A 72,089-nucleotide genomic window follows, 5' to 3' on the forward strand; every position below is an offset into this window, starting at 1 on the left:
TCAAATATTTCATTTGGAATTGGTCCTTGTAAATAATGAAGTAACTGCCAATTAGCATAACTATAGATATTTTGATGAACTCAGTAACACTATCATTAATAAGTTGACTGAGGGCTCTGCGTGGTGGCGTAGCAACTAAAGTCCTTGCCTTGAACGTGCTGGGATCCCATATGGATGCCGGTTCTAATCCCAGCAGCCCAGCTTCCCATCCAGCTTCCTGCTTGTGGCCTGGGAAAGCAGTTGAGGACGGCCCAATGACTTGGGACCCTGCACCCACATGGGAAACCTGGAGGAGTTTCCTGACTTCTGGCTTCGGATTGGCGCAGCACCGACCGTTGTGCTCACTTGGGGGAGTGAATCATCGGAAGGAAGATCTTCCTCTCTCTCCTCCTCCTCTCTGTATATCTACCTTTCCAATTAAAAAAAAAAAAAAACTAAAACTGAAAAATAAATAAATTGACTGAGCAGGGCCCGGCATGGCAGCCTAATGGCTAAAGTCCTCACCTTGCACACCCAGGGTCCCATATGGGCACTGCTTCATATCCCATCTGCTTCATTTCCTATCTAGCTCCCTCACTGTGGCCTGGGAAAGGCTGTCAAGGATGGCCCACGGTCTTGGGACCCTGCACCCACATGGAGACCTGGAAGAAGTTCCTAGCTCCTGGCTTCAGATAAGTTCCAGGCTGACCATTTTGGCTCCTTGGGGAATGAATCAGCAGATGAAAGATCTTTCTGTCTATATTTCCTTCACTCTGGGTAAATATGACTTTCCAATAAAAATGAATGACTCTTTAAAAAAATTATGTTGACTGAGCAGAGACCCCAGCTATCATCTAGTTATATATCCCAAAAGAATATATACATGTATTCTATATATTACATATATGTGTGTGATTATTATTTCTTAAAATGCCTTTATTCGACATAGATTTACAAAGTTGAAGGAATCCATAAAATCCAACCATCTACCATAATGTCTTAATTTTACATATAAAGAAACCAGAGCTCAAAGAAGTTAAATAAATAGGACTCCTTACTGATGAAGTCTTGAACACCAAGATCAAGAATTTGGGCTTCTCACAATGAATAAAATATTCTCTAATATGTCATTCCACTATTTTCACAGTTTGGAGATTTAAAATAGGGTTTTCTTTTGTTTTTCACAGTGGCTTAAATCAGACATACTAATCACATATCACTTTGTTTTCAGATATCCATCAAAATAAATATTCTGTCACTAAAATACCAATATTGTATACCAATCTTAATGACAAAATGTTGACATCATGTCCTAAGTTTCATTCTGTACTAGCTCCACAAACTCACATCAAGAAAATGAAGCTGTATATTATATAGTAACAGTAACTAGGTTTTATTGTTTTGTTTTATTTTCTGACTTTCTCACAGGACTCAGCATGTCCTCACTTTACAATATCCTCACTTATCATGCATAGCGTTTGATTTATGATAGACACCATATTTTCAGTTGAAGTAAATTCAATTCTTATGCAAAAATTTATTTAGGGGCCTAGTGCAGGAGCCTAGTAGCTAAATCCTAGCCTTGCATTTAAAGGGATCCCATATAGGGATCATTTCCTATCCCGGCTGCTCCACTTCCTTCCAGCTCCTATTTGTGGCCTGAAAGCAGTACAGGATGACCCAAAGCCTTGGGACCCTGCACCTTGTGGGAGACGTGGAGGAAGCACTTCTGGCTTCGAATCAAATCAGCTCCAGCCATTGCGGCTGCTCACAGAGTGAACCAGCAGACTGAAGATCTTTCTCCCTGTATCTCCTTCACTCTGTGTATCTGCTTTTCCAATAAAAAAAATAAATAAATAAACAATCATTAAAAAAAGAAGAATTTACTTACTAGTGGGCAACCAAAACAAAGCATTACAGTCATGAATAGTTGGACACTCTTCAATGTCTGAATATGGAAATAAATAGGAAAGGCCAAACAGATCTATGGAAGTCTTGCAAAATTATAAGGTCAGCAATTCAATTCATCGATTTCAACCAATCAGGAACAAAATTAAAAGAGGAGGGTAGCTGAATGAAAGAAAAACTAGTAGTTGAGACAAGCAATAATGTTTCATAATACTATGGAAGACCTTTGCAAAGAAAATAAAAGGTCTCAAGGAGCATCAATGGAAGATGTACCCAAACTGAACTCAAAAACAACCCCTCTATCCTGGATAGTCATAAAATGGTTTTCTGTGCAATTGCCCAGGACACATGGAGTAGCTAAGCTTCCCGGCTGCAGAAAGCCTGTTACAAGAGAGGAAAGCCAGCCTACCACAGTATCTCCTGGCTATAATGTTCCAATAACACAGATTAGGAATAAAATAGGCTAGTTCCTAATCCTTCAAGAGAGGCATTAAGTAGAGCATGAGATACACTGCCCAAGCACAGAGCTGCACATACTAGAAAGAAATATCTAATTGGGCTCCAGATTTCAAAGGAAATTTAGGAAATGTTCACATAATATATAGAATAGAAAGTACGCAAATACTTCAAAGGAATTTAACTTTATTAGTTTCTTGTGTTGTTTGGGGAAAGTGGGAAATCTTGGGAATTAAAGTATCACTATTCTGAAAAGAAATATAACTTGTAGCATCTCCGTAGGGTCCATTAAATTTCTACCTGTGCTCTATAGTTCAATTCTAAAGCATGACTAGATATAGTCTTATTAAGACCTCATTCTTGTGACCCTATATACCTTGTCCATCATCCAGTCCCAAATTGAAATGTTGTTTTTGCATATATCAGAAATTTTCATGCATTAAAAAAGTTTCCATTGTTTTAAAAATACACTTGTACCTCTAGGGTAGAAACTCGAAAACATTTACAAGCACCAAGAAAACAATAAAATTAAAATGTGATGTGACAGATAACACATTATCAAAACCTAGAGAAAGGATATGTATACAAAATTTCAGGACTTAGCAAGGTAGCCTATTGGCTAAAGTCCTTGCCTTGTCCCATATGGGTGCCAGTTCTAATCCCAGCAACCCCAATTCCCATCCAGCTCTCAGCTGCCTGTTTGTGGCTTGGGAAGGCAGTTGAAGACGTCCCAAAGCCTTGGAAACCTGCACCAGAGTTGGAGAACTAGAAGAAGCTCCAGGATCCTGGCTTTGGATTGGTTCAGCTCTGGCTATTGCACCCACTTGGGGAGTGAATCAGCAGGCGAAAGATCTTTCCCTCTCTCCTCTTCTCTCTGTATATCTGACTTTCCAATAAAAACAAATAAATCTTTTTTTTTAATTTCACCCATTTTTCTCTAATACATGTTTCTAGATTGAACAAACAGTATATGACATTATTAATTATTCCTGAACTGCCCCTTGATGTCAAACATCAGGGATGGGATACACCAGGTTTTGGTAACTGTAGATACTGAGACACAGCATTAATGGGAACAGTACAGGGCCACTGCCCCTCTTTTAACAACATCCTTTGCTTTTAACTTAGTGCCAAATAAACACAACTCCTGGGATGAAGACTTAATAGTAAAAAAGGAAAATTTTCCCAATAAATAATAGAAACAAGTAAAGCCTATCAAGAATGGATACATTCCTGATACCAGATTGGTAATGAATAAATAGAGCCCGCTAATTTTTACTGTGCTCACAGTAAAACAGACCACACAGACATTCCCTCCTGGAGTTTGTAAGTAGGACTTTCAAGTCCGTACACGGCTTTAACACCTGTGATGACGTAGGATGTTCGGGGATGTCTGTCTGGAGGGAAAAGTACCCAGCATTTTTCAAACATACACAGTTGAAAAATTATTTCCTGACTGTTAGCTACGGTGACCCAGAGGACAGCTGCAGGCCCAAGCACCAGGGGTATTATTCACTTCTCATCTATTATCTACATTAGCTTTCTTTAATGTGGCTCATCAATTACCCCTATATAAATTCTTCCTCCAGCCCTAATGATTGATATAAATGCTCCCCATCCTTGATAACATAATTTACAGCACTAACTTCCTTTCATCTACAATTCTGCATAGGTTTTTGACTTGTACTAAGATCCCACATCACTTTAATTTTTCATATTGAATTCATTTTAGGAGCTGCACCCCCGGAACTCCCTCTCCTGACATCTCATTTTAAGAACAATCTGTAAACACTATGACAATCTGTAAGCCAACTTGATGGGAAGCTATGTTTATAAACACCCCAAGGAATCGCTGCTGCTGAAGGGAGAAAGTCTCTTACAGTGTTGCTGTTTCCACATCTGTGACAGTTCCTACTAGTGACTGTGTCTCTGACTGATGCTGGTTCCAAGCTTCCCTAGATACAACAGATGTCAGTCTTTGGTGGAGACTTGAGCAGTTGTACGATCTTGTAATCGTAAGGTATCAAGTTAAGGACAAAATGTTTGCAAAGAGGCAAGAAAAAAACATGTTCCTCCTCCATCCAAAATGTCCCACTGGCAGTGAAATATTGAATTGTGTCCTCCATTACCATAGAAGTTAGACAGGAAAGAATTTCAGGAGAGTCCATGGATGCCTTTCATTTGCGACGTTTTAACCTACCGTTCAAATCTAAACCTACAGGTTTTAAGCAGGGTATGTCTTTAACTAATGCAGTTTGGATTTAGGGTCTGTGTCGTGGGAAAGCCCAATGAAATCACTGGGAAGTGTGTAAATATGACATATTTAAGTGGGCATGAAATGGTTAAACAGCAAAAGTCTGTCAAGGCATCCAGTGAACTGTTTTTAACCAAGGGCTGCCAATGTCATGGGGTTTCTCGATAGCAAAACCCAGGAAGTCACAATAAAATAAATGACTTTCGAATGGTGGGGGGAGACATTCTTTTAACTAGTGCTCAGCCAGAAATTCATTCTGTTTTCCACTCCTAAAAATGAGGGAAACCTTCAAAAATCGTCCAATTGCTGCAGCCACACAAAAAAAAATATTCATTTCTACCTGGCTGTAGAATAACCAGAGAAATTCCACAAAAGAGACAAATCTAATTTCCAGCATGATACATATTCCATATAGTAAGAAATAGGAAGCTAATGTCAGGAGGACTGGTGGGGAAGGATTTTTACATTCCAAATGCTAAGCCAGGTTGTGACAGGTAACAAGACAAAGAATTCTGCAAGGTAAAACTGTAAGTACAAGAACACTTCAAACCGTTTATGAAAATGAAGTAAAAGGCAACTGAATTAAGATTTTGGTACCCCTATTTTGAAATCTATGCATGCTAGAAGTCTTCAGAAAATTCATGAAAAATACATTAAACAAGTAAAAAGATTTCAAAGTTTGGGGATACCAAACCAAACTTATCCTTAACATCATTTTTCAATGAAGGTTTTTTAGTGCCCTGTGATACCAAAAGTAAGTGGCAAGGGGTTTGGAGCAATAGCCTAGTGGCTAAATCTTCACCTAGCAACTGCCAGAATCCCATACAGGCACTAGTGTGTGTCCCACCTACTCCACTTTCCATCCAGCTTCCTACTTGTAGCCTGGGAAGGCAGTAGAGGATGGCCCAAAGCCTTGGGACCCTGCACCCACATGGGAGATCTGGAAGAAGCTCCTGGCTCCTGGCCTCGGATCAGCACAGCTCTGACCACTGCAGCCTATTGGGGAGTGAATAACAGACAGATCTTCCTCTCTGTATTCTCCCTCACTCTGTAATTCTGCCTTTCCAATAAAAATAAATAATTTTGTGTGGTACAAAGAAATTGAGAAATAGCATAAACCAAAATATCATTATTTTCAAATATTACTGACAATGTCTTATCTACAATTGTGCTTAATTTCAAGATATAGTAGGGTCCAGCACGATAGCCTAGTGACTAAATCCTAGCCTTTCATGCACCAGGAACCCATATGGGTGCCAGTTTGTATCCTATCTGCTCCGCTTCACATCTAACTCCATGTTTGTGGTCTTCATAAGCAGTAGAGGATGACCCAAAGCCTGGGACCCTGACCCACATGGGCGACATGGAACGAATCTCCTGGTTCCTGGCTTCAGATCAGCTCAGCCCTGGCCATTGTAGCCACTTGGGGCATGAACCAATTGATAGAAATTTTTCTGTCTTTCTCTCTATAAATCTGCCTTTCTAATAAAAAATAAATAAAGCTTTAAAAAAAATCGAATCATTTGTGCCAATGTATTATTTTACTACAGGTACATGCTTCAAAACCTTTAATGCATAACAAAGAATTGAAAAAGCTCTGCCAAATAAAGAAATATCTGGCATTAAGAATCAGAATGAAGAGATATTCAAAGATTGGAAGTCATTTCTCGAAATCTTACTAACCTGTTTCATTTTAAATATCTCTGAGTCCCATGTGTCAATTGTCTGGGCAGAGGAATAGTGGTATTACCAGTTAGTTCACTTACTTGCAATTTCTTATTTTTTTTTTCTCTTTCTTTTTTCATTCTGGCTTATCTTTTTTGCCTTTCCATTCTGTTATCTCCCTTTTGCGCTTCTTCTTTTGACAATTATTCCCCATGCTCCTAAAATCCTGATGACTAGACGCCAGGCATCGGAGATTATTCTAAAAACAGTAATGTTTCCTCCCGTGCTGGTACCTTTGATTGGATAAACTTTTATGTTAGCTACCAGAGAACAGTCATTTAAATTGAATCTAATTCATTTTTTCATTGCTACCTAAATTATTGTAGTGGAACTGGTAAGTGTACAATTTAAGTTACAATTTAAAGAACTATTTGGCGTGGTAGATGTATATTGGCTATTAGAACACTTTCAGAGTCACCTTAAAATCTCTTTTTAATTGCCTGTCGCTGTAATTCTTTCTCTTAATATTTATTTATTTTTATTGGAAAGACAGATATATCCAGAGGAGAGACAGAAGAAGACCTTCCATCCAATGATTCACTCCCCAAGTGGCCGCAATGACTGGAGCTGAGCCAATCCGAAGCCAGGAGCCTGGAGCCTCCTTTGGGTAGCCCAAGTGAGTGCGGGTCACAGGCTTTGGCCCATCCTGTACTGCTTTCCCTGGATACAACCAGGGAGCTGAATGGGAAGCGGGGCCACTGGGATTAGAACCGGCACCCATATGGGATCCTGGTTCACACAGGTGAGGTCTTTAGCCATAGGCTGTTGCGCCAGGTCCCACTATATTTCTTCAGTCTTTCTTTGTTCAACTTTATATAATCTAAAATATTTCAAAGAATTTGTTTTGGAAAATTAAACGAAACAAAATATGCAAATTAAGTGATAATAAAACAATTAAAAGTTTGAAAAAGAATTAGTGCTTTTATTATATTTTTCTAGATTTTTCTTCATGCTCAGTTAAGGCCCCAAATATGCATGGTCATGTGCCAGTTCTGCAAATGCCATTTGGAAGAGAAGAACAGTGCCTCAACAAAGTTTTAAGATGCTGATGGTGTATTTGATTTCTTCCAGGTGCATCCAAGGAGTGCTACACCTGATAATGAAGATCTGGCTGGTTCAGCAACTCAAAGAATAGGGGAAGAAGGAATTAGATATATAGGAATACATTCTTACACACACATGAGTGGTCTTGCCTTCTCTGCTGAAATGTCTCTCAAAAAAGGAGACAAAGAAGGGGGAGGAGCAGGAGGAAACCGGAAAACAGTATTTCAAGGTCTGGTTGTTGTAACTGGACACTCGAAGGATTTCTTACATAAAGGACCCAACTCTTACTTCCGCTTCTACAGTATTCCTGATGACCCAGCATCTTTTGATAAATGTTAACTTGCTTGTTTTTCTTCTCTAAACAAAGAGCCTTAATGCATTGCTTGCGTTTTGCTTTCTTTAATGCCACTATTGTGCGGGGATTCACTAAGCAAGCTAGGGGAATAGTGTGTGCATCCTGAACACAAAGAGGCAGCAGGTTCCAAATGCAGCCTGCAAAAGACAGGGCTGTCCCCACACTCCACGTGGGATGGAATGAAACTGTGTTTTGCCCAAAATTAAAAAGCTTGACCTGCGGGTCCTTGGAGGAGAAAAAGATTTCCTATGAAGGTGACATCTGGATTCTCTCCTTGTTTCAGCCGCTACTGCTGTTTTTCCCATCATTTTGTGTATTCCCATTTTGCTGCTGCAATTGTCAGAATTTACAATTTGAGTATTATATCTTTCTCTCATGCTCAAAATAATCGTAAAAAGGAGAAGCTTATGATTTCTCAAACAGATATAGTCATCCTATTTTAAAAGAGTTTAAAAACTCCACCAATTTCTTCAAGAAATTTTAATAACCATATATAAATAGCCAGCTGGCTAATCCTGAGACTATCCCTCCTCCCTGTTCACTTTATAGAAAGATCCTGTGGTCAGGAAATATAAAGCTTTCAACACATTGACCACAGCTAGGATTATAGCCTCATATGGTAAAGCTTTTTCCCACCGTCTTTCTGGGTGTTGGCAAAATCCAGCTGACCCTCTCACGGGTGTTGAAGTCACCTTCACCCTTCTCACCAGGGAGAACTTCAAGATTGACTGCTCTAATGAGGGAGTCTGCAATTGAGACATTACATGGAAATCCATCAGTGTGATTAAACTTAGCATGCACACTGTGTGTGCATGGTAGTTTCAAAGAGCCTGGCTATTAAATGGCATCATATTTTTATACCTTTTGGCACCCTCATAAAAGGACTTAAGGAAACAGAATTCTTCCTCTGCTGTTACAGATGGACTAAGGCAAATCTATGCTAAGAAGCTATAAAATAATGTGAAACATCTTAAGTTCATTGATAAATCGAGCCAGTAGCTCTGACAAATACTCTTAAATTTATGAAAGTATATATTAATAATGCAGTTTCATATGTATAGGCAGACAATGAAAAAAGATAGGCAGTTGCAAATAAACTGAATTTCCCTTAATACAGAATCATTGAAATTTCTGAAAAGTTTGACTAAGCAGAAACTCACTTTCACCATATCTATAACCAAAAGACCCACTAAACAAATCACCAGCATAAAAAAAGATCACAAGGAAAAGATATACACTCTTTTAGGAATGCTGTTTTTAACACCTTCCAGTACTTGAGAAGTAGTCCTTTACACAGTAACAACTGGGTGTACAATCACAAGGTATTCTTATGCATTAATCAAAGTAGATACTGTAAGATCCTAGAAGTAGACTGTTTACTGCAGTTCCACTACATTCAGAGACTTAAAACAGAAAGTGTTGCATATTTTTAATATATATTCCATAGCTCAATTTTCTCACAAATGTCCCTCTTTATCTAATGTAAATTAATAAACTCTGAAAAGATATATCATGCTATAATGCATTACTATACTTTTTCTTTTCAAATACCTTAACGAAATTGTTGTGTTTGCATATTTGTGTGATGTCTAGGAATACATAAATGAAGAATTCAAAGTTTGTGAAAATGGAAGTAAATGAAAAGTTTATTTTGTAACAAACAGTTTTGAAACACATGCATGTTAGGAGTTTTTATAAAGTTCATGGGAAAATGTGTATTACCAAAAAATTGCAAATAGGCTTCAAAATCTTTTGCAGCAAATTAAATGTATCTTTTCATTTCATCTTATCACAAACTGTTCTGTAAGATAAGCTTACATTTCAATTTGAGCATCAACTTTCTCATCAGTTAAATCAAGAGAACTGCTTTTGTACTTATACGTATTTTTTAATTTATTTATTTTACTTAAAAGAGAAAAAAAGAGCCTTCGATTCTGTGATTCATTCCCCAAATGCCAGCCAACAACCAGATCTGAGATAATCCAAAGTCAGAAGCCCAAGGACTTGAGCCATCCTCTACTGGTTTTCGAGGTCATGAGCTGGATCATAAGTGGGGAAGCTAGGCCACCAACTGGCACCTGTAAAGGATGTTGACACTACAGGTAGAGGATTAGCTTGCTGCACCATTATGCCAGCCCTATTTTGCTTCCAAATCAGATTTCTTGCAACAATTAAATCAGATGATGTTATTTAAACTGATGAAAGTACTTCATGAAGTGAAATGGAAATAGGTTATGATTATTTTCTCTATCTAATGAGCATTTTTGACTGTGTAAAAAAATATTGATGAAGTATGAACCACAGGATCGTTCTATAAAGTGAACAGGGAGGAGGGATAGTCTCAGGATTAGCCAGCTGGCTATTTATATATGGTTATTAAAATTATGAAAGCTTTCAACACATGGACCACAGCTAGGATTAAATCCTCTCATGGTAGAGCTTTTTCCCACTGTCTTTCTGGGCGTTCATTTTAAAATGCTTTCATTTATTTTAACCTCATTTGAAAATTGGAGAGAGATAGAGACATAGAGAAATATTTCAACCAATGGTTCCCTCCCCAAATGGCCACAACATCCAAGATTGGGCCACAGCCAATGCCAAGAGCACAAAGCTCCATTCAGGTCTCACATTAGTGAACAGGGATCCACATACTCAAGATATCACTTGCCACTGCCCATTGCCTGCATCAGCAGGAAGCTAGGTTAGAAATGGTAGTGCTAGAACTAGAAGCAGGGACTACAAGGGAGGTGGCCATACCAAGCAATGATGTAACCACTACATTGCAGACACCCAGCCTCAAGTTCATTATTAAAAGAGTGCGTGATTAGGAAAAAACATAAGCTGTCTTCTAGGAAACTATGGCAAATAATTTGAAATGATCTATAAAGTTATTCCTTTTATCACTGAGAGTGTAAATGAAAAAACACACGAACTTTTAGTAATTTAAGAAAAGTTTTTTTATTTTGAAACAAATGGCCTGCTATCCCTTTTCAATTTGAAGTTTTCACTTCGGGTTTACCAAAGGGTGTGGAGTTCAACAATGTAACAAGGGTTGGCATAATCTGAGAAGCCAAGGTATCATTTTGATCTGTTCTAGGTTTCAATCACGTTGACACTTTTGTTAACTTACCTGCTGCTATTTTTAATTATAACTATAACTATAACTATACAACCTGTCCCACCCTACTGGATTGAAAAACAGTAGTATTCTTTATCTAATGTTCTGAATTTCCAATCCCAATCAAGTTGAAGGATTTATTTTCACCTTCTTCTTACATGTAGCACTACATAGTGTCATAGCAAAGTAATACCTATTGAAAAGATTTGTTTTTTAAAAAAACTTTAGTACATGAGATAAGAATTTTCTTAAGATCTCTTTCTTAAAATGGATTGTGTAGTGATTAATATTTTTGAAAGGTTGCTTTCCTATAAATCTATTTTACACAATATACTGAATAATCAGAAATATCCCTTCTTTTGCCCAAGATCTTCCTTGTGTCTGTAAAGCTTTGAGTTCAAAGTTAACTGATTTATTTGTATGAAGTATTGTTTTGCCATAGGCAACAGCAATAAAAAGATTTTGCTTAAAAAAATACTGTTAAAGTACAGGTAGAAACAAAATGGTCACTAATATGCAGACTAAAAATCCAAACCTTAATATCCATTGTAGAGGAAGAAGCACTTTGGAATTGGTTCTGTCAGGAGTTACATGAATGAGATAGGACATAGTATTCTCTAAGCTTCTGTAAAATGAAGTGATCAGGCTGATATATAAAAAATTCCTTCTAATACTCTGTACTGTTTTAAGGTCAACATATTAACCACAGCCTCAAAACATACCCAAAACAAGCACGAGAACACCCTGAAGTAGAAAAAACTGCTCATTACCCTAGTGCTTCCAGTCTTACAGATTCCAAAATTAAATAAAATTTGCCTGAAGTTACCTCACCACGCAACATTTGGATAGTTACAGTTATATGTCACTTGACATCGTAACTACTTGATCAATTTATAAAGAATCCTGGAACTTGATGCGTTTTTAAATTAAGACTTTTGTATATATAAGCTCATTTTATATATACATATATATATATATATACACACACACAAATATATATATATATATACAATATATATGTGTGTAATTTTTCATAAGTGTAGGGAAACGTAAGTACTTCACTGGTCCCAGAAAATCTCCTATGCATCCATTGTTCATGTAAATGAAAGGAAAACAGCACATATGCCTTCTTTCTCTGCGTAAAGAGGGCTGAGTGGAGATAAAATGAACAGGTTGCTAGGCAAATGAAGGAAACAAACAAAAGGCACTGTTTTGGGTCCCATCAGACTTATTCACAAACTATAAATCAATGGACAAAAGAGGCATGAGTGGAATGACAGGAAATGTTGCTCCCAAAGAGAACATAATTTCAGGCACACTACCAATGAACCCAACAAGTGTATTAAATTCAAATGTATATTCACAGTTCTAACCAAAGCCTGAGAGAATTCACGATCACCATTGTCTATAAACTCAGGAAAGATCATTCTGGAAATGGCATAAACTACTGCCTCTATCCATGTACATTTCATAGATCCTTTTCTTATATTAATGAGGTTTTAAATATTACCTACAGGATCTATAAACTCCTTGCTCCATGCTCTGCGTAACCAGGTGCTTCAGGAGCCTCAAACTTGTTCATGAATCAGCTGAGTAGAAAAGGAACATATCATCCATTTGATTGGCATGGTGAATTATATTATTAAACCAACCCTGGGTATGGATGATGGCAGGTCCAAAGGAGAATTAAAATCACCCAAGTCTTCCCCACAGCTCAGAAGGGCCACAAAGGACTTAGCTGATTATAAGGTTAGAAATTATGTTTTCAAGTTCCCATCTGGAGGCATGTTTGTTTCTTGCTGTGTTAAGTTTGCTCCTGAGTTCTTCAATAGACTGTTTTTGAAAGAGTACGTCTGAAACAAATGCCTCTGTCTTTAGGACTTGAAAAAAAAATCATTGGAAACAATGTAGGGATATAAATGTCTGTGCCCACAGCCAAGATAAAAAATGCAAAGTCTGGGCCACCTTGCCTTTAATTTTCTAACTGCTGTTTTGTAAGGCTGTGTCATGCTTCTCAGTTCAAACACGGTTTGGCTCTTTATTATTCATGGACCTTTTTCTCAGTCAGTGGTGTTGAATAATAAAACAGCCCAGGATCAAATGGGCCAATTCTCCACGCCTGACACCAACTGCTACTGTTCGCTGGGCTCTGCCAAGCGTTGCCTCTGATAATGAGTGGGATTTGGTTAAACAGTAAATTAATGAATAATGAAATATCCAGGTTGATCAGTTAGAGAGCACGCTTGCTTTGCCCTGGGCCAAATGCTTGGGGCAGAAATTACTCTCAAACGGCACTTGCCTGGCTGCTGGTCTGGATAACTATTTTACAGCCTATTGCTTGACAGAATGGTAGGGAGGAGGGAGTCAGTGGGGAAGAGGGAAGGAAGGACAGAGTTATTAACAGCAACCAAAGGGGGGGGAGAATAACCTAGTTATCACCTTGTAGATTTCTAAAATGCATGTGTGAAAACAAAGCTACAAATATGAACTGGAGAAGCTGAAGAAGTCAGATTCCAAAATTCCCAACACATGTTTGACATCGAGGAGAAATGATGAGTGAAAACAGTCTTCTGTGTGTGCCTGTGCACATGTGCGATTAAATGTAGAGCGATTTAAATGCAAACTCATGTTTCTTTGTACACATTGAAGTGATGACATGCAGGGAAGACAGCTAGTATCCAGTTGACAGGAAAATTCCATTCTCATTCGAAGGGTTCATGGTCTGGTTCCTAGATACATCCCCTTCTATAAATTTTAGAACATTAGAAATAGAATGGCTTTTCCAAAAGACCTCCATTAGGTAATAAATAAATAAATAAATAAATAAACAAACAAACAAACAAACAAATACATTTCCTTACAAGTGATGATCCAAGGGATATATATAGTTATAGATCCAGTAATAACAAGACAGAGATGCTTTGTCACTTTTAAACCTTAACTTCATTCAAGTTTTAAATAATGTAGCCCACCATCCCTTATCAGCATCAATTCTTGTCCCAGCTTCTCCATTTTTGATCCAGCTCCCTTTTAGTGTATCTGGGAAAGCAATGTAGGATGCACCAAATCCTTGGATCAGTGGGCAGACCCAGAGAAAGTTCCTGACTCCAGACTTGGACTGACCCAGCCCCAGGATTTGCAGTTGCTTCAAAAATGAATCAGTGAATGGATTTTTTTTTCTCTCTCTCCTCCTTCTCTCTCTGTAACTCTGATTTTCAATTAAGAGAACAAATTTTTTTAAAGGATTAAAAAGCAAATTGTTACAGAATTTCATGAATGTATCAGGAATTCTCAATAAGTTCATGTAAAATACATGTCACTGAAAAAGCTATGCATAGATTTCAAATCTTTCCAAAATAAACTAATTTTTAAATTCTGTCTTTCATAAGGCTTTTGAAAACCCTGTAGGTTTGCTCTCTTAAAGTCAGATGTCTGTCACAAGAAAAAAGCTTTGGATCATCAAAAAGAGACAACACAGTGCCATGAGGACAACATGTACTGAGAAAACATGTAACTTCATTCTTGATCTTTGCTTTAGAGATAAATTTCTCTAATTATTTATCTCTGGAATATCTCATTATTTCAAATCTTTGATCCCTTCAAAGGAATTCATGTTTGTTGGACTTCACAGCGTTGCACACTGAAGACTGAACCTTTTTAATAAATTGATCAACAAGCAGTGGGTGTTTTGGTTCTGCTAAATTATTTGGGCTGATTTAATTTAGGGTTTGTTTCCAGGTAAAACAAAAAGTGCATTCACAAAACTGTTGCAAAAGTGTCATAAAATTAAAAATGCATGGGGGGCAGTGCATTGGTTCAACTAGTTAATCCTCCACCTCCAAGCACCGGGATCGCATATGGGTGCTGCTTTGTGTCCCAACTGCTCCAGTTCCTATCTAGCACCCTCCTTGTGGCCTGGAAAAGCAGTAGAAGATGGCCCAACATCTTGGGACCCTTCATCTGTGTGGATGACCTGGGAGAAGCTCCTGGTTCCTGGGTACAAATGGAGCTCAGCTCTGGCCATTGTGGCCAATTGAGGAGAGATCAAGAGGATGAAAGATGTTTTTCTCTTAAATATGCCTTTCCAATGAAAATCAATAAATATTTGGACCAGCACAGTAGCCTAGTGGCTAAATGCTCACTCACCTTGTATATGATGGAATTCCATATAGAAAACCATTCATGTCCTGGCTGCTATACTCCTCATCCAGCTCCCTGCTTGTGGCCTGGGAAAGCAGTAGAGGATGACCCAAAGCCTTGGGACCCTGCACCCGCATGGGACACCCAGAGCAAACTCCTGGCTCCTGGCTTCGGATCGGCTCAGCTCTGGCCATTGTGGCCTCTTGGGGAGTGAACCAGAGCATGGAAAATCCTTCTCTCTGTCTCTCCTTCTCTCTGTAAATCTACCTCTCAAATAAAAAAAAAATGAATCTTTAAAAACTACATACCCAAATAAAATTATTTAACAATAAAAATGCCTGTAAAGGAATGAAAATGGTGCAGGAACAACGAAAACCACCCGGAGAATCAGGGTCCATGATGATGACCCTCCAGTCATCTCTCAGGTCCTGAGAGGCACTAAGGCTTAGGGGATGTCAGTCCTCCAGTTTCTGCCTGCAAAGCAGTGTCATAGACAGACGGACACCCACCCACCTCCAAGCAAAACTAAAATGTCCTAATTGGCTTTATTGCTTTCAGACATTGAATACGGATGTTCACTATTGGGAACTAAAGGAAGTGTGAAAGGCCACAGGGCTCCCCGTCAGCTAGATCTTTCTTTGTGCTAGTTAGCCCCATTGTCTTGAATGGCCATCATCTATGAAGGAAAAAAAAGAAGCATATTTCTAGTGAATATAGAAATGAAAGAATCGCTCTGTGGACTCATTTTGCTAATAAAGCTCATATCTATAGCTTCTTTATCACCTCTCCAAAAACAAAGGGGAAAGTGTGTTAAAGTCTATTTTTAAAAAGTAAGCCCTTCTTCTTGCCTCAAATGCTGATCATTTCCTATCTTCAGGAACCTCTGGCAGACAGACTTCTACCTTGAAGGCAAAGACCTAGGTGTGGGGAGGGAAGCGAGAGAGACTGGGAACTAAACAATCAAACATTATCTTCCTTTCTCTTTAACACATGGATTTATTATGGCTAGGAAAATTCATTTTGCTGCCAGCAACACCTCTTGTCTTTGTGTGTATGTGTGGTGGGATGTTCGGAGTTCTCTTAGGGTGTTGCTGTGTGCGTGTCCATTAGCCCTGACTACAATCTTCCCAAAAGTTCTCGCTGGTGATCACTTGGCAGAATTTTTTTTTCAGGGAAAATAATCTATACACAAAACTCAACCTGGGGCCCGGCGGCGTGGCCTAGTGGCTTAAGTCCTCGCCTTGAACCTGCCCCGGGATCCCATATGGGCGCTGGTTCTAATCCTGGAAGCTCCACTTCCCATCCAGCTCCCTGCTTGTGGCCTGGGAAAGCAGTCGAGGACGGCCCAATGCCTTGGGACCCTGCACCCGTGTGGGAGACCAGGAAGAGGTTCCTGGTTCCTGGCTTCGGATTGGCGCGCACCGGCCGTTGTGGCTCACTTGGGGAGTGAATCATCGGACGGAAGATCTTCCTCTCTGTCTCTCCTCCTCTCTGTATATCTGACTGTAATAAAATAAATAAATCTTTAAAAACAAAAAACAACTCAACCTAGTCCAACCCTGAGGTTGCAATGTCAACCAGAGCACTGCCATTGCTTGTTTTGTGTGTTTCTGATGAAGGCTCGTGAATGGGGTGCTGGTATTTGGTTCCTCACTGGATTAAATTTCCTGGGCTTTCTCCCTAACTTTTGCCTGCCACTTTACAAACCTGGAACAAAAAAAGCCTAATGCCTGGAATCCTCTCCTTGCATGCATAGGATGTGCACTGGTTAGTATCCTGGCTGCTCCACTTCCCTTCCAGTTCCTGTTTGTAGCCTGGGAAAGCAATAAATCTTAGGGGAGAAAAAACAGCTTAGAAGTGAAATCCAGAGCTCAATATATACTACCTAAAATCCAATTTCCTCAGAAAGTCAGATCATGGGGTCGTATTCTCTTGGCTAGTGGGCCAGTGGGCCACCCACCAGTCACTCAAGCAGTCAGGAGCTTTTCAGCCACTGGCCTCTAACTCGGGTTCCCAGAGCTCAGGACCCCACTGCTGATGTGGTGAGCGCTCTATTCTCCTCCACCCAATCCACGTAGCACCCCAGGCACACTTAGAGAGTTCCTACAGAATTTGGCTTGCCTGAGGTGCTTGTCCAGTCCCAGAGCAGCTCCTCTTCCCATGCTTCTATATCCCACTACTCAAGTGCCAGCCACTTCTCCCCTGTGTTTTGATTGTACCAAGGGAGACATCTGGCAGTTAAGGGGGACACCATTTGACATTCCCCACCGCTTACTGTACATAGATGTGCAGTGGTTATCACTCCTTTCCCAGTTAAATGGCTCTAATCATCCACTCCCCCCTGAAACGGTGTCACTAGTATATGAGCAAAGAGACATGTCTCAGAAGTTAACACATCATGGTACGGCTGACTGCGAAGTCTGCCCTCCGCGCGGCCTGGGCAAGTCATGTTTTGCTACGTTCATTGGCCATTATGCAACTTTAAAAAAAAAACTGTGAAGAGCATTTTTATGCAGAGGCCTCTCTGGAGAGCAGGTGTGAGCCCTGTTTGGGTCCGGAAGCCTCCTGTTTAAGTCATCTCCAGAAGCCCATTTGGAGAGCAGGGAAAAGGCAGAAAGCAGGGTGGAGCGGGACGAGTAAGTTTCCAACAAGTGACCAGCGTTCAATTGGTGGAACAAAACAGTTCTCTCAATTTCCGTTGATGAGATCTACGAAAATAACAGATAAATACTACTGCGCCGCAGCCGCAGCCTTTTACAACCCTGCATCCTGATCCCGAGGGCGCTCCCAGGTGCTGCCCGCCCTGGACAGGCGCGGGGTCTGCAGGAACGCCCAGAGGAGCCTCCGAGCTTGGCAGGATGCTTTCCCATCCCCACTCCCACCCCTGAACCAGCTGGGCAATCCTGGGGAGAGAGCGCTACTGAGGGTTAGCTACTGGTAAGGCACGCGTCGACCCCCGCGCAGACCCAGACGGCGCGCACGTGGTACTTGGGTTTGCCTTGGGTTTGCCTCCCGCCCACAGTGTGAGTGTAGCCACGCCTGGATCCTGTCTGCAAAGGACTGTAGGTGATTGCGTCCTGGAAATCTGAGACCTGAGGGAAGGGGCATGGAGGGACCTGAGCCAGGTCAGTGGGCGTGAAGAGATGTTTGACCTCATCTTTCAGGAAGCTCGTGAGGTTATTTATGAGGCTTGATGTTAAAGTAGAGGCTGCCAAAGAAGTGGAAAAGGAGTTCACCCCGAGCTATGAGAGAAGATACAGAAGCAAGAATGCTGTTTATGACCGTATAAATCAACGCGGAGCTTGTGATGGAAAATAGAGTTTGGGATACAAACAAGGAAACAAAGTCTAGAAGGGAAAGAAAAAAAATGGGTTGTCACCTTCCATTGTCCCTGCCCCCACCCCGCCTCGCTTCACCCGTGCAAAGTTTCTCTGGTCTCAAGAGGCCAGAATCAAGCGGAGAGGTGGGCTAGCGTAGGTCACATGGGCTTGAGTCTTCCCCAGTTCATACCAGGATCCTTAGAGGACGAGTGGGGGGTGGAGGAGGATACATGTAAATAAAAAACTTGGAAGATTTACAGGAAGGAGTTCAATTTTATAGAACTGTATTTATAGAGCCAGCGCTGTCTCATTTATAAATAGATTAAGGGGAAGCTAAAATTAATGGACTTGTGAGCTGCAGTTTAATTTCTGAGGCTTCAACACGACTGACAACTGCTTGGAAAGCAGCTTGGGCCAGGGAGCCATGAGCGGCCCCGGGAAGAACCTCTCCCTCTGGGTCAGCCATCCTCTCATATCTCCTGGTTCTGCGGAAAGAACCTAAGGGGCTGCCAATTTCAATAAAGAAAACGGATGCGGCCTCATTAAAAAAAAAAAAAAAAAAAAAAAAAAAAGCCCGATGTCCTCTTAGCACTATTCTTACTGGAACTGTCAGTCCACAAATTACAGCCAGTGGTGGAACTCTGGGGATGTAGTGAGTCAGGCACTTTCGCTCCCTGCTAGTTTCAACAGCAGCAGAGGCACAGACACAGCTCCTCCACAGATACCCAGGGACCTCTTACTGGACAGGTCAAAGGCTGGAGGTTCTAGCTATACTCTATTCTTATGCCCTCCATAAACTCCATCTAACTGTAACAAAAGGACTAGAGTGCTGTGAGAAGCAGCTCCAGGCGGTTTTGTTAAGGAAGGCTATCTCCAGCTCTCAACTTCTTTTCTTTTTCGTTTTAGATTCTTCCTTCCAGGTCATCCTTCCAGTTTCCTTTCCTTACAGTTGAAGGCCTTCATGACATTGAATTTTACCTGGTAACGGTAATTATCTAGGACCTTCTCCTTACCAAAATGAGATGGAGAAGCGTGTGGTGGTCTGCAGTTCACCTGTGAGATAATCTATTATAGGTCCATTTCTGTAGGGCTAATGCTACAATCTTCTGCAGAAAAACTTACTGTAAGTGCCATAAGTTATGAAAATAATCCCTTGATATGACGCCAGTGATAACTAACCCCACACTCTGCAAAACACAAGGGAAGGAAGCTTGGTATAAGGATCTGAACCAGAGACATATATAGGCTTTATATATTTTTTTCCTGGCTAACAGGATTGCATGCCCTCAAAGTCACTTTCCTCTCTTCCCTTGTTTTCTTGCTTCTACTTCCCTTACATTTTTTTTTGTTTTCCTTGGTTCCATCATTTATAGATCCAGCTGTGATACCCAATTTTATTAAACAGGCGAGACAAAAGCAGGAAGGGACATCTCAAGTAAAACAGATTCTACTGTCCTTTCTGCCTTATCCCTATAGGAAAGTCCAACCTAAAAAGCCAAAAAAAAAAAAAAATCGTTACAAGATCATCAAGGTTTAACATTTCTGATTCCCCTAAAATACACATGCAAGATGCTATTGCTGGTGTGTGTGTGTGTGTGTGTGTGTGTGTGTGTGTGTGTGTGTGTTTTAGAATTGAATTCAACAAGATTGAGAAGGGAAAGACCTTAGGAGGTCCACATTTTCCAAATAGACCTTAGGGCCACAAAAGAAGTAGTGACTCATCAAATTGTCTGACATCTTGGATAACTTTCCTTTCCTGACCTCAGGGAAGACACCCAAGTCTTAGCACAGAATACAGATTGAGATGGTGTTTGATCCTTGCAGCCCATAACAGTTTGGCCACAGCCCATTAACCCAAGGGAGAAAGGCTGGCTTTTCTGAGATGTCTCTGAAGTTAAAGAGACAGATTCCTAAGTCATGTCCACCTCTTTCTTTTCCCTGACCAAGGGAGTGTTCTCCCCTTTTGTTCATGTAGGATTCAGTTCTGCAATTTGTCAGTTATCTCTCCTGATCGCAGATCATGGGATACAGAAGTCTACCCCTAGACCTGCACATTTCACTCCTTTGCTTCCTAGGAACCCTGCATCAGAATGAGGCCCCATTTGCAGTGGTCAGGTAGTGTTATCTGTGACTTGGCCTCAAAGTTCTTCAGATACCTGAATAATAAATTCTATCACTGGTTTGCAAAGGGCGAAATACACCAAAAGATGCAGATAACATGAGCTTTTATTGCAAATTTGTTTAGAAAAAAGGAGGAAAGTGTCATTTGGGAGCTTGAGAAAAATCGAAAATAATTCCTAGTGATAATAAAAGTGTTCATTTTTCTTAAGAAGCAAAACTTACATGTCCGTTTTAAGGAAAAATTCAGCATTATCTCAGAGAGGGGAGACAAAAAGGGAAAGAAGTTTCTTGCTATAATTTTCTGTCTGTAAAACAGAATCCATATTCAAGGAATTGAAGATGAAAACACAACAAAAACACAACAATCTCTTTATTTATGTAAATCAGATCAACACTGGACAATTAAACCAATTTCTACCCATTATCATAACAGCTTGTCTATAAAGAACAGAAAAGTTCAGATAGGATTCTACCTAGAGTCAAGCGGTTTTTTAAACCACCCATTCACAGAGGTATAGATTCACAGATAAATAATCCCAAACTACTTGCTCGCCATATTTACACAATCCCGTTAAATTAAGCATAAATAAATATATACAAACTGAACACGGATACCCTCCAGAGCTCTTCTTATGAAGAGCCAATAGATTGATATTTCTCAATTGTGTGGCAAAAACAATGCTTATGACTTAGAGGCTAACTCAAAACAGGAGTTTATTTGGGCATTAAAAAAAAGAATCGGATTCGTTCTATTTTTGGTAAAGGAAACGAATTTTAGTATTCTTAGAAAAAAAAAATTCCAACAATGAAATACACATCGGCAAGGGAGGGGGAATTCTATTTGGGCTCTTGAGGCATAAGATGGTTTAAGGTTATTCTTTCCCTTCCGCATAATGTATTACAAGTACAGGATATCAGATGTGATGACGCATTCTCTATAAACATTCATAACTAGGAACGCATTGTACCCGAGGAACAGTGTGTAGATAAGGTGGGGGTTTGGGGTTTTCCGTTTGACCAAAGTTTTCATAGGACACATAATAATTGCTGGAGATAAAGTAGTTTTCTTTGGCCAAAGAAAATAAAAATTAGGTCTTTGGATGCCTCTTAGGCTCTTCACTTGGGGGTGGAGAAAGTTAAGGGTGCAGAGGCCAGAAACAAGAGAAAATGCAAAATATTTGGGGGTAAGAAGGGAAAGTTGCCTTCCCTGCTGGGGAACAAGGTAAAGATCAGAATCCTCACCCAGAACAGCACTTTCCCGGCCGCCCTGAGGCCCACAGCACCGGTGCTAGGAGGCAGAGCTGGGCACAGCAAGGCCTGGAGATGTTTAGAACCTCCAAAGCAACTGGAGCAGCGACGGAGCGTGAGGATAGCAGCTGCCACATCCTGCCTCCTGCTTTCTATCTTTAGCTGTTTCGGTTTAGGACAGAGCGTTTAGGAGGCAGCGTGTGAGCCAGGATAAAATGTCGCAAGAGTGCAAGGGGTGGGGAAGAGTTGCAATTCACCTGTTTGGTTTGAAAACAAAAGCTCAAAGGGGATTGCCTTAAACGTTTCCCTTGACTTAAAAGGCAAACTCTTAGGTTAATCCTACTGTTTATTGATTTATAGGCCCAAGGAAACCAAATCTTTTAATAACTCAATTATCAGACATAGCGGGTCTGGTTAATGAAAATGAAAGCAAGGGAGCGGGGGAGGGGGCGGCTAGTGTCCTGCAGAGAGGCGGTAAGAGAAGCGTGGGGGCGGTGGGCTGCTCGGACACGGGTGGTGGTGGGGTCGACGGAGGAGGCGCGCCTGGCCTGGGAGCTGTCCCTGGCTGGAAGGGGCAAGAAAGGAACGCACGACTGAGGTCATAGGGCCGAGAAGGGAACCTGCAGAGCCAATTACGGTAATTCCCATCCATCTCCCACTTTAGGAACGCAAAGGCTGGGAGAGTTTCCGTCCAGCGGTCTTGGGATGGGGAGGAGGGTGGTTTCCGATATCTGGGGTATTTCTAGGCTGCTTTCCTTCTGGGAGAAAGCGCCCTGAGTGGTGGCTGGCAACTGTAGGCCTACTCAGAGCTTGGATCCCTCCCCGTCTGCAGCCCAAGGCTGATGCCACCCCATTTACCTACTGGAGAATGGGGCTTTCTCGGTCGCCTTAGCCCTTAGGGTGAGACCGAGAGCAGGAAGGGCCTGCGCGGCCGGCGGCCCCTCCAGCGGCTGATTTTATGTCCTCAACACGACTGGGCGCGAGTGGCCCACGGGGTCTCAGGACCTGCACAGTAAGAGCAAGGCGCGTACATCGCGTCTCTGGCACCGTCACACGCGTGGGGCGCGTTGCCCTGCAAGGAAAGGAGACGACGGTTTTCAGTTTGGTTTCTCCCGGCCTGGGCAATCAGATTACAATTTGCTAATACAAGCGGCCAGGCCCTCAGACCAAGGCCCAGGGTAATGTGCCAGGGAGAGATGGACCTCTACACGCTTCCTAAGGTCTAGTTTTCCTCTGTAATCCTCTCATGTGCTAGTTGGGACTAGCAGAAGGGTCAAGATATAACCTCAACCACAGCTTGGACTTTCAAATGACCTAATATCACTTCCTTAACTTCCTCTCCTTACCTGATTAAAAAAAAAAAGTCTGGGAAAATATTTCAGCAGGTTTCTGTAAACTCAACTAACCTTCCTCACTGCAAAGCCACCAAAATAGAAGGGAGGGGGGAGGTCGCTACTATTAAGTCCTAGTGTAAGTCCTGCAGAAAAAAAAATCTGGATCTTTATAGAAAAACGTTGCCAAAGTCATATCCAATTTGTTTCCAAAAGTTGTCAGGGTACAGTCAACTTAGAGACCTAGCTCGTCCACCTCTCTCTTGGGGAGAGTTCTGATTACTCTGGGGAAGTCCGGGGACACAAGATTCCAGATCTTACTGCATGGTAGTCAGCAAGGTGGAGCCCAAGAATGTAGCTGGGCCTTCAAGAGTGACAGACACCAAATGTATGAAATTATTTGAGAGCAGTTCTCTTGTATCCAGACAATAAAATCCAAAGCTGAAATACATGTGTTTTCCCTACGTATTACTCTCCTACTGAATGCAAATGCATAGCTAAGAGGGGAACACGCCTCATCATAAAGCATCTTGGGTGTAAGCAACTGTGGCCGAAGCAAGAGAGCCTCTGCCCCTTCTCAGCTGTACTTGGAAAACTGCTTCTGTCCACCTTAAACCAGCAGTCACTAAAGAGCCCAGGGAAATCAGATCCATTTCACATGCAGGGTGCCACTGTTGGGCTATATGGGGTTCCAAAATCCCTTATTCTTTTCCCTTAAAATTCGTTTTACCACCTCCCACCCCTGCTGGAATTGCGGCGTTGAGGTATGTTAGCAAGTAGATTCAAAGCTGCTTCCATCATATTGGCCACTTTCTAAATTATTCCCTTTGAGCTTCTTTAAAGAAGTGCACCTGCAGAATTCTGACACACAGGCTTTGATGAAAAAGGGATCGGATTTTTTTTTTTTCTGTACCTTATAGATTGTGTAGGAAGCCCAAGTCCTCTTTGAAGAAGCTCATAAACCATGCTGGCAAAGCTTTGGAAAACAGAAGAGAATGAAATAGTACATACCCCTCTGAAGAAATTACAATACTAATCAACGTATTCATAATATGTGTGTGTTTACTACAGTTCTCAAAACTGGTAGATGGCACAGATATTATAACAAATGTAAGATTCTCAGTATGCAGATGCTGGCCAGGCTGGGAACTGGTAACATTTCTGAAAAGAACTGATGATGAGTCTTAACTTAATGGTCCAGATTTTCCTCTGCCGCGGGAGCCTCTCTGCTCGTCCAGGCCAGCAGTCCCGCCAGTTCCCGCCCAACCCTCCCTCCCCGTCCCTATTTACCCGTAGGGCCTGGAAGCTGAGCACCCGCTGCTGCAGGGTGGGGCGTTAGGGATGCAGGGCTGGGTGGGGAGGGGGAGAGAAGGGGCCTTGGAGAGGCTTTAAACTACGCCAAAGAGCTAACCACACTCATTTACATCCCGGAAAATTCCCGAAACCGAGTGAGGAAGGGAAGGCAATGCAGACAAGGGTGGCTGGGAAAGTGGTGAGGTGAGGTGGAGGGCCGGGACAGCAAGAGTCTCCTTAAAAAAAAAAAAAGTAAAAAATATGGAAAAGTTCGTGCGCCTTCAGTCAACCAGCTGTCAAAGCAGTGACACCAACGTTCCTCTGATTTTCTTGCAATAAGTTAGCGTTTTCTCATATTTAGTCTTATGTTTATTTTCCAAAAGGGAGGGCCGGGGAGGGGAACCATGGTTTTCTTTTATTATCAGAATACTAAACTCGAAAGAACCGAAGTGAAAAATCCGGACGGTTGTCTCCAAGAGAATCTTGAAACAGACACTGAGAACAGATATTGTTGCTCCGTTGTATGCCTCAGTTGTTTTTTTTTAAGTTATTTAGCTTTCTTTTTAAATTTTTGATTGTATGTGTATTCTACCTAATATAATTCTTCCAAAGCCAATCCAATATTTAAAGCTAAAATTAATTTTTTTTGTTTTCCTTTTGTATTTAAAACATTTTTTCCTTCTTTAAAAAATTATTATTATTTTTTTCATTTCCTGTGTTTCTCCTCCTTGTCTCCAGTTTTACTACCTGGGCCTTCCCCAGACGTGTGCCTGTTAGTGGTGGTGTTGTTCAAGAACATCTTGTCCATGCCTTTGAGCGCCTCGGTGAGATAGTTCTGCAGGGCCGTGAGCGCGGCGCAAATGGCCGGGGCGCCGAAGCCGTGCGTGATGAGGCTGAAGTGAGTGAGGCAACTCTGAATCCCCGGCTCCAGGATGGGGCTGGGCCGGCTGTTCCCGATTGGTGTCCGGTCCTGCGCCAGCAGATCTGTAAATTCTTTACAAAGTTGCCTGTAAAGCGGGGTGGAGGGAGGAAGAGGAAAAAAAAATCACCCTCAGTGTCGTTGTCATTGGCATTAGAAAGGAGACGTTCTCACAAGCCCAGAGGCGCCGGGTTAGCGAAGAGCGAGGCTAATGCGGGCAATTCCGCTCTGTTTCCTTTCCCAGCGCTCTCCCTTTCCGAGCAGCTGGGCCTTGGAAGGAAGGGGCGGGGGGAGTAACGTACCCCTTCAGCCCCAAAACCTTGCCTTTTAATCTCTCTCCAGTCTTTCCCTCTCCGTTCCAGGACTGCATAGACCGTCCTCTGTAAAAATTCACTGGGCATTGCCGTCTAACTGTGAAGATTCCATAATTCTGGGCGCCTACCAGGTATTTCTTTGGAGCCACTTCCCCCACCCCTACCCCCACCCCTCCCACCTCTCTAACCTCTTGCTGATCAGGCTCAGAAAGCCCTGAAAGATTTAGGCCTCTGGCCACAAGCCTGTCCCTCGCACTGAAGCAGATTGCTTGAGCCTTGCATGGCCCAGGGCAAGAAATTGTTTATTCTAGGAGAGAACGTTGATTCCATTCCAAGCAAAAACCTGTTTACCTACAGTATTTGGGAAGGGAGAAGGTTTTTTCCCCCTCCTTTTTTGTAAGGCTAGGCTACTATACATCTTTGCGTAACAGGATTGTTGCCAATATAAAAGGAGTCCCACATAGTTTAAATAAAACCTAAAGGTGGACTGTTAAGACACTAGGGAGGATAGGTTTTATTTGTTGAAGGTTTTTATTTCCTCAAGGCACTTACAATACAGAGGAGTCTCCCAGCCTTAGAAATCCTGCGTACTTAACTACAGATTGAGCTTATTTGAGACATTTTTAATATAGGAGAGAGATGGGAACGTTTGCGCCCTGAAGGTCAAATGACTTGGCTCTGCTAGCAGGCAGGGAGGCAAAGCGTCTCAAACGCCATAGCCTCTCTCAGATTGGCAGACTCAGCCTGCCTGCCTGCTTGCCTCTAGCCTGTGGGTTTATGGGATTTTGAGAAAAGCAGCCCTATGGCACTGCAGTTCCAGATACCTGCTGGAATGACCCACCACTGCACCTGACAACACCTGGCCTGGCCAACAAGACAATAGAGGCAGGTGAGCTGACTGACTTAGCGGACCCCCAGAGTCTGAGTGCTCCCACTTTGCTGTGGGATTATGGTTAAATCAACTGGAGAACACATCTCCCAATCTCTTGCAGCCGCTGAGAAGTTGTTGATCTGAAGGGTAGGGAATCAAGCACACCAGCAGGTACCTACCTCTTTCTACCACGTGGTTTCTACCTTCAAAATGAGCATGGGTACCCACAACGTGAAGGAAGCATGAAGGAAGCGGGCAGTTGTTCTGCCCTAAGGAAGACACTTCTCAAACCTGAGGTGCCTCAGAGTCAGTGGTGGGATTCAAGATACACACTCGAGGCTGGACCCCCAGTGATGCCATTTCAGGGGACTAAAGAATAGGTTCTTTGGCAAATAGATGGGAAAAGCTTTCCAGGTGATTCTGATATCCCACATTAAGAAATACCAATCTAAGAAAAGCCATAAGGGCCACAAGACCAGTTATAAGCCTCCCTTTGGGAAGTGGTAGGAATCTTTGGTGCAATTGTAATCTGATTTACACACTTTTAAGAGGAATTTTTTAAAAGCCCTCTAAAACACATTTTACCTTTCTTGAGGCACCACAGGTCCCATTTGCAGGACACCTGAGCTAGGGGTAGCACACAGCCAACTGACCAAGGCCTCGAGCCTGCTCATACTTCAGAGGAAAACCTCTCAGTAGGAGGGGGGATGCCAGGTTTTGATCATTGGAAGAGATGGTTAAAGTCTTTCTTTAAGTTTGTACTCATTACCAAAGTGCCAAAAAGGAAATTCTGTACTGGGAGAGAGTCAAACATTTTAAATCTTCAAAGCCCAAACCAGGGTCTGTAAGCAATTAAAGTTCTGGGACATTAATATTTTTTGACCCTGCGGAAAGGGGCAATCAAATTCCAATCACGTCTCAAAAACATCTGGACAAATTTGAGCAAATGATTTTTCAGCCTTCCATATATTTCTTTAAATTACGCTGTCAACGGAACAAACCGCGTCCTCCAGCGCTAAATAAATGAGCTCCGCTGTTTGGACCGCGCCTGCGAGAGAACCGTGCGGGTGCACGCAGCGCCGCCCACTGCAGGCCTGAGCTGGCCATAAAACACCATCAATATGACACCGAAGCCAAAGACAGGAGTAAATCAAATAAATAGAAAACCCACTGTAAAAGTTCAAATGAGCTCTAGACCTAAATTTAGCTAGAGATTTACTATTTCCCCCTCTGGAGTTGTAGTAAATTTTACAAGTCGGTGCAAGATGACAAACAGCAACGTTGCAAATGCAGTAATTAGAGCCATGGGTAGAGATGGGTGCACGTGGGTGACAATACAGCCTAAGCAGGCACACATCGCTGTGCAGATTTGACAGGGAGAGAAGTGAAATCAGGGTAGAAATAGGTGCCTACGGACCAGTTAGGAAAGGAAACAAGTACCCACTAGGAGAAGGTTAGAGAAAACAACTGTGGAAATTGAGAACTCAAATTAATAGAGCCATTCGCCACAGACTTGAAAAGAGAGAACAGAGATAAGCTAAGGCGGGGGAGCCCGGAGAAATTCCCAGCCCATTTGCCAAAGGCTGCAAACATCACTTCCAGACAACCCAGTGAGGGGCTTCTCCTGCTCCCTCCCCTGAGAGCTTCTACACCACCCAATCCTGGTCTCCTCCACTGGGGAGCCTCAGCAGGGTAGGCCTTAGAGACCAGCAGGTGAAGAATCTGGGACACTCACTTGGTAGCTAACAGCATATTCTTTCGGGAATGCAGGTCACTAGGGTCTGTGTGCTGCCGGTTCAAATACTCAGAAACAGCTTTGGCGGGAAATTCGGTTTCACAGATGTACCCAAAATCCCGAGCTAAGTGAACAGCTTCTCCTGAAAAGACAACGGCAGAGGTAACAATCAACACCCTTTCATTAAATGTGCCAGGGCAGCCGAGGCTCCCTGGTCAGCTCTGGTAGTATTTCCAGAGGAGGTCAGCTGTTAGGGAAAACAGTAGAGATCAGACACTGGGAGTAAGAAATGATCCTAAAGCTATAATTATAGTTTCTGGGCTTCTTTCCAGACCTAGAGTCAAGACCTAGACAGACATCTCCTGAAAACTTCAGGGTCTCCCTCATTCCACCTGGTTGATCTTAAGGTAAAGATGGGCTGATGGATTCAAGAGGCATCTCAAAATTGAATTGAGACATTTGGATATTCAAGCCAGATTCCTTCGTTCTCTTTAAAACATCTGCTACACCTGCTTTAAATAAAATTTAAAAGTCACCATCATCTTCCTATAATTGTATTAGGAAAAAATCTCTTATTAATAACTAATAGATAAATAAATCCATGTGTGCATTTATCCATTTCTATTAAAGAATATAAGTCAAATGGAAATGGGAAGAGCATTGCTACCCAGCAATGAAACGATTATTCTCCTTGTCACTTGCCCTGCTAGTCAAGCTTCAGATTTCTCCCCATTCAGAGTTTCATGCTATCATCCTCGAACTTGAAGACTTCCTACTCACAAGGATGACGCAGAGCTCTAGAAAACGCAGAACTCTTTAGGTAGCCCTCGTCTTCTGTGGAAGCCCCTTTTTGAATAAAGCGCTGATACTCTTTAAAGCACAGCCTTGGGGCTTCCAGGGAAGGTCCAAAACATGAAAAAGAGATATGCTGAATTATCCCATTGCAACACTACTTTTAAAGGATGTGACTTATATTTAATCATCATTATCCTAATAACAATGACAGACTTCAGACATGGTGCTAGAAGAATTCATAAAACCAAAGCTGCCAAGCAAATATTGGAACCAGATATTGGGATTCTAGTCTCCTGTCTTCTCCACCAAATTCCCTGTCTTGGACTAAGATTACCTTCACTTGCAAAATGAGGGTTGTGATATTAGCAATTCCCTGAAGGGCAAAATGTGGAGCCCCCAGGCTGAGAGTCAACCACTAATAAGTGTGGTTTGGAAATTCAGTGACTCCTGCCTCTGGATGGTGAGTTTGGGCCAAGCAACCTTGCCTTAAAGATGGCAAAGTGCAAAATCTGTTATTGTGATGAATTTATGGTTGGTGCTTGAATATTCTAACATCCTCTCCTCCAAAAGCACAGTTTCCTACCATAGAGTCATATCAAATGCTTTTAAGAATAGAAGTGGGGGGAAAACATGAATTGCAAACCAGATTTTAAAGAAAATCCTACATACACCTGCTTTTGACTCCCCTATCTATGCAAACAGTCTTCAAAAAGTGCATGGAAAATGTGTATTAAGAGAAAACTATGAACCAAAATAGTTACATTTCCATTTCTTTTTTACAAACTTTTGAAGACTCCTCATACATTCTCTTTTTTGTCCATCTCACAAATTCTACTCTACTACTTTATATGTAGTGTTTTTTCTAGACTGTGTAGTCAAGCATTTTCATTACACACCATAAATATGATCCACAAAATCAAACTACTGAGCCAATTAGGTCTCATTACATTCACAATGATATAATTCACATTTGAAGACTCCACCCTTGGTGATCAGACCTCCCTGTCCTCCACGTTTCCCCAGCCACCCACCACCATCACAACCATCACTTTTCTCACAGGCATCAATGGTCTTTATAAAGCCATCAACATTGCACTTTGTCCCAGACAATTAGGAGAAGATAGGGCCCTGGAAAATGACATATTTTTTAAATAGTCATTGTAAGTCAAGAAATGCAATGTGTTTTCCTATTCTGGGAAGGAGAAGAGGGTATAGAATAGTTTGATGCTCTCTCTTCCAGGAGTTCACACCGAGGGTGTTTCCAATGTTGTGTAGCAGCAGAGGTAACCCCTGCCGACTCAGGGCCAGACCTAACTACCCAAAGCTTGGGGATCCCCAACACGCAGGAACACCCCCAACCAGTTGGCTCTAAGTGAAAGGACCTTTGAACTTCTCGCTCAAGCAGCCGCTTGACATCCAGCTCAGAAGGGCACAACAATTGCAGTGATTTCCAGTTAATCATGAAACATGTAAAATGTCAGCCTCCAGCCGACAGTTAAACTCAGCCACTTTGTGAAATGGCCACACGCCTTGCTTACCTTCCACCAGGGAGGTGAGTAACGTGACATTTGCTGCTTTGCGCCTGCCCGCGGGTAAATTCAAACCGATTTTTTCTAGCCTTTCTCGCAAAGATCTCCCCCCATTTTTCGATTTGGCTCTGAAATTGCAAGAATTAACATTCTGATTAACCTCAGAGTGTTCCTGAAACAAAGTTTAGACTTAGCAATCTAAAGCCCAGTGGAGCTTGAAGAGGTTTTAACTTGAGGTTAGCACATTTTTTCCCTTCCTTTTGGTTATTTGCTGATAGTTTGCTGAGGTTTGCTTAATTTCTGCAATACAGAGCGTAAAAAAAAAAAAAAGTCCTTTTTTTAAAAAAAAAACTTGTGAGAAAAAAATTATAGCAGATGGGAATAATTAGGCTGTAGATTGTGGGTCTATAGAGAAGGTAGGAACTGTACACACACACACTTCACACGTATTTCCTCCTCGTGCTGGAGGCAAAGAGGTGAGCGGGAACTAGGCAAACTCAACCTCACTGAAAAGAGGGATGGAGCCTAGTGGCTGCAGAAGAAAAGGCATTCAAGGAAACAGGTGAGCTTGGCAAAGAAGGGGTCAAGAGGCGCTATAAAATGAAGCTATGTTAGAAAGGGAGGGGAGAATGAAATATGAAACTAAGCATGATAAGTATAATAACAATAAAATTAACACGCTGGGGAGTTTAGTTATGTGATAAGCACTTTATATGGACTATCTCAATCTCATAACAAGCTTTAACCACACATACTCCATGCTCCAGGGGGTGATTGAAAACTTCCACGCTCACTCAACATTCCCAGGACTGACTTGTAGGGCAGAGCAAGAGAATACAAAATGAGAAAGTTCCCGGGTCACACCCTTCATTTCTCCCAAGGTTCTCTTTGTATATGCTAAGGTCGGGCAAAAATACAAGAAAAAAATAAGAATAATCACTGAAAAATTTTGTTGCAGTATTATTAACCCAGTCCCATTCAGGAAAGGAGGACGGGAGGACAGTCAATTCCAAAATGGGAACTTGGAAAGTTCCATCCCATGAAAAGTCACCTTCAGATCAGCGACGCTGCCAGTGGGTTCAAAGGTTGGCAGAGAGTTTAGAGGAGAATTTAACCTTCAGACCAAAGGTGATTTCCAGGAGGAATCGGTCTGTGGGTGAAACATACCGAGAAGCACGTGGAAGGGGCCATGGGGGACTATTACTCTTTCTAACCTAGTATTCTTTTTTTAAAAAAGGATTTCTTTAAAAGATTTGTTCATTTTTATTGGAAATGCAGATTTTTACAGAGAAGGAGGGACAAAGATCCTCTGCTAGCTGGTTCACCCCCCAAGCAGCCCCAATGGCTGGAGCTGAGCCAATCTGAAGCCAAGAGTCGGGATCTTCTCCCGGGTCTCCCACAAAACTCTGGATCCCAAGGCCTTGGGTCGTCCTCCAATGCTTTGCCAGACCACAGCAGGGATATTGATGGGAGGTGGAACAGCCAGGACACTCACCTGCCCTTGCAAAGCGAGGACCCCAGCCATTGAGCTACTGTGCTAGGTCCCAGTATTATTATTCTTAACTGTGGTGTTATTAGTTTTTCAAACCGTGGGACACAACGTTTTTGAGTGTGGTGAAACAAATTTGGCAGACTGCCAACCTCATTTTACAACACAAAACCAAACAGAAAGATGTAGGCTATATTAGGTATTTAGCAGTGGAGGTACATGTGTATAGGTTCGGTGTCACACCCTTAGGCTTGAGAAGGTGCTCGCGGTGGACTGGAACAGTACGGTGCAGCCGGGGAGTGGCAGCCGGCTTGCGGCAGCCGGCTTGCAGGTGGCAGTGGCTGGGAGAGCGCGGCTGCTCGTGCGCTGCGCGCCTGCGGGGCGTCGGTCTGAGCCCGCAGGAGTGTGTGCGCGCGGCCCCTCACGTGGCGGCGGCTCTGGATTTGCGCCTGGCTGGGAACACCCCACACCCCTCCCTAACTTCCCTCTACTGGCGCCTGGCGCCCAGTTGCTAGGCAACCGTGTGGGTCTTCTCCAGGGTTTCAGCTTTGGCTTTCTTCTCGCCACCCAGTACCAACTAGTTTGAGGGGTTTTACCTTCTGAGGACGCCACCGAGGAGAGACGCATTGAGGCATTCGGGGGGCGAGAGTCGTCTTTGAACTTCTCCCACAGTTACTTTGTACTTTGAAGTTGAACTGAGCAGAGACAGGCGGCCCGGGACCGAGCAAAACACCTCTCCGGTGTTGACGGACATGCCTCCCAAGAAGCCATCTTTATTCATCATTAGAGAAGTCACAGATTTGGGAGGAACCGGAACTAGAGAGAAAGAGAGGGGGGGGGGAATTCCATCAAGGTGGCCGGGCTTCCATAGTGGTGACTGGCTGATACTAAATGTCACTGTGAGATCACTGGAAAGATGTGTTCCAGGCGAGGCTGCAGTGCGTTCAGAGCTCTGGGAACACAGGCTGCCCAAGCACTGGAAATTTACTCCCATGTGTGTACACACACGTCATCAGTCACAGCACCACTCACTATACCCAGAAAACCCGGACCCAGAGCTTGGACTGCTGTGTAACCAGGCACATCCTATTTGTCACGTGGTAGCTGTGTGACCTTAGGCACTCACCGAGTCTGATTCTCTTTGATTGCCTCTGAAGACAACAATGGGGATAAGGATGAAGGTGATGATCCCATCCAGTGATACAAAACAGTAATACTACTAGTGGTCTCTGTGGAACCCCTTCCTCTTTCCCCATGGGACCCAAGTCTGTCCATGGTCATCACCAGAGAGGCTCAGGAGGTTGAGCCCCCATTACAGTTCTGAGGAACTGAGCCCCAAACAGCTGCCCATCTCTTTAAAATGAGCTCCATATTTCCCTCCATCATAATGACCGATTCTTTTAGAAATAAGCCCACATGCTCATCTCCAATGCAAGCAATTGTGCAGTGAGATGAATTTTGTTTATAAATTAATGCCCTAGCTGGTGGTTCTTTGGAGCAATTATGATTTACAACAGGTGCCCTGATCAATCAACCAATCACACTAATTCATATGAGCGGTGGTCTTGCCTTGCCCCAGTTGTTTCATTTCAGCAAGTAATTGATAACAAACTGCACTCAAGGTATGTTTTATGCAGAAGCTAATAAGAGCTGACAGCTGGTTGCCACTGCTTCCCTGGCGCATTCAGCCTCTCCAGCCTGTATTTCTGTTTAATTGTGTTTCGGTATCATCTGCACGTTAGGAAAAGGCTGGGCTCCGAAGGCCAGGAAAGAGGAGCTGTGAGGTCCATGTCCTGGTCCAGTGGTGGTCTTGCCCCTTAGACTGATGCATGGCTCCATCTTCTTTCCCTAGGTCCTAGAAGTCACTGGGCAGCTGATCTTGCTGCTTTCCACCTCTACCTCTTTGGTAATAACTCTGTCTCAATCCTATCATCCTGGTACAAGAAAGTGTTCTTTCTAGTGTCTAGAGTTGAGAACCCTACAAATCAAATAAGATTTCCTCCATGTATGGAATAGGATAATCAACTTTGAGTATTTTTGTAGCAATTCATTCTTTTCAGCAGATTGCTTAGACACTCCTCAAAGCCAAGGAGATCCCAGATGGTCTACTTCCTATGAACTTGTATTCGGTTCTTTACAAAACACCTTATGGAAAAGAGGCTTTCTATAGAAATGAAAGAGAGGGGCACTAAAGTATATAATTTTGCCATTTCTTGGAGGATCCCTGTCCACAGAGGCCAGGACTTTGTCCCAGATAAATAAATGATGATAAGTAACATCATGGTTATTCTGCAATGTTGTGAAGTGGGATTCTCATGCAACTTCTATTTTCATTATGGAAGCTGCTTCTCATTTGAGAATGTACCAATGAAAAGTTGAAGTGTGCATATTAATCAGATTTGAGTAAAATATAAAGTTAAAATCAGGTAACTATATTAGGAACCCCCTGTCATTTGGTTCTCACACACAATCATAACATTTATTTTAATCTCTAATCCTTTACATTGGTCCTGATTTGCACATTCCATGTTCAAATTCATATACCAGACCCTAGAGACAAATAATGTATCATCACAGAAATGGACATTCCATAAACTTGGAAAAATTTCCCCCAAATATAATTTTTCCCCTTAGTAGTTTTAACAGGATGTGAAGCATGGAAATAAATTCCGTGAAAATATATGATTCTCTGCAAGATTTATACTTTTGTGTTACTTAGAATCTAAAAAAAAAATAGAAACAATACACCCAGAAGGCTGCAAGTACGAAGTTCAGTTCCTGTATCTTATACTACGTATCTCTGGAAGATTATAATTCTGACTGGTTCTCATGGCCACAGATGCCAACTCCCCTGAACATCCAGGCCTTTGGAGACACTTTCTACCGTGCCTTCTAATTTCACTATTGTTAATTGCCTGATTTACCTGACAAAGAGCTATTTCCTTTGGGGACTATGTACTGCTCCCTTCCGGGGTCTGCACCTCTCTGCATAGCATAAGCACCTAAATAGGCTCAACTAAGCTTTACTTAGCACACTACAGCTCCCAGGAGGTATATACCTATTTTCTTTCCAGAAACTTCAACTGAGTAGACATACTTCATATTATGCTTATGTTCTGGTTTCCCCTTCTACATATTCTCACCCTCAGGTTCTAAAACTCTTTCCCACCCTGGCACACTTTTAGTCTGTATAATAGACCTTACACATTTCTTTTTCCAACTTTCTGTTAGGTCTTTAACTTCACTACCATATATCTCCCCCCTCTACTTTCACACCTGCTTAGCTCAGTTGATTAACTCCATATTTTATTCTCTTTGTCTTTTCCCTTCTGCTTACTTCCAGCTTATCAATAAACCCAGAGAGCAACAGGGCCCGGTTGATTTGTTAGTAATTATGAGTGCACTGTTCCTGCTCACAGAACCCCGCGATGACTGAGATAGGTTTAAAGCGACAGCAGGAAATGGTAAGGAAATGGAGCATAGCAAAACTCAGCATGAAGCTTTCAGTTCTTTCCATGTTTACAATTTTCTGTGCATACATTAAAAGTTAAGCTTCTCTCTTTCTCTCTTCATTGGGTTGTATGGCATGTCCAACTTCTTGAATAAAACACATATAAATCTCACTTGTCCTACTCTCCCACGCATCAGTTCTTTTGGGGAAAGAAGATATTCAAAAACAGATCAATATCTTGTTATAGTTACTCAGGTTTTATTTAAAAGAGATGAAGGAAATGTATTAAAGAATCATTCATTGGTAGGCTGGAAAGTTAAAGGGTTAATAGGCTGGCCCTTATTCTCGCCTCTTTAAACCGAAGTGTGAATCATACCCTGAGACCTTTGCTGATGGAGAGAAGGAAAGAACTGGATCTATCTTACAGCTTCCAGGGATGAGTCCCTCTAAAAGGCTGTTTTGTTTTAAATATGTAAACTACATGAAGCACCCAAGAGGTTTAACATAGATTGACAATGGTCCCTAAATGTCATTTAATTACATCTCACTGAGAGCACTCCTTCCTCACATTGGTAGCCTTCCTATCTATCTGAGGGCTACATCTTATCCCACACAGATAGCACATGTATAAATGCGAGCACAAGCATAGAAAAATAAAACACTTTTCACAAAGAAAGCTGGAATGTCAAAATCTACAAACACCCAGTGTTGGCATCCTTTAGGAGACAGACTAAAAGGCTCTTAGGTGAATTGGGTCTCATCACTTACATGGCATCTGGGACTCCCAGAGGGTCATTTGTCTTCTATTTCGGCACTTGAGGCCGAGATTCGTATTGGTGGGGGGCGAGTATATTAAGAGATTGGCTAGGAATGTTGAATATTTTCAGTTTTGAAAAATCTCTGAACTCTGGTCACTGGGTAGTGGAATGCATCTCAGGGTCTTTGCTTCCTAAGCAGCAACTGGGATCCTCTATCAGCTCTGGGGACCTGTGGGGGCATTTTACCTGCCAGGCCAGGAAGAGTGAGGCGAACAGCCTTCATTGTAATTAAAATTTGGCAAATTCTCTATTCTCTCTACCCAAAGAAAATGCATATCAAAGTGTTTATTTGGGGAAGGGGCCAGAACTAAAGGTGGGAGGGAACGGAGGTTGAACTGAAACTAACCAAACAGGATATCCCTAACACCAATGAAAATGCCCCACAGTCACAACATTCAAATTTTGGACTCTAGCCACGATAGCCTTTCCAAGAAATCTCAGAATATTTTCTTCTGTTTGTGGTGTCGAACAGATTGCATATTGGCTTCTGACTACACCAAAAACTTTTTCTCAACGGCTTGGTAAGTCTTTTTTTTTCAGTTAGACTATATGATGACGGCAATGATCATTATATATTAGCCCTCCCCACCCCCAGATTTCCAATCTTAATGGAACTGAGAGTTCAGAATGATTTTTTAATGTCTCGTTGGATTTTTAGACTGTTAATGTACCGAATCCTTCTCATTATTACTTTATTGATTGCTCATTGACCAGCCCCCTTCAAATCGTATTAACCACCCTCCGCCGGTTTAGATTAGGAGAGTTTTAAAAAGCACCTTTCATTACTCCCTCCCACTCCTGCCTTGGAGTTGAGACTAGGCAGCTTAATGGGAGCTCTAATGGGGCAGCTAAGAAGAGAGGGGCCACGGTCCCTGCCGATTGCATTAATAGCTCAAAGGGGGCCAATACAGAAAATTACCCGTAAACGAGCTCTGGAGATCTTCAAATGAAAGAGCCATTTATCACGCTGGCTACCTTCACTCCACTCGTTTGCTCTCTCTACTGGGAACAACTCATTTCCTCTTAACTAAATTACTTCAGAAATGTCAGCTAAGCCCAGATAGCAAACATAACAAGAGAGAGAGCCTGTAAGTTGTGCGCTGATATCAACCCAGGTGAAAAATTAGGCTGGTTAAAATTTAGGAGAAGGCCTTGCCATAATAGGAGCAACATAAGGATAGAGAGAAATATACCTTTAATGTCCATGGTTCATAAATACACCTTTGATGTTTTGGGTTCATGAATACAAAGCCAGAGACACCCAAACCCCAAGCCTTTGTCAGCCTTCTATTAATGAGCTAGAATAAAAAAAAATTTTTCTAAATGCCCATTAGAAATTAATTACATAACTGCATCCCCTGCCAGTTGTTGAAACTTTCAGAAAGTTTTCACGTCTTTAATGAAATTAATCTCAAATTAACCCTCATGGGAAGTGCAGGCAAAGGCAGGAGACGAGAGGGAAGAGAAGGGGTTAATAAACCCATTATTTTATTTTAAGGCTTTCATTGTGAGTTGGAAAAATAAATCAAGTACTTACTCCTATTTTGCCTATGTTTCTCTAGAGGCAAAAATATGACACTCAGGATCTTTTTTTCATGTAATAAAGCAAATATAAAATCCAAGTAATGGAACTGACCTAATATTCACACCATACTTTCTAAATCAATTAAAATGGCTATAGTGCTAATATATTTAAGCTGTACACTTAAAAAAAGTTTTTAGAAACATAGAATATGTTCCAATGTTTCCAAAAACAAACTTCAACTCTGATAAATGCTCTTTCCTTATTCCTGGAGATAACCTTACATGTAAAGGTTCACAGTTCTCTGAGAAGCATAGTATCTCTGAAACCAAAGCATCCCACATTTAGGGATTATTTACATCTCCATTTTTGCCAGGCAAGCTAAGTTTCAAATATTTTTATTGGCCTGCCTATTAGTAATATTGTTGATTGGTGATCTGTTGGGCACGTCCCCCTGCCAGACCAAATGATGTTGCTAGGATACCGAATACCGAGCTAAGTAGTTCTAGCTTTGCATGAAAGGGGCAGGGGAGCTAAAACAAAACAAAATTAAAAAAGAAATCACATGGAGAAGCTCCTCCCCCACGCTCCCAATTCAACCAGTAATTAACCAAAAGATGTAATGTTGAAATGGTGAAGGCGAGCTGTTAGAAATAGTTGTAAGTTCAAGTCCCAAGCCTTGGTATTCTTGCAAACTAAAAGCTGGTATTAAAAATGAAAATAACACATAAAAAAGAGGAAAGAGAAATTTGTAGCAATATTTACAATATCAGGTTTACCCTAAGCCTGATATTCTACAGGATAGTCATTTCAAAACCAAATGAAATCTTTCCAAACACTGATTCCCCTGCCCATCTTTGAAATTTGGTTTTTCCTGCCTTTGTAAAAGAAGACAATTTAGAATTCTTCAAAACGTCTGGGGCCCTTATTCCACAACCCTTCTACTGTCCCACTTTGGCTCTGCCAAATCATCTTTCCAACTAATCTTTTCTTATTTTTGTTTATGGCAAGTGGCTCAATTGATCAGGAATGCTGAAGCTGGGGACTGCTGACACCAAAGTTAAGGACAGATTGTCTTTAGCACTGATAGGAACGGTTTACAGTAGCAGAGCTGCATCCTCAAATACTAGTTCCTCTGATAATTAAAGATTGCACTGTTTACACATTCAAGCTCCTAAATCTGTGGCGTGTGAATGACACTCAGACCTTTCAGCAGGCATACACTAATCGTCAGGCATTCTCTCAGTGACTGTCAGAGAAGAGGAGAAAAAAAATTAAGCAGCTGCAATACTCTCGAAATGAGTTATTGTAATTACATTTAATTAGTTTAATTAGTTAATTATTTTGCTTACAGCTGTACCAGAGACTGCAAACATTTGTTAATATCACATGCCCTTTAACAGTATGGGGTGATCCCACAGTCACACTAAATCATGAATGCATATGTAGGAAGATTCAGATATGTGCCTAGGCTGTCTTAAACATCTCAGGATGTACATATATAGCAATACACTGGGCACAGTTAAAAAAATAATAAAAGGAAACCATTCATAAAGCACAGAGAACGGGCAAAAAACCACCACCATAAAGTCAAACACAAGAACAAGGTTAAAACAAGCTGCCTAAGTAACCCTGGGTTTAGTTCCACAACCCCCAGCTATCAATGAAATCATGATGACACATTTTTGAAACCCATGTTTCCAGGCCCTTTCCATATTTGATGATGTTGCAATCATCTAAAATGCATCTAGGATAGCTAGCAAATGCACCACGGAAAAAATAGCAATTGTCTCAGTTTCTATGTCTCTCTCATCCAGGTTTCTGCAGTTTTTTCTCAACCTCACCCCATTTCCTTCTTCCAAACAAGCCTTTATCCTGAGGAGGACAAACATTTGTCTGCAATAAAATAATGAATGTTGCTCAAAGTTCATCACAAAAACATTAAAGGAAAATTTTGCTTATGCTTGAGAGAAATAATCCATACCTTTTTTAATGACAGATTGGTCCAATAGATTCATGCCGCTGTTACTGGCATCTTCAACTGACTGTGAATATAAAAACATAGCTATTCAAATTGACTGGATATTAAAGAATCACACACATAAATCATGTTATTCCAAACTGGAGTTTCTGTTATTTCCATTTATATTAATTCACAAAGGGAGGTTTTATTATTTTCATTATTAGCTCAAAATGGACATAGAAATGAAATTGACACAAATTATAAATTCTTCCAATAGAAGAAAAGGAGAAAGGAAGTTTGTGAGTGACATCTAGGATGTCCATTCAGTTATTGTTTAAAACAGAGATGTTGCACAGACATATAAACCATTATATTATTTCCTCTTATGACTTGTAAAAATTTATCAGCAGCTGAAAGATTTCACCAATATTAGGAAGAACAATTTCTGCTTTCCATTATATCCCAGCACATCTTAACCCCAGAGCTATTTTATAAACAGATAAAAGTTTACATTATGGGATTTTAATTAAAGTCTGAGCAATTTGGAATGGAATGCAAACAGTAACACATAAGAACATGTTTGCTAGCCTGAAGGACTGCACACCTATTGCAGAGCATTCATATTCCTGTTAGTTACTAGCTTCTTGCTGCAAAATGACACACCCTCAGAGAAGCCAGGGCAATTTTGCTCCCCTCCCCATTCTGCTGATGCTCCTGCCCAACTAGGAGCACACCTGTCAAACAGGCAGTAAGGGGACACACACACACACACAAAGGCCCCGGACTGTCCCAGTCAGCACTCAGGTGTCTACATGGGGAGCATTCATTTTATTTGCCACAGCTGCAGCCCAGAAAAAGAAAATTTCAACTCTAAGCATTGGCAGGACTTCTAAAGAGAAGCAGATATTGAAGCAAGAATCTTACTGTTGGGACACACAACCAGTATGGAGTCTGTCTTCCCCAAACAAGCAGCAGATCAGAAATAAGGTGACTGAGTCAGGTAGGAGGTATGATAATTTCTTGCCACCTTTGTGACTCACCAGTTCTCGGAAAGGTGAAGAAAACTGTTGTACCCCCATCAGACATCAACATACGGGCTAGATCTTTATGAAATGTGCAATTGCTCTACTTAGCCTTTAGCAACCCCTTTGCTCAATTTGTCAAGCCCTCCAGAGAAGCGGAAAGCAAACTGCTTCAGGTGAGATTTTCACAGCACTTCCTACCCACTCTGCTGCATCCCCAGACGGGTGTGTGTTCAGAAGAAAAAGAATCTGTCTCCCCTCAAACAAGCAGCAGTTTATAAACAAAATGATCCAGTCACGGTGAAGGCTTTTTGGCGTATTAATTTGTTCCTTTTTGTTTCTAACATTGGCTGGTCAGTTCTCCAAAAGGTAAAGAAACTTGGTATTTCCCTCAAGAACTGTTTTCCATGTTGTAACATGTCATGTACACCCAAAGAAAGAGCAAAAAGCTGTTTGTAAAATAGTTCATTTAACTTGTTCACAACTCCGCTGAGGACCTACCACACACACACACACACACACATTCCACCTCCTCCTATGCCCCTATGTCAATAGTGGCAATGTGTCCACACAAGACAGAAACATTCGCTGGTGTCTGTGGACAAGCCGACCCCTTACTCGCGCCTGGACTCTTGAGCCCCCATACCTTACCCTCACGTTGGTACGTAAATATGTATATACGCCTCATCAGCAACGTGGGGTAGTTGTGGTAGTTAATGAGAAGGCTCTTGTCTGATTTTCTATCTAATTACAGCCGCCTGCTGGGTTTTTGTACAGGATATTCACGCAGCATGCTGGCGCTTAATCGTCACAGGGAGGATCGTAAAGATTTAATTAGGACTGCATGCGGAAGCGCAGGAAAACAACTCAGACTCGTAATTACTAGACTTCTTTAGTTAAAAGTGATACCAGGGGTTGCTTTAAGACACTAGTGTGCGTTTCGATGCGTGTGTGTGTGCGAACGCACGCGCGTGTGTTTTGGGAGGGTACTGAGTTATCATTCTTGTATGTTTATATTTTGTGTGCTAGAGGGTGATGGGAGGTTAGGGAGCAAAGCTGGGAAGCAAAGAGGTGTAAAAGCCACCGAAACAAATTCCAAACTAGGTGTCATCTCACTTCCTCTTTCTCTAGCCATATTTCTGAGTTTTTAACATTTCCCTTTTCCCTCCCTCACCCCGCCCCACACAGAATGGGTGAAATGTAGCATACCCAGAACCCAAACAGCGATTTGCTAGTTTAATAGCCCCTGTGAGTAAATTGAAATAGAAATTGACAGGGTTTTATAGTTTCATTTAAAAAAAATATTAGAGGCATTTGGTTAATTAGCTCCCTACTTCTCTTCCCTCCTGGTCAGGGTAGTGGTCCTGTGTGTGAAGCCTCCGGTCACACCACCCTCCCCAACCTTTGACCCACAGGCAAGGCAGAGCCCGCGGGGTCTCAAGTCGGTGGCTGGACGGGATGTGGGGCACACATTAGGTCCCTCAACAAAGAACAAATGAATGAAGTACATTCCTGACCCAAAGAGTGGCGCAGCCAACCTGCATGCAGGGTGGAAACCCTGGCCGACTCAGGGAACTTTAGTCCCTGAGTGCATGATCCCTTCTTGGAACTGGATCTTTCCTGAGGACAAGACTCTCATTCTGGGAGTCTGATCTGGGATTCCCTCATTGCCCCCACACTCAGCCCTTGCTTTATCACATCAGCTCCATCCCGTCCTCAGGATGTCCGTTATTGGTATGCAGGACAGACACCACCCCTACCCCGTTATTTCCCCTGCTTTGCACTGGGGAGCCATCTCCAGAAGGTGCACTGGGGCCTCCTATCCCACCAATCAACCTGCTGGGATGCAGCTGTGGGAGGAACAAGAAAGGGGTGGGACAGGAGTGTCAGAGGGTCTGGCCTGCACTTTCTCTACTCTGGTTCTGCCTACCTCTCTAGTTTAGAATCCCCACCGTGACTATTCAGTCCAGGGTGTTCTGTATAGACAAATACTCTAAAATCCTTTCTGATGTTTGGAACAGGGTATTCAAATGCACACTGATTCATGGCCTTGGGTTTCCTTTGCCTTTGGTCTTTCACCCAACACTGAAAATCTCTCCCATTTCTATCTTCAAATAATAATAGCAGCAACAACAATAAAAAAACACACACCTAAAACCAAGAAATCTGTTGCCTATTTTTGGGAATTCCTGGGTTCATTTGCTCTACCATTTGGCTTGCCAAGTGGGAATGCCACTGCCAGTGTTAGGATCACTAACAGTAACCATGATGAGTTGATCCACTTCTATGATTTAGCACCATCCATGGACCATACTCAGAAAGGTTAATTCAAAAACTTTTCCCTCAAGACACATATTACCCCAATACATTAAAGAAAACTATTACACATTTTCTTTCCTGTGTGATATTCCAAAGTGAGCAATATCTCCAGCCAGGGACAGTCAAACTTGGCTAAGTCAAGAAACATATCATTCTTATTGTTGCAGGTAAGTCCAGGCTCAAATCAAGTAATTTAATCTCCTTTTCTGAAAATAATAACTAACTTAACGTCTTTTAAAGCAGTGAAACACCATAGATCATACACAGACAACAGCTGATGCTGCCGCCACATTTTCACAGTGTAAGAATATTCTCTTCGGCCAAGTAAGGAAACCCTTTTCTCTTTCAAATTGCATTTTCACGTACTTCATAAGTAGGTCCTAAATGACACAGTAATATACACAACTATGCTAATGAGACTGAAGTGTCAATTAAATAACTTTCAACCATATTTACCTTTCCCGGAGACCATTTAAATTATGGGAGTGGGGGGTGGGACAATTTGCCCAGAATCATCCAGACCATTTTAGAAATCATTTGTTTGATGTTCCTTTGTTTAGTTTAACCTAGTATTCTCAGCTCCATTGTGTGGGCTGCAAATAGGATAGTGAGGGGTTAGGAGAGAGTGCGTTGAGCCTTTTCTTTTTAGAAATAAACATGTGATGCCTCTTCTATTGGGATGGTGGCAATGGGGAGACTACTAATGGGGGAGGCCTGGAAAGGGAGGTGGAGACTCTCATTCTAGCGTCATTCAATGAACAAAAAAAGTGAAAAGAATATCCCAAATGTTATCTGTCTTCCTGGACGACCAAGCCAAGTTGTGGCTTTCTGGATCTTTCTTCTACAAATATTGCATGTTTCAGATGACGATTTAGAACTCTACCTCAGGAAAGAGTTCTGCTGCTTATGGGACATTCACAGCAAAGCCGACAGGAAGCAGGACCTTCTGAGATGTGGACCACGCTGTTCTTGCAAAATCCTAGCACTGTCCTTGCAAATCCAGCAGGAAAACCCTGGGCTCTGCTGAGACCCCTGACGTTGTCAGAGCCAGGCTCCTCGTAGGGTCTGCGCTCTGCTGGTGCCGGTGGGGCACCAAATGGTGCTCACACAAAGCACCAGAGAATTTGCAGGAATCAGAGAATCGAGGCAGGACACAAACCTTGATTTCTAATGATCCCAAACTATCAACAAATCGAGGCAGGACACAAACCTTGATTTCTAATGATCCCAGACTATCAACACACACACACACACACACACACACACACATTTCTCTCCTCACGATTTAATTTATAGCGTCCTTGCTTTCCAAATCTGGCCTCCAGAAATCGCTGTTTCAGAGCCATATATTAACACATACACGTAAACATGTGTCCCGCACTTCCATTTCTGTTCTAATGATACGAACAGCCTCTCTCTTAAAAGAAGATAAGAGTTGCCCTCCTCCCTTCGTTATTTATTGTCTCGTTTGTCTGTGGTTACCTGGACGTCTTCCATGCCGGGATGGCCGAGGCCGTGCAACGAAAGGCTGTCACCCATGCCCGCATCCAGGCCGTGGTGCGCCGAGTGCAGCAGCACGTCCGGCCGGCGGACCGAGTGGTAGTCCCTCCGGGGGTCGAGGCCCGAGAGCTGGGGCAAGGCGGCCCGGGGCTGGGGCAGCAGAGAGCCGGCTTCCGAACCCACTTCTTGTCGCTGCCGTTGCCCCCAGGGATGCTGCTGGGGCTGGTGCAGTGGATTCAGAGAGTAGGGGTCGTTGACGTGGGAGTAGGGGTCTTGGCTCTGGTGGTAGGGGAGCGGCTGGTAGGGGGGCGGGAAGTAGGGCGGCTGGAAATCCGACGACGGGGTGTGGGACAGCGGCGGGGCGCTCGAGTAGGGTCCTTGGGACACCGAGCCCAGCTGGGAGAGCCGGGAGCTGTGGCTCGGGACGCCATCGTGCCGGTCCTGGGAGCGGAGAGAGGAAGAGGGACAGGAAGAGACAGAGAGAGAGAGAGAGAGAGTAGGGGGAGAAAAACACAAGCGACAAATGGAGAAGCTTAGCTTCGCTACGTTCTTCCCGGGACAAGGAAAGCAGAAAGCTTGAAATTGGGCCCCTAACTACTTTCACGCAGGGCACCACATGATTTCATCAATTCCAAACTCGATTCTTTGGGGGAGATTAGGCAGGGAGGTGGCGGGGGGGGGGGGGGAGGGTGTGTGGGGCAATCACCAGCTCAACCAATATCTGAATCTTCTTCGGGGGAGGGGGGTGCAAAACACGACCCTGGGCCAAACACAAGAAACTGCGTGTAAAGAGAGATTGTGACAGTATCCCAAGCGCAGGAGGCTTGCTTCCTGCTTTGCTATTCTGGGTGTCTTAATCTATTCTTCCCAGCTCTTCTAAAGGTGCAAACCACAGCCAGTAAAACTCCACAACATCTGTGTTGCTGCCCCTCTTTAGAAGGCAACTTCTGCCTTCAGGTACAATGCAGCTGGCTGGTCAGGGGGCTCCCCACACCACCTGGGTCCTAGGAGCTCCTGGAGAGCCCCATAGCCGCCAGAACCGGGTCCTTAGTCATTCCTCCTTTCCCAAGAGGAATTAAAGAACTTACATGGTGTTTGATTGAAATGGATCTCCTTCAAGATCACGTCCTAAGCTCTTGCTGAGTTGTGGTTTCTTGAGTTCTTTCAAAGGTTTTAGTCTCTATCTAGTACTCTAACACTTTACAGGGTGTTAAGCCCAAAGACCCAAAGTTGGGAAGGAAACATAAAACACTTCGGACAACTTATCTCTGTCCTGGCTGGAGTGTAACTAAGTGAAAGGGGAAAGAGGAGATTGTGTGTGAGGGGCTTTAAGCTTCTCTCAGGCAGAAACGGCATGGTAGTCTCCAGAACTCTTTTTGCAAGAAGAGTTACCCAAATTTCCAAACTGCAATGGCAAATAAAAAAAGTTTTTCAGTTCGGCCTCCCCCCTCCCAGCTGACTCATGGAGCTCAGACGGAGAACACACAATGCAGAGAGAAGCAGCTGCAGCCTCGTCCAATTATGGTGCTAAATTACCAAGCCAAAGGCGCTCAAAGGAAGACGGAGAAAGAGATGGAGGGTGAGACACACGCACACAGAGATGTGGAGACATAGAGACAGTGAAAGGAGAGAGCATGCAATTCTGGTACAACGTGAATCCGAACTCACCATGGATGAATAGGTGTGGACTAACATCTGGAAAAAAAAGCCTGGTTACTGCTCAAAATCAAACAATGATTAAAAAAAAAAAATCAAGGAGTCCAGCAAGGAAGCGAGCCGGACACGGAGCCGAGCTTGAGGTGTTTCTAGGACAAGCCATCAAAAAAAAAAAAAAAAAAAAGCCCCCCCCCCCCCCAACTCCAGCTAGATTGGAGATGCCTGCCACACACAGCCAGAACTGCTCATCTGCCTCTCGCTGTCTTTCTGACCTCTTTTCTTCTGCGGGTCCTCGGGGCTCCCCGATGCAGTCCTCTTCCACCCGAAGCTGGGCTCAGACTGCTCCGGCGCCCCTTCCTCCCTCTGCTTGCCTACACCGCCTCATAATAATTGATATTCATGACTATTAATATTACACGAGTACTTTAAAGGGAGAATGGAGGACAAATGGAGCGTGAAGCAGCGGCGAGCGCAGAGCTCCCCTACTATTGTAAATGACGTTCATTCAGTGGAGAGTTACTAGATGTAATCAGACGAGGGGGCTGGCAAAGGCAGACTGGGGGAAAAGTTTAGCAGGAAAGAGGCAGAACTTCAATTAACTGAGCTGGGACAAGGGTAAAGCCGCCGCTGCCCCCTTGGACGAGGCAGGCAGCAGAGTCTAGCCGAGGGCTTGTGTAGAATGTAGCTGTTCTTGTACCTGCAGAGAAAGACTTTGCTAGTGAGAAGAATGGATGGCCCTGGGTGCTTTGGTTGCAGATTAAAAAAAAAAAAAAAAAAAAAAAGCGGCAGGCTTTGCCTCATCATTAGAAGGGAGACAAAAGTAAATTAGTGGGCCCAATGGTATCCAGTGATGTTCACCGACTTTCACTGAATGTGGAATGTTTATTAGAGGCTGGGCTAGATGGGGGCCATTCGTCCCCACTGTGGTCGTCTCCTCTTTGGGGCGCACACCCTCTGCGATTTTTACCTCAATTAAAAAATATAAGCAGTCTTTAAGTGCAGGAAACTTAGCTTTTGCAGCAAAGCCAGGGGCAACAGAAAACCTTTTTGGGTGTTTCAGGAACCCGTTTAACTGGCCTGACAGCCATTTCTGTTAAAGTTCAACCTTAGTCCAGGCTTAAATAGGCTCCTTCCACCGTGCTGCGGGGTCTCCTGTGTGTGTTTTTTTTTTTTTTAAGCAGCAAATTTAGGCAGAAAGGACTACCTGTGATATTCTCTCTCTCCCTCCTCTCCTCCTACTCTTTCCTTCTCTCCCTCCCTCTCTCTCCTCTCTTCCTCTTTTGCTCCACCCCTCCCATTTCCCCCTCCCTCTCTTTTTTTCTTCTATCCCACCCCCTCCTTTTCCCATTTAGCCAGTTTACTTTTCATAATCAAAGGGCGAGTTTTTTAGCCCCGATTACTTTAATCCCTCCACGTACACCCAGAGCTATTTACGGCGTGGCTCCCACCCTAGCCAATGTCAAGCACACTGAGAGCCAGAGTTCTAGCGCTTTCGACTTTATCATTATCCTGCCTGTTAAGGAAAGAAAAGGAGGCAGAACCGAAACAAACCGCACCAGGCGCCGAGGCCCGACTCCTCTTTACAGTCCACACCCAGCCACAAAGGGGAGGAAAAGCCCAGGCTTCCCGCAGTGTGAAGCCAAATCTTGGCTGGCCCTCTCCGCGTCTCCTTTTCCCTCTCCGCGTGCCTCCCGTGTTCTCTCTCCCTCCCCCCATTGCAAAGCCCCCCAAATTAGGATGTGGGGTGGCTAAAGCTGCGCCGGCTTAAGGGAGGACCCTTGGACGCGGAGCGCAGCTAGAGGGATGCTCCTTGGAGCCCCAAGATGCTCGGTAGGGCTGGTCCCGCCTGCTCCGTCGGGATTTGCCCACCGCTCCTCCGAGTTGTTTACTCTTAACCTCCGCTGGGCCAGTCCCGCCTGCCTTCCCGGAGGTTGTGCGGGAGCGGCGAGATGGCTTTTCTTTGCCGGCCCTTTCGCGCCTCCTGCGCGCAACGCACCGGCCGGCTTCCTGCGGCCGCGCCCCGCCCCTGCCCGCCGGCTCGCGCCTCCAACTTGCCGCTTCACGCCCTCGGGGCCCTATTTCGCCCTCTTGCACTTTCCTCCGCGCCCAGCTCCCCCATCGCCTTCCGTTTTATGCCTCTCTCGAACCTTGCTCTCCTCCCTCGACGTCTCCTCCAAGCCCTCACCCCGAAGTAGAGTTCTCCGGAGCCGTGCGCTCCGCGGTGGAGTTCCACGGGGGTCGCCGGCGGCGCCCGCCCCGTCCCGCCCGCGCCCCGCAGCCTGCGCCCCGTGCCCCGGCGAGGACGCCCGCGAGCCCCGGAGCCGTGTGGCCACGGGCAGTGTCCTCCCGAGAGCGCCCAGGACAGCGGAGAGCGCCCAGGGCAGCGGAGAGTGGGGTCCCGGCCGCGCCGAGGCGGCGGGCGCCCTCGGGGCTGCACAAGCCAGTGCAGTTCGCTCTTGCCCCAAAGGAGAAAAAACTGAGGCCACGAGGCAGGGGCAGATAATTTCCTTCAAAAGGTCAAAACCACGAGGCGGCCGCGATCTGTTGGGACGCAATGACCCGCAAAGAAGCAAAACACTAGAGAACAGAAAATAACCTCTGTGGCTTCGCTAGACCGAACCCTCTCCGGCTTTCTCTGCCACGTCTGTTTACCTCTCTAATTTTCTGTCTTCTATGTGGGTCCGTTTTACTACCTGTTTCAGAAAACTTATTGAAAATAAAAAATGAAAAGCCTGGATTCGGTACGAATGAGGCTAGAGAACCCAGTTCCCTCCCACACCCGAAAGGAGGAGAGCCGGCGCCCTGATGGGGCTCGGTTTTCCCTGACTGCCTGCCTACAGCCGGCAGCACCGCATTCCCCGTCGCAGCCTAAACGGGAGGGATGGGGGGGGGGGGGGACGAGGAACAGAGAAAGAAAAATCAAAGGAAAAAAAAAGAGAGAGAGAGAGAGAGAGATCTCCCGGAATTAAAAGTTGCCAGATCTCTATTGCAAGTCCCTTTTCCAGAATATCGAAGTCTCCCTGGGTCATCTTTTGTAAAAGTTAAAGAAAGCTGAGAAAACCGACGGGAAATCTACCAGTAAATAGCGTTAATTTCCCCATCCCCAAAATATAAATATCTGTTGGGGGTGTCAAAAAGCTCAGATTCCGTCTCTGCAAAGCTCAAGCTGCATCTGGGGGTGTGGGCTCACCTCGTAGATGTCCTCGTACTTGACGTTTTCCACCAGCTTCCAGAGCATGATGGCAGCCTGGTCTCTAGGAGGTGAGTGCATTCATGTGAGGAGCAGATGTCTGGCTTCTCGGGACTGCGCCGTCTGTAATGATCCATCTATAATTGGAAATGGGGGATACACACCAAATCCGACGCTCCTCTCCCATCGCAACTTATATCTGTTGTCTCAAACAATAGGCTGGAGAAGTAAGCCTCAGCAGAGAGAAAAAACATTATTGCACACACACGCACACGCACACACACACACACACACAGGAGTTAGCTGCAACCCACAGATACACACACACACACACACATATATGTTATAAAAATCACAAACGGGCATTTACACTCAGACACCCAACATGTAGTTACATAAGCACCCCGTGGGTCACACAGACTGCAGACCAACAAACGTGCTTTTAAGAGAGGGACAGCGGATCCGCGTGGTTAATATAAACAGATAACATTTAAAAACCTCTATATTGAAAATGATGAATCATGGTAGACACCAACTGAAAGTCGCCTAATGAGAAAACGTTGCCTTGTTTTCTGCGCAGATTTTAAAGGAGAGATCATTTCTGAGATTTTTAAACATGAGTTTCTAGTCCCGTCTTCAGACAGAAGGTGTTTGGAAGGCTGGATGTAGAGATTTTAAGGGTGATTTCTCTTTGCTACAGAACTTTTATTCATTTATTTTTAAACTTTATCTCTGTCACTGTGCTACAACAACACGATGCCCCCACAGTGACCATGGACCCTGTCTCTTATTTTCTGTCATTTTGCCCAAAACCTTTGGAAAGTTAAATACTGTGTGAGCACTTCAGTTTATGCTGTTTGTTGTTTTAGGGTTGTTTGTGTATGTTTTCAACGGATTCCATGTGCCATTCCGCCTGGCTGCGGTCTCCATTTTATGAATGTTTTTTCAAGATGTTGGAAGCCACATTGGCACACATTTACACAGTGCTGAACCCTTCCTGTAGACGCGTAGGACGTTTTATATTTGCATCTGGTATAATTTCTAAGTGGGCTTCATCCAGGAAATTGAAGCAGTGGTCACCTGAATGGTTGAGGACAGCGAAGCACAGTGCTTCTTAAAGAATGAGAAAGATTTTAAGGTGCAGAGAGGCTCTTTTTTTTTTTTAATTTTTCTTCCTAAGTGTATTTTTTTGCCTTAGTAAAGTGGTTTGGATAGATTTTCAAGCAGATGTAGAAACATCACAAAGTTAGTGAAACCTCAACATCGGGTGTGCTTTCAGGCACAAGGCTGCTGACCTGTTCCCCCTTTCCACACCTCGGGCTGCAGGGATCCCCACAGCCAGCTCCAAGAGGATCTCCTTCCCTGAGACTCAAAATAAAATGTCAGGAGGGAGCGGGGAGGGATGGGGCAATTTGGGGAAGGAAGTTGTTTAACTTGATAAGACTGAATCTGCACAGGGTTATTCTCTCTAGATCTCAGCCGGCTGTGCGCGGCTACAGTGTACAACCCGGACCCACCATCCTGGGGCAGAGGCTCCGGCCAGGCGTGGTGGACAGCGCTTCCGTACTGCACGAGTCTGCGGGTTTGAAATGGAATTTTATGTTATTTTCTCGGATGTCAATGAAATCTACACATGGGTAACTCAGAAGGAACTTCAGAAATAGACTCATTTCCACCTATACTTTTAAAATGTTTTTGCATTTCCCTTTCTCATTCTTACCCCTTTTTCTTCTCTCCTTCCTTCCCAATCTCCTCCTTCTCTCCCTCCCGTCTTTAAATGTTAACACCTTAAATAGTACAGGATCTATACAGGTTTTCCAGCAGGAGTCTGAGCAGATTCTCCTAGGTGCCCCCAGAACCAGCCAGGGGATGGCAGGCAGTTCTAACCTCACTGTGAAGCGGACTCAGTGGGTTCCACAGTCGCTCCCTTCTAGAACTAAAGTCAGTCCCACATCAATACTTGGAAAGCCGAATATAGATTTTTGCATTTCTGTTTCTCCAGACTCAAATTTACCCACAGAAATAATTGTTTTATCCCTTTCAGGTCAATAAAACTCCATCATGCTCATTAAAAATGTATTTATTCAAAGATGACCCCCCACATAAGTAAACTATTTGTAAACATTTTTTTCTCTTAAGTGTTTTGAACACTTTTACATCTTTTTTTGGTATATAATTAGTTAGTCTAGAATGAACAGACCCTAAGATTGAACAGAAAACAGCTCAAGAGGTTGTTTGTATATCTGAAACTATTTAAAAATGTGTATTGTTGCTGTTTCAGTGTAACTGTTTTGTAGCCTTTTATGTGTATCATTTCAATGCTTCATACACATGTTTATTCTATGCTAGTATTAGGTGTTTTCAAAAAGTAGAAATGTCCAAAAAATGTTTCATTAAAATGTATTTAAATTCTTTAGAAAAGTACAACTATAAGAAGTATAGTTTTGTTAGGAATGAAATAAACTTTTAAAACACATGCACACATACACACACATATATGGAGCTACTCAGAAACATATAACGATCATGAAAACCCTAGCTAATGTTTCTGCATGGGCATTATTCGAAAAATCCTGGAAATTGCAAAGCAATCCTTTCAGAGGGCGCGTTCCCTAGTCATTGAGCGGGCGACAGCGCCCTCTGTCGGGATTTTGTGGGAGGAAACCCTGAAGGATGTTTAATTTCCTCTCCGGTTCCCCGAAAACCTGTTGTTACTGCTAAGAGCGTTTTCAAGTTTACAGTTCTTATTGTACCTACCAACTTTAGAAAGACCCCAAAGAAGTGCACACCTTCAAATTCTCACTATAAAAATCTGCACGGCGTGAGCCGAATGACGTGAAAGGTATGCACCAGAGTTCTCTGAGTGTAAACGCAAAAAAACCCAAAAACAAACCCGGTATTTCGAACGGAAGTAAGCGAGCAAAATATGCATTTTCGTCACCGTCTCGTCGTACCCTATGTCGATGTTTCTTTTCTGGAGCACTCACATGCTGGCCTAGCTCGAAGACTCTGTTACGACATTACCAAGGGTTCCACTTGTATTTTACACTTTTCGTTCAGATTAATTTCGGTTTATAACAGCAACGAGAGTTAATAATGCCTCCCGTTGCTCGGTTCGCACGCAGAGGGTGTCATCCAATCCAAGCAGCCCTCAAGTGAGGAAGCCGAAGGCAGCTTGCATGGAGCCCTCTGCTGGCAGTTCTCGGAATAGCTTAATGGCTACAACTGCTTTTCAAAATGCAACAACAAAAACATCATAACGTTAAATCAAGGTCAATTACTAACGTTCTCAAATTCCTACTTCCTTTAAAATTCCGTTTTTGAACTATGTAACCCCGCTTCCTTGTTTTCATCACTTCTCACTCTAGCATCTGCGCATCAAATCATCTGTGTGAACTCGCTCTCCGTAGATGCTAATTGGCCGATAATAATGAACGGGTATTCAACGGGGTGGCCCACCGCCCACCTCTACCCATTTCACAGCACCCCTGTCTTCCCATTTTCCACTCAAGCCAAAAAAAAAAAAAGAAGAAAAGAAAAGAAAAAGAAAAAGAGCGAGCGAGCGAGATGGTGCAGTAAGAAGAGCCAGACTTTAAAGCGAAGATTATTATGTTAAATCTGAACCCTAATCCTTCTGATTCAAGGTATTTCTCTATTATCAAGATGTCCCAGGATTAATAATAAGGCAAAGGAAATCAGAACAGGAGAGTACCGACTGACTGCACCGCACGCAGTTGCTGCTTAGAAGCATCAGTGTGCCAGGTTGGCTAATACGAGACATGGCAGCTTCACTTTTGCTGGTCTGGCTCTCATTTCCCTAACATGCTCCGCCTTGAAGCTTTCTCATGATGGAAATGTTGGGAGAATGCTTTGGTACATATTTTAGCATAATTACTGTCAAATGGGTCCTGCCCTCAGATCCGCAGGACTTCAGTTTCATAAGCAATGATTCCATGACGACGGAGCAAAGCAGCAGGCTCTTCGCTTTGCTTTATGTGGCTTATCAACTTTTGTTTTTACTTATTTTTTTATTTTATTTGGAGGAAAGAGGGACACACACACACACACACACACACACACACATCTTCCCTCAGCTGGTTCTTTCCCCCAGATGCCTGCAGTAGCTGGAGGCTGGTCAGGCTGAACTTCTACCTGAGTGGCAGGAGCCGAGGGGCTCAAGACAGCGTTTGCTGCATCTCAGGATGCTCATTCGCAGCTGAATCAGAAGGGAAGAAGAGCCATGTCTCAACCCACACCCTCCAGCGTGAGATGCAGGATTTCCGAACTGTCTCTTACATGCTCTGTCAAATGCCTGTCCCTAGATTGCCTCTTAATGAAACACACACTAGGGCCTGGTGCTGTAGCCTAGTGGCTTAGATCCTTGCCTTCTGCGCAATGGCACCGGTTCCTATCCCGGCTGCTCCACTTCCCATCCGGCTCCCTGCTTGTGGCCTGGGAAAGCAGTGGAAGATGGCCCTTCAAAGTCTTGGGATCCTGCACCTGTGTGGGAGACCCGGAAGAAGCTCTAACCTCCTGGCTTCAGATCGGCTCAGCTCTGGCTGTTGTGGCCACTTGAGGATTGAACCAGCAGATGGAAGATCTTTTTCTTTATCTCACCTTCTCTCTGTAATTCTCACTTTCCAATAAAAATAAATGAAATCATAAAAGAAAGAAGCATACACTGAAAATGAAACTTTGCTTGCTGTTACTGTAACATGCAATCAGCGTTACAATTATGAACCTGGAAAGCAGTGCTGATCTGGAATCACTTGAGAAGTAGCTCTCTGGGGTCCGGCACGATCGCCTAGCGGCTAAATCCTCACTTGCGTCCTCTGGGATCCTTTATGGATGCCGGGTTGTTATCTTGGTTGCTCGACTTCGCATCTAGCTCCCTTCTTGTGGACTGGGACATCTTGTGGGTTTTTTTGTCTGTTTGTTGTTGTTTGTTTATTTGTGAGGATGTGGAGTGGCCAATGGGACACATTTTCAAACTTAGAAATAAGGAGGTTTAAGGAACAGAAGATGGGAGGTACTGCAGTAGAAGACACAAACAACCAAACAACAATAGTTTTCAGTGTCAAGGAATGCTTCTTATAAAAACAGGAGGTGTGCACGCCTGCTCTGCCATGACTGACAAGCAGCACAGGTATTCCCATCAGGCTGGACGTTTTCTGTATTATTGCACAATCTCACAGTGTGAGAACACTAAACAATTTGGTTTCAAAATGCAATCAACGGACCAATACATATCTTTGAGAGAAAAATAAACCTTGTAAGTAAAGACTTGGGAAGATGTCGAGCAGAAATATAACCTTTAAAGCATGAGTAAGCACACACACAATGTATGACATTAAGGTTTACGTGTCTACTAAGTACAAGGAACATTTGAAAGAAATTAGCGTAACATCAGAACTACTGTCTAATACAGTGGAAACTTTTGATAAAAATAGGGAAAAATATTTATCTTCTGACTTTTTATTTGTGTAACATAATTCTTTTTCTTTCCAGCAACATTACTTAGGCAGTTTCTTTGATCCTTTTGCATCCCAGGTTTTATATCCATAAACTGAGAAGAATTTGCTGTGTTCTGTTCAAGTCCCTTCCTTAGAAATGGAGTTTCATGAATGTTTTTAGAAATGACATCTGTCGAAGTATTAAATAGTAATCAATACAGTAGCTTTCCTTTGTTGTTAAGAATATTTTTTAAATTTGTGCTTGAAAGGCAGATTTAGAGAGATGGAAGGACACACACACACACAGAGAGAGAGAGAGAGAGAGAGAGAGAGAGAGAGAGAAAGAGAGAGAGATCTTCCATCCTCTTCACCACTCCCCAAATGGCTGTAATTGCCAGAGCTAAGCTGATCCAAAGCCAGGAGCCAGGAGCTTCTTGTGCATGTCCCATATGAATACAGAACCCAAGGACTTAGATCATCCTGTGCTGCCTTCGCAGGCCACATGAAGAGAGCTGGATGGGGAGTGGAGCAGCTGGGACCCGAACCAGTGGTCACATGGGATGCAGGCTCTGCAGGTGGAGAGTTAGCCTACTATGCCACTACACCAGCCCTATAATTTTTGTTTATTTGAAAGGCAGAGCAATGGAGGTTTGGAGTGGAGAGTGACAGAGAAACACTCTGTCCCACTCACTGCATGCACAGTCGCCAAGGCGAGGCCAGGCGAAAGCCGGAATTCTGGCTTTATCTCCCACATAGGTATAAGGAATGCAGATGCTTGGGCCATCCTCTTCTGCCTCCCAGGATGTACACAAGCAGGAAGTTGGATGAGAGGTGGAGCACCTGGAATCTGAACCAGACACTCCAATACGGGATGTGGGGATACCCAGCATTGGCTTAACTTGTTGTACCACAAGGCCTGTCTGTAATAATAATAATAATAAAGCGATCACAAGAAAGATTCAATATCTGGTAGGGACTAGTTCCTTATCAACAGCACCATCTGCATGTGCTCACATCCTGGAAGGGTTAAAGCAGCCAGCAGGTTCCCTCTAGGCCCTTTCCTGAGGGCACCAAAGTGTCACCAGGACTCCTGTCATTTGAAAGAGTCTGTCTTCCTTAAATGAACCTGCTGAGGAGTCACTTTCCACATAGGAATTTCAGAGGCACACATTCGGGCCAGAGCATATTGCCTGAGGGAGGAGGTACCATTTTAATAGTACTTAGCAGACACTTGGAAGGAATTCAAGCATCTAAGCCTGGAAGACTGGCCTGAATGTACTACATGTGTATGCAGTTGCTATCTTGAAGTTATAGTCAGTAACTGCTGATAAAATATACAGAATGGAAGCCATTCCAAGTGGTCAAGGCTGGAAGATGCTTCATTTCAGAAAGAGGGAAAAGAGGGGTACTTGAAACTGTGAAGGGGTGAATCCTTCCCCTGTGACAGTTGAGGCTGTCAGTGTGCAGTTGGTCGTGAATCCTGGAAGAGGACACAGAGATCTCTGGGATGCAACATGGAGTCAGGAGGAATGTCAAACTCTGTGTCCCCATTTCCTTCAGTTCCAGATCCACTAGGCTGCCAATGCTAGACATAACGGGCCTTGAGCTCATGGAGGGATTCCAAGGGCTGCTTGTTGGTTCTGCTCTCTGGGCTGAATGATGCCATGGAGATGTGTCTGCAGCCTTAGGCTGTAATGAAGGACATGAGCTTTGAAACAGCACAGACACAAGTGAGTTCCAGAACTTCTACTTACTCTCTTGGTCATGGGGAAATTGTTTAACACCCTCTGAGTCCAAATTTGTTTATTTGAAACCTACTTCTTTTTTTTTAAAGGCTTATTTATTTATTTATTTTTATATTTTTATTATTATTGGAAAGCCGGATATATAGAGAGGAGGAGAGACAGAGAGGAAGATCTTCCATCCGGTGTTTCACTCCCCAAGTGAGCCACAACAGCCAGTGCTGCGCAGATCCGAAGCCGGGAACCAGGAACCTCCTCCGGGTCTCCCACACGGGTGCAGGGTCCCAAAGCTTCGGGCCGTCCTCGACTGCTTTCCCAGGCCACAAGCAGGGAGCTGGATGGGAAGTGGAGCTGCCTGGATTAGAACCGGCGCCCATATAGGATCCCGGGGCTTTCAAGGCTAGGACTTTAGCCGCTAGGCCACGCTGCTGGGCCCGGCTTATTTATTTTTTATTGGAAACTCAGATATACAGAGGAGGAGAGACAGAGGGGAAGATCTGTTGATTCACTCCCCAAGTGGCCACAATGACCAGAGTTGAGCTGATCTGAAACCAGGAGCCTGGAACCTCTTCCAGGTCTTCCACATGTGTGCAGAGTCCCAAGGCTTTGGACCATTCTAGACTGCTTTCCCAGGCCACAGGCAGCGAGCCAGATGGGAAGTGGAGCAGCCAGTGGCCATATGGGATCCTGGTGCATGCAAGGTAAGGATTTTAGCTACTAGGCTACCGTGCCAGCCTGAAACCTATTTCTTTTTTATGAAGTATACATATATATGACATTAAATCATTGCATGGGAGTGATAATGATGATCAGATGACAATGTATATGAAATGCTTATTGTGGCCTCCAGTATAAGGGAATCTATTCTGCACGTAATATCTCTTGTTTCCATCATGTATTTCAATCTATATGAACAATTCAAATTTGTTTCTCTTTAAATAGTTTTACCTTGAAAAGGTTGGTGAATTAGGGCAAAAAACAATTTGAATCAATAGTTTGGCCTTGGGATTTTGTTCTTAGTCTTATTTTTTTCTAATATGAGAAAAGAAACTGTTTTACCTTAAAAAAATTAGAAGATATTTTTGTTATTTTTATGATCCTAAACATTGAGAATAATCAGCATACTCATTTCAAGGTAAGGTTTCAAATATTAGCTGACAGGCTAGTATTTTGGAATCAACCCCAAAGGTTGTAATTTTATCAAAGGCAAAAGTGATAAAGACAGGAGGTTCATAGGGACTCATGGCTTGACAGAAAAAGACACAGAACATATCCGGTTTTTCTGGTGATCAGGATCAGGATTCTGTAATTCCTGGGAGACGATAAGCACCTCATCACCAGCAACTTCCTGAGACCAAAGAGCTCAGAGGTGAGTGGAACACCAAGCTGAGTTCACAAACTTGGTTACTGCAGAGAAGCTGGGATCCCACACTTCTCTATGCTGGTTAAACTGCACGGAGGATTTTGTGTCTACTTGAAGAGGTTTGACTTAGCTCTATCATTGATAAACTCATGATCTCTAGGAGAAAGGCATTTGAATAAAGTTACTTCTGAAACCAACGCCAAGGGAGAAAAACTGGAGAAGTGGCATGGCCATAGTAGAACAGAAAAAAAAGTGGGTCTATGAATACTGTCTTCCCATGGTTGAAGATAGTTTGGGGATGGAGCACACTGAAGAAAACGTGTCTAATGTTGTTTACTCTGCAAGGCAGCAGGCCACAAAGTGGCTGTCTCAAATGTGCTAGCATATATTTTTAAGATGAAATAAATCTTGTTTTCTCTAAAGATACAGGTGAAGATCACTAGAGATATGCTATTGGGAGGCAGATTTAATTCAGTGTGAGAAAAAAATGTTTTAAAGAAATTGGAGTACTCAAAAACACATCTTCAGTTGTATTGCGCTGGCAACCTCTGCAAGAAGCATGCGGAGCCTGGACAGCCTCCGTCAGGGATGGATAATGCTGGGCAGGATGTCTCACTAAGGAAGACTGAGATTCAACCACAGGTGCAGCTGGATACTGCATCGTGAGTTCAGCATCTTTGTACACGGTTGGCCCTGAGAGATGTATGTGGAAAATTCCATTATTTCTTCATCTGTAAAAGTAATACCTGACTGGACAATTGAACGCATTTACTGAGCCCATATTTCCATGTCATGCATGTATTATCTGATTTTTATTAGTAGAAAGGGCATCACATTAATTATACTAAATAGCTTTATTTGCCTTGCAGTTTCTGATTGTTTTGCATCTGTCATTATTCCTCTACTGCTCTTATCTAATAGAATTTCTGCTGGTGGCTTTATGAAGAACAAAAAGGAATGTGTTTGTTTAGGGGATAGATGAAGGGCCTTTTAGTCTTTCATTTACAATCATTTTTGAGGGGTATTTGTTTGATCCATGAAAGAAATAAAATCCTTTGTGAAAGATTTATTCAATGATAACACTCAAAGTCAGACTTCCTTTGAGGGAGTTTCAAAATTCTGTAAGTGATTTAAATTAGGATACAGCTAATAGAGAAGTAATTTTCTCCAAATCTTCAATTGATAGGAGAAGAATGTGAAGTTTCTTTATAATGCTCTCATTAGAGCTTACAATGAAATTATGACGAATATTCTTTTCCTGCTGAATCGTAAAATATTCCCATTAATCCAACCACCATGACCTAAAAAGTAACAGAAAATAAATGTCCTGAAAAGGCAAGAGCAGTCAGTTTCTTATTTTCTCTCTTATGGTTTCTTTGAGAACTTTTGTCAATCTGGGAAATATTAGGCTTTCATTTTGGAAACTAAAAGTTTCCAAGGAATTAAAATTGCAACTTGAGGAGCTCATATTTGTAGTTTCCGATGCCTTTATGAGACTGATTCTTGCAATTATTATGTAACAACTACCTATTTTTTGCAATGCATTCTATGTATCATACACAAAGATGAATCAGAGAAAATTTTTCATAAGGAATATGTTATCCACAATGTATACTGAAAGAACTGAAATGGTGGATGGGCCATGCTTGCTAGGTTAAAGAACCTGCCAGCCCATGCAAGGTCTGTGGTTGGGAATGGACCTGGTATGGGAACTTAAGGGACTTGCCAGCCATGCTGCAGCTCCTGTTGGTGAGCATAAAAACCAGACCTGGGCAAGGCTTCAGCATCTGCTGGTGCTTCTGAGAGCCAGATTGGGTGTGGGGTAGGTCAGGCTAGGCACCCTCAGGTTCATGTGGGACTAGGTCTGGAGACCATGCTTGGCGAGTGCCAGAATACGTGCAGACCATAGTACCTGCTGGTGAATGCCAGAACTGGGGGCTGGTCATAACAGGCTGGACCACAGCATCTCTGGTACACATGAGATCTGAGATCCAGCACTGGCAGTAAGTTTAGTAGAGGAACTTGGGGAACTTCTCTGCTAGGTTGCAGCTCCTGTTGGTGAGAGCAAGAACCAGGACTTGGGACAGATGAGGCCAGTCAGGGCTGTAGCACCTATCAATATATGTGTGAGTTGGGTGGACCAGGCTGGGCCAATACAAAGCATACATTGGCATGAACAAAGAACAAGGATAGGGCGCAGGCCAGGACAGGTTGGACTGCAACAGCTACTAGTTCATGTGAGGGATTGGGGAGGACCGGGCTGGTCAAGGCAGCAGCACCTGTTGGTATACATGTGGGCTGGGTTGGGTTGAGCTAAGCTGCAGCACCCGTGGGTATACACAAGAGCCAGATGAGATGCTGATGGACTAGCTAAGTTACAGCACATGCTGGCACATGTGAAAACTGGGGCAGGGGACAGGCCTTGTAGGAGTTGTGGGGATCACCCAGACTAGGCCATAGCACCCACTGGGGTGTGTGTGTGTGTGTGTGTGTGTGTGTGTGTGTGTGTGTGTGTGAAGATTGGGCCTTTGGTGGACTGGGTTGGGGCAGGCCACAGCAACTATCAGTTCATGTGAGAGATGGGCTTGGGTGGAACTGACCAGGCAACTGTATCCACTAATATGTGCATTGGCTGGTGTAGGTGACAGACTGAACCTGACCCTGACCTTGGCCACAGGGAAAGTCACAGTGCATGTAATTTGACCTTGGAATGCATATGTTGGGACTGAGCCTTCTCAGTTGCTGATGCCTGTGCAGTGGACAGTGTGACCAGATGCAGACAAGGGACACAACAACTAGTCCATCAAGGCCAGCAGAGGAAGTAGAGTGTCCCATCACAGGATGGAAAACAGCACAGATTAAACCACTCTGCTAGTGTAGCTTTGCAACATGTTCCTGGGCCTGTGGATGCACTAAGGTGCACTTGGTCAGCCAACAGACCTTTGAAAGATTTTCTCAACCCTGGTACAATGGGGCCAATGATTTCTCAGAACTATCAAAACCACTAAGGTAACACCCTCACAACACTCTTCGCCACATTGGAATATCTAAGGCATCATCGAATGACTGTCCCTCCAAATCTGGTGCTGATGTAGTTTGATAACAAGGAGTAACCCTCTTCCTTCCCCACCCTGGGTATACCGAGAAAAAATTGGAATATTTGTCTCACTCACCTTCCTCTGTGCCTGCACTCTCCCTACGTTAAGCGAAGCTCCATGTGCGCATGCATCTCTCTCAACTATGTATACAATGTCAAAAATAAAATAAAATAAAATGTAATAAAAGGATATGTTATCTATTGTTGAGATTTATCGATATATTTATTTGAAAGGCAGATTTGGCAGACAGGAAGAGAGAGAGAGAGAGATCCTATCCGCCGGGTTAACTTCCCATGACTGAAGTGGCCAGCCAGGGCTGGATCAGGCCAGAGATAGAAGCACAGAACTCCATGCAGAACTCTCACACAAGGGGTTGGGGTGAAAGCATTAGCATCATCTTCTGCTGTCCTATGTTCATTAGCAGGGATCTGGGTTAGAAGTGGAACTGCTGAGACTTGAATTTACATTTTTCAGTTCTGTTGATTGTGAACAGATCAGGTCAGCCATGGCCTGGACTATGGTGTGCCACCTTATTTGGTCCTTCTACTTCCTTGGGTATGATTTCTGAGATCCAGAAGTTGCATTCTGAGACTGGACACTTATGCTATTGAGCAACAACTTTTGCAAGTCTACCTTCTATAAAAATACTGACAGGCAATAGCTAGTCAATTACTTGGAAACATTAGAAATGATCTATCCCAGAACTTATGGGGCTACTTGGCAGAAACTTTCCTAGTTTTCACAAATCTATATTGAAGGAGTGGCTGTGACTTTTCCTTAACCTGCTCTCTTGGAGGTAGTGAGTCTTTCTTATCAATGACCTTCACGGTAGTTTTAAAAATACTCTTAATTTCAGTTTAAGCTAGGTAAATAGTACTAGAAAACTGGTACCCATTTGAATGCCAGTTTGAATCCTGGCCACTTCACTTCCTGCCAAAGAGCTGGGGAAACAGTAGAGAATGGGTCATGTGCTTGGGCCCCTGCGCTGATGTGGGAGACACAGAAGTGCACTTATCTAGCTTTGTACACATCAGTGCACTTATCTAGGTAAGTTTTTAAAGATGTATTTACTATTTATTTAAATGGCAGTTATAGAGAGGGAGATAGACTAAGAGTAAGATCTCCCATTCATTGATTCAATGTTGCAGCCATTGGAGGGGTGAATCAATGGATGGGAGATCTTACTCTCAGTCTTTCCCTCCATATAACTGCCTTTCAAATAATAGTAAATACATATTTTAAAACTTATCTAAATATTAATTGTGAATTAAACTCCTATTTTCTTTTAAAAATATTTACTTATGTGAAAGGCATACTGACATAGATAGGGAGAGAAGGAAACACACACACACACACATCCAGACAGAGAGAGAGAGAAAGACCCTTCCATGCTGTGGTTTACTCTTCAAATAGCCACAACAGCCAGCTATGGGCCACTAGCTTTCCACATGGACATGATATTCACCTTGCAAAAACATTTCAAATGGAGATGTATTTTACGGGTCACAGTTGGTCAATGAGTAGTGGCAAAGTGTCATCTAACTCAGATGGGGACCAAGAATGCTGGTAAAAAAAAAATAGGACATGGTCTACATCCAGAAATTCCCAACATACAACCAATAGTTGGACAAGTTCAAAATTAACAGACAACATTTTGGAGAATTTTTGCAATTTTCTAGCTTGGAGGAACACTTTGAACTGTTATAACAGTTTGTTAATTTGTAGAAGAGAGACAAGTGAAAGGAGAAAGGTGAAGCGATTTTTGTGAAGTCATAAATAGCTGGGATCAGCACAAATCCAAATTCTACTTTCAACTTCCTAATTTTTCCCCTACATCAAACATTCTTCCCCACAAGAAATGATTTAATGGGGGGAGAGAGGCAAGATGGCAGAATTTTTTGAAGACAGGTTTGAACAGATGGAAAAGGATTAGCCTATGAGAAACAAAGAGGACATACTCTTGGGAAAGAGGAGAGAACAGGCCCACAGCAAAAGGACACCTGGGGACCCATGGGCACAAGGAAACAGCAGAGATTGTGGGGAGGTGCTGCAATGAACAAATACTCCAGTGGCTAGGAGAACTCAATTGGTGGTAGGTCAGAAGAGAATTTCACTGGAAAGTCAGGAAGTGTACCCAGCCATAGAACTGTGTGTCCTGCTAATAATAATAATAATAATAATAATAATAATAATAATAATAAATCTGACCATGAGCAGAAACAGAATGGCAAAGCCCAAGTAGTCAGGTGTGGGAACAGGGTGGTTTTCACAGTCAAGACCCCTAAAAGTGCTGCATCGGGTACCATTTCAGTTCTGTGACAAAAGCTCCGGGGAGAACAACAGCGAGTGGCACATGTGGTAAGCCAGGGGAGAACTTACTTTCAGCTCAACACATTCTACTGATCCAACTGAGAAAGCAACTGAGTTGGCCTTCCATGGGTTCCATCCAAAATAGGTTCAGGTTGCCCCCAGACTTAGCTACCAGAAGGTTCCAGCAAGAAGAAAGAAAGAAAAAAAATCACACATTGGGCGCTGCTTTATGGCCCAGTGATTTAATTTAAAGTCACAGTGGGTGTCTTCCCCAATCCTGGGTACTGCTGGAACCAGGAGTGGGTGAAAGACTGAAAAGGCAAAGGTGTGGCCATACTACCAAAACAACCAAAAGCACACAACACATCATAATCAAACTCTCTTTACTGGGACATAAAGAAAAAATACTTAAATATACACATGAAAAAGGTAATTAACTTATAGAGGAACCCCAATCAAGCTCACAGCTGACTTCTTGGTGGAAACTCTATAGCCAGAGAGAATGGAGTGACATAGTCCAGATCCCAATGTCAACCCAGAACAACACATTGGGCAAAGCTTTCCCTTGTATTTGAGAATGAAAGAAAACACAACAAACAAAAGCAGAAATATTTCTTTTTAAAGCATTATTTATTTTTATTGGAAAGTCAGATTTACAGAGAAAAGGAGAGACAGAGAGGAAGATCTTCCATCAGCTGATTCACTCCCCAAGTGGCAGCAACGGCTGGAGCTGAGCCAATCTGAAGCTAGGAGCCAGAAGCCAGGAGCTTCATCCATTGATTCATTCCCTAAGTGGCTACAATGGCTGGAGCTGAGTTGATCTGAATCCAGGAGCCAGGAGCTTCTTCTGGGTCTTCCACATGAATGCAGGGTCCCAATGCTTCGGGCCATGCTCAACTGCTTTCCCACGCTATAAGCAGAGAGTGGGATGGGAAATGGGGCCACTGGGAATAGCATTGGCGCTCATATGGGAATTTAGTCACTAGGTTCCTGTGTTGGGCCCAGATGAAAGATTTCTAACAATGGGCCCCATGTCCTGGTGGTTCCACTTCCCATCCAGCTCCTGGCTCCTGGCTTTGGATCGACTCAAATCCAGCCATTGTGGTAGCTTGGGGAGTGAACTATCATATGTATCTATATATATAGATAGATAGATAGGTAGATATTATCTATCTATCTATATATATGTTCTGTAGCAATGAGCAACTCATTGTTAAAATGACAGGACCAAATTATGACCTGTCAATATTAACCCTCTATGTAAATGGATTAAATTCATCAATCAAACATCATAGTTTAGTAGACTGGATCAAAGCAAAACCCATCTACCTATCTATCTGTTGCCTACAAGAGACATATCTCACTAACAAAAATATGTGGAAACTGAAATTGAAAGGATTGAAAATGATAGCCAGGTTAGTGGAGAGGAAAAATGAACTGGTGTAGCCATTCTTATATCAGATTACATAGAGTTTGACGTGAAAAACATTAAAAGAGATGAAGAAAGACACCAAATAATGATCAAGGGATCCATTCAGCAAAAAGGAATCATAATAAATGTATATGCACAAAATGCTAGGGCACTTAGCTATGTGAAACAAATATTAATCTATTTAAAGGAGAAATAGGCACCAATACAGTAATAGGCAACTTAACATTCCACTAACCTGTGTAAACAGATGGATGAAACACAAACTCAGCGAGGAAACAAGAGTTCATATGCACAATAGAACAAATGGACTCAATCGGTATCAATAGAACCTTCCATCTTAGAGACACATGGAAGTTCATGGAAGTATATGGAGGCTTCTCCAGGAATAATATTATAGTCCACAAAACAAACATCATAAAATGTTTAAAAATCAAAATCATACCATGTATCTTCTCAGACCATGCTGGAGTGAAACTGGAGACCAACAAGTCAAAAATGTCCCATACAGTATGAAAATATTTGGAGACTGAACAATATGCTGCTAAATGAACAATAGGTTATAGGAGAAATTAAAGAGAATAAAAAACCTGCTTGAAACAAATGAAGAGATCAGCACCACAGCTCAATATTTTTGGGACACAATCAAGGTATTTGTAAAGGGGAAAGTTTGTTTCCGTTAATGCTTATGTCGAGAAATTAGAAAGGCACCAAGAAAATGGGCTAATCATACATCTGAAGGAGCTAGAAGAACATCAGCAAAAGCAATCCCAAGATCAGCAGAAGAAAATAAATAATAAAAATAAGAGAGAAAACAAACCAATTAGAGACCCAAAAGAGCAATGCGCAAGCACAATGAGTCAAAATTCTGATTCTTTGAGAAAATCAACAAAAATAGATTCTATACTAGCCAAACTAATAAAAAGAGGGACAATATATTACTTGAATCAGAGACAAAAATCCAAGAAACATAACAAAGACTACCTTGGACATACATAGAATTATCAAAAAACTATTAAAAGCACATGTGTTCCAACCAATCATAAGACTTAGAAGAAATGGATAGAGTTTTATTAGACACATGCAATCTACCAAAACTGAATCATGAGGTAATTAATAATGTAAATAGACCTATTACAAGGACTGAGATTGAATCAGTACTTAAATGCCCCCCAACCAAGAAAAGCCCTGGACCAGATGGCTTCACTGCTGAAATATTTAAAGAACAAGCCCAGATAGAGAAAGAGAACTACAGACCAATATCCCCGATGAACATAGACCCAAAAATCCCCAACGAAATACTAGTCAACCGACTGGAACAATACATCAGTCAGATCATCCACCTGGACCAGGTAGGATTTAATCCTGGCATGCAGAAATGGTTTAACAAATGCAAATCAATAAAGGTGATACACCACATCAACGAATTGTAGAACAAACACCATATGATCATCCCAATAGACGCAGAGAAGACATTTGGTAAAATCCAATACCACTGCATACAAAAAACCCCTAATCAAAGTAGGCATAAATGGGACATTCTACGACAGAATCAAAGCAATATATGAAAAACCCAATGCCAGAATCACCTTCAATAGGGAAATACTGGAAGGTTTTCCACTAATATCTGGAATTAGACAAGGATGTCTACTTTCACCACTGCTATTCAATATAGTGTTGGAAATTCTTGCTACAGTTTTTAGGCCAGCAAAAGAAATTAAAGAAATTCAAATTGGAAATGAGGAATTAAAATGATTGCTGTTTACAGAGGACGTGATTCTTTACACAGGAGAACAATAAATAAATAAATAAATAAAGAGACTATTGGAACTCTTAAGAGAGTTTGGCAGAGTAGCATTGTACAAAATTAATGAACATGAATCAGTGGTCCTAGTATACACCAGTACCTCCATGGCTCAGAAAGAACTTGTAAGTACAGTACTTATTAAAATAGTAGAGAACAATCTTAATTTACTTTGTAATAAATTCAACCAAAGACACGAAAGACCTCTCTGGTGAAAATTACATAATAAACAGATAGAAACAGAAGACATTAAAAGATAAGGAAATGTATCATGTTCCTGGGTTGGCAGGATTAACATCATCAAAATGTTCATATTACTGAAAGTAATCTACAGATATAATGTGACACCATTAAAATCCCAACATTCTCAGAAACAGAAAAGATGACGCAAAAGCTTTTCTTGAAACACAAGAGAACATGAATAGCCTAAGCCATAAAGCAGGAGAAATCACAATTCCAGACCTCAAGACACAGTGCAGTGGTAATCAAAATAGTCTTATACTGGTACAGAAGCAGAGAAGAAGATCAATGGACTATAATAGAAACCCCAGAGGTGAACCCACACATGAACAGCCAACTATTCTTAAGCAAGAGAGCTGAAAATAAGCCAGGGAAAAAGTTTGGTCTCTTCAACAAATGCTGTTAAGACAATTAAATACCAGCCTGCAGAAGTAAGACGCAAGACCCCCCTCCTCTCATCTTACATAGCAATCAGCTCTAAATGGATCAAGGACCTAAATCTATACCCAAGATCCATCAAATACAGGAAACACTCTGCAAGATATAGGCATTGGTAAAGACTTCTTAAAAGAGTCACCAAAAGCACAAAGACATCATCATCATCAACAACAACTTGGGTTATATTAACTAAGAAGCTTTTGAACAGCAAAGGATGTGATCAAGCAAGCAAAGACGCAAACAACACAATGGGAGAAAATCTTTGCACACTATACAACAGATAGGGGACTAATTCCCAGGGTTTACAAAGAACTTCAGAAATGCAATAAATAAACAAGAAAATACATGACCTTGTGAGGAAATGGGCAAATGAATAAGCAGGCATTTTTTCTTTTTTTTAATTTTATTTTTAATGTTTAAATAATTGAGAAGGATGCATGCCCATGTGAACCACTGATTAGGATGGGGAGGGTTAAGTATTTAGGGAAAGTGGATGATATCATCATTACCAAGTTTCTTGGAGAAGAGAGGAGATAAGGGGAGAAGCCAGAAACAGCATCCTAACAGCCTTAGTACCTGGGGATGGGGAACCACCACCCAATGTCGTCCCACAGTTCCTGATGTGGAGCATGTTTTGTGGGCTCTGCTCAAGTGGTTTAGATAATTCTGAAATACTGTCGATCTCACTGATCCAGGGATGAGGAAATCATTACGAGGCCCATTGACTGACATAATCCATCTTGAGAGTCTCCATTCACCCACATATTTGCTGTCAATGCTTGGTTGGAGGAATTGCCTAATTTGTTCTCTCTTCTTTCCTCTGTTATGGTACTGCTATGGCAGACCCCAAAGAACTGCCATATCCATGATGTGCATCGGGGATGTCTTACACTGCATCATCTTAGCAATTGAGGAGGCCTAGTTCTGAAACATGGACTCCACGGTCATACCACAGATCCTGGAATTCTCCCCATGGTTGGAGTTTTGATTCCAGCGGTTCAGTTGGGGGGGTCCCCAAAGAAACCTCATCTCAGGTGACCCCAGACCTGAATCTTGTGTGTGCTAGACAGCATGGGGTCCAGCTCAGTCCATCATCCACATTACCCTATATACAGGGGAGTGGTTGTAGTTGCTGGATTTGTTCTGTCCCCATCTTCATCTCTTATGCAAACCAATGGATGCTGTGGCCCAGACCAATCCTGCCAGTAAACACTCTTCCCTCATGTACATCAATGGGAGCTGAACCAAGTCGAAGGAACCCCCAATAATTCTCACTAGACCCGCCTATAATCCTGGATCTTTGGTATGCCAGTAAGTGCTGTAGACTAGTCTGGTCTGTCTTACATCCCATTCAGCTTTTGTATACATCGATGAGTGCTGCAGCCTGGCTCAGCCCAACTGATCCCACTATCCAGCACACATTTAAGCTGAGGAGTACTACTGCCTGTCCAGCCAGGTCCACCCCCAGCCCTGGTTCCGATGCTCACCAGTGAGAGTTGCAGTCCATCATAGAGGTGCCCACAGTTTCCTGGACACACTCCCAGTCCTGGATCTTGCACTTTCCAGGTGGTTCTGCAATCTAGCTGGACAGGACTTGCCTTCATTCCAAGCACTCGGCCAGCTGACGCTGCAGCAAAGCCTAATGAGCATGCGCTTGTTCATGCACACACCAGTGGATAAGTTAGACCCACCTGGCTCTCCCCCTAAACCTGCTGACATGCAGGCCAACAAGAATTGTGACCCTGCCTAGATTGGTCTACCCCAGGTTCCAGAGCTCACACTCACCAACAGGAGTAGTGACCTAACAGGGGAGCCTTCATTGTCCCTTACTGAGCTGGCCTGCCACCAGGGTCTCACGTGTGCTGGTGTGTGCTGCAGTCCAGTCTGGCATGGCCAGCCTCACTCTGGCATTCACTTGTGGGTGCTGTAGTCTGCTCTGGTTTGATTTGCTCCCAATTCCAGCTGAGCAGGCATTTTTTTTTAAAAAAACAAATTCAAACAGTTAATAGGTATATGAAAAAATGCTCAGGTTCCCAAGATGTTAGGGAAATACAGATAAAAACCACATGGAGAAGGCCCAGCCCAGTAGCCTGGTGACTAAAATTCTTGCCTTGCTTGCGCCAGGATCCCATATGGGTGCCAGTTTGCATTCCAGCTGCTCCACTTCCCACTCAACTCCCTGCTTGTTGCCTGGGAAAGCTTTGGGACCCTGCACCTGCATGGGAAACTCAAAGGAAGCTCCTGGATCCTGGCTTCAGATAAGCCATTGTGGCCACTTAGGGAGTGAACCAAAGGATGAAAGATCTTTCTCTCTGTCTTTCCTTATCTCAGTAGCTCTGCCTTTGCAATAAAAATAGATGAATCTTTATTTATTTACTTATTTTTAATTTTAGATGATGTTAGCATAGTTGATCAGAGTGAGATGGATCAATGGTTAGAGAAAAGTGAGTGTTATCATTGTTTCCAAAATTTCTGTTTCTCCTTGTTTCGGGGCTGGCTGTAGGTGGAGAGACAAGGGTAGAAGCTATACCCAGTCTCCCAACTGTTCCAGACCCAGGGATTGAGAACTGCCATTTGATATCAAGACAGGGTCCCCAAAATAAATAAATCTGAAAAACAACACATGGAAATTCCACCTAATTCGAGTGAGATGGCTTATATCAGGACATCTACTAACAACACTTGTTGGTGTGGATGTGGGAAGAACCTACTGCACTGTTGATGGGGAGTAGACTAGTATAGCTACTATGCAAGTCAGTATGGAGAGTGTACAAACATATACCATATGACCCAGCTATCCCAGGCCTGGGAATGTATCCAAAGGAAGTGAAATCTGCATATGAGAAAGTGATCTGTAGTCCTATATTTACAGCAGCACAATCCACAATAGCAAAGGCATGAAAACAATCCAGAAAGTGAATACAGAAGCTGTAGCGCTCCTACTCAGTGGAAAACTACCCAGCCATTAAAAAGAATGAAATTCTACCATTCACAGCAAAATGGTTCCAACTAGAGGCCATGATGCTCAGTGAAATAAGCCAATCTCAAAAGGACAAATATAGTATGTTCTGTCTGATAGAAGCCAGCCTTCATATAAAATGTAACATCAATCAATATGTAGGTAAACATGTATATACAAACATTCTCATAGATGAACTCTATAATGGAAACTAGTAAACTGGGGAGTGGATATACATTCCAGCATGCATCTCTATTCCTGAATAAAAGGAGGATTCCCAATGAAACTGTTACCTATATTCACTGGTTCAGTGACTAAATAGACACTGTTGCAATGACCAGGATTGTGCTAGGCTGAAGCCAGGAGATGGGAGCTTCCTCTGGGTCTCTCACATAAGTTCAGAGGGCTAAGAACTTGTGCCATCTTCCCTGCTTTCCCAGATGCATTATCAGTGAGCAGAATCGGAAGTGGAAAACAGCTGGGACTCAAACTGGTGCCATGTGGGGTACCAGCACCAAGGGCAGTGTCTTTACTTGCCATAACACTGGCCCCGATTCCATTCAATTCAACTTAATTCACATAAATATGTTACTTGAAATCTTTGAGTGAAAATCAGAGGGGTGGTCGCCAGAGTGAGGAAGTATTCAAATCAGAGGAGCTGTGGATCTTCCTGGTCTTGTAAATGAATGTTGTTTTTTCTTCCAGGGCAGTTCTTACAGGGTAGTTGACTCTTAGCAAGGGCATTTTTTTTTTTTTTTTTGGTCAGGTAACAACTTTACTCAGTGTGAAAACAACCGAAACAAACCATTACTTAGTTTCCTGAATTTTGCACATGATAATGGATCAGTTTGCCCATTGATGTTGTCATAATCGTATATATTTAGACACACATATGTGTATGTATATGCACATATATATGTATGTATATATATGTTTGGTTCAGAGATGTAGCTTTCATATTATCTGTAGAGTGAGGTGATAAATAAAATAACATAATCTTTATCTTAACACTTATGCCTAATTTAATATTTTAAAAAGTAATTTAATCCTAAATCATAGAAATTTATAATTCATTACAAATATTTTAGAAAATATGTTCTTTTTATTTGCCTAAAAATTTTTGGCATGACTACAACTAGTTGAACTACTGAAGCTTGGTTGACATTTTTGTTTTTGTAGGGGAAACAAGAAGAATGGCAAAATTACAATCCTATTTTGGGTCCATGCAGTAAGTGAGAGTGATCACTTGTATCATTAGGGTGGAGACTATTGTTCTGAAGGAAAGTTTGGCTCTGTTTTAACTTACTGACTTTTGCTTTTATATCTTTGCTTTTTTTCCCTCCCAGTGGGTCTCACTTGCTGATTATAATTTACACAATCTTTTTTTTCAGATTTACCTATTTTCATTGGAAAGTCAGAATTACAGAGAGAAGGAGACAGACAGACAGACGGATCTTCCATCTGCTGGCTCGCTCTCTTAGTGGCTAAAACAGCCAGATCTGAGCCGATCTGAAACGAGAAGCCAGCAGCTTCTTCCAGGTCTCCCATGTGGTTGCAGGGTCACAGTGTTTTGGGCTGTATTCTCATGCTTTCCCAGGCCACAAGCAGGGAGCTGGAATGGGAGCAGAACAGCTGGAACACAAACTGGTGCCTCAATGGGATGCAGGCGCTGGAGGTGGAGGACCACTCAATGGAATCAATGCACTAACCCCAGTATAAACAATCTTGAAAAAGACTTTATTAGAAACCATTGACATTTATTATCCACCAGATGTGAAGTTAGAACCAAATCATATTAAAATTAAATTTTATAAAGTTGTATAAAAATGAACTCAGTAATTAAAATCAGACATCTGAGATTCATCTTT

At 42.8% G+C, this 72,089-nt stretch overlaps 1 protein-coding gene across 2 annotated transcripts; it reads right to left on the reverse strand.

Annotated features, from left to right (window-relative positions):
* Positions 1-23,683: 23,683 nt before the first annotated feature.
* TFAP2B (transcription factor AP-2 beta) lies at positions 23,684-49,650 on the reverse strand. 2 transcript variants are annotated; one of them, XM_004590435.2, is made up of 8 exons: positions 47,752-48,183; positions 46,208-46,234; positions 44,522-44,980; positions 39,720-39,780; positions 32,541-32,760; positions 30,465-30,583; positions 28,132-28,273; positions 23,684-25,299 (listed from the first exon to the last, which is right to left on the reverse strand). In XM_004590435.2, exons 2-8 carry the CDS (start codon positions 46,232-46,234, stop codon positions 24,999-25,001), a joined length of 1,329 nt encoding a protein of 442 aa, XP_004590492.1. In that variant the 5' UTR covers positions 47,752-48,183; the 3' UTR covers positions 23,684-24,998. The 2 variants fall into 2 exon arrangements, with proteins under 2 accessions (XP_004590492.1, XP_004590491.2); XM_004590434.3 differs by lacking the exons at positions 46,208-46,234; positions 47,752-48,183 and adding an exon at positions 49,386-49,650.
* Between the last annotated feature and the right edge of the window lie 22,439 nt (positions 49,651-72,089).

Source organism: Ochotona princeps, chromosome 1 (assembly GCF_030435755.1).
Source record: "Ochotona princeps isolate mOchPri1 chromosome 1, mOchPri1.hap1, whole genome shotgun sequence".
Lineage (NCBI taxonomy): Eukaryota > Metazoa > Chordata > Mammalia > Lagomorpha > Ochotonidae > Ochotona > Ochotona princeps.

Excerpts from the sequence above, each read along its gene's own strand:
- TFAP2B (XM_004590434.3), bottom strand. The coding sequence starts at position 49,466 with ATGCACTCACCTCCTAGAGACCAGGCTGCCATCATGCTCTGGAAGCTG. Across the intron at positions 39,781-44,521 it reads CCGGCATGGAAGACGTCCAG|TCAGTTGAAGATGCCAGTAA; the intron begins GTAACCACAGAC and ends TTATATTCACAG. Across the intron at positions 32,761-39,719 it reads CCAATCTGTCATTAAAAAAG|TTCCGGTTCCTCCCAAATCT; the intron begins GTATGGATTATT and ends CTTTCTCTCTAG.